This window comes from Dipteris shenzhenensis, chromosome 7 (assembly GCF_047967505.1).
Source record: "Dipteris shenzhenensis isolate YYH24624 ecotype China chromosome 7, Dip_SZ_1.0, whole genome shotgun sequence".
In the NCBI taxonomy this organism is placed as follows: Eukaryota; Viridiplantae; Streptophyta; class Polypodiopsida; order Gleicheniales; family Dipteridaceae; genus Dipteris; species Dipteris shenzhenensis.
This window is the reverse complement of record NC_141602.1, coordinates 56202782-56266668: the sequence shown is the minus strand read 5'-3', so window position 1 is coordinate 56266668 and position 63887 is coordinate 56202782. Positions and strand designations below refer to the sequence as shown.

Genomic DNA, 63887 nt, shown 5'->3' with positions numbered 1-63887 from the left:
ATGTTGTGTACTAGAATGGGATTTCCACTGACTACAACAAGATTAAGCTCATTTTGGAGCCACCACCCCCTACTAATGCCAAGGGTATGCAACACTTTATTGGGCATACAGGCTATTACGAAAGATTCATATATAGCTACGTCGATTTGCTCGCCCCTTGCATAAACTCCTTATAGGATTTATTTGGACAAAGGAATGCCAAGCCTCATTTGAAACTCTTAAACTCACACTGGCTTCAACTCTTATACTACAGGTGCAGATTGAATCTTAATATTTTGTGTGCATTATATATGCCTCGAAATTTGCAGTAGGATGTGTGTTGTTGCACCCAGGCAAGTATAACTTGGATTACCCCATGTATTTTGCAAGTTGCCAACTCAACGATGACAAGATGAATTATACAACCAAGGCGAGGGAAGGCCCTACAAGGGTTTTACACAGTTAAGAAGTTTTGCCAATACTTGTTGGCGAACAAAATTTGTGTTCTTTGTGGACCATCAAGCACTTCTCTATTTAGTGAACAAACCATGTATGATCGGATGCATACGTAGTAGATGCTAATACTATTAGAGTTAATTTCACAATCGCAATTCGAACGGGGAGAACCCACTTTATGGCAAATCATATGTCTAGGATCCCCAATAGAGAGCCAGTAAAAATGGCATCGATGACAATTACCCTCCTACTGCATTATTCCTTGCCGATTTAATACCAAAATGGGCATAAGATATTGGCCACTTTTTGGCCAATGGGTTTCTGCAAGACAAGGCCCTGAACAAGGATAGGGCCCAAATTTTTATTAAGACATAGCACCATATCAACTAATTGCTGGTCAATTCTATCGAATGGGAAAAGACAGCATTATGCATCGTTGTGTCCATGAGGATGAGTTCATTGAGGTGTTGAAAGTAGTGCACTCAGGCATAGCAGGAGGTCATTTTGGAAGAGAAATCACGGTCCACAAGGTATTGCAAGCTGGGTTATGGTGGCCCACACTTTTGCGGATGTGGCTGAGTTTGCTAAACGAGGCGACCCCTTCCAAAGAGCATCTATAGCCCAAAAGAAGGACTATATGCCCCTCATAAGAATACTTACAAATCAACGATTTAAAAAGTGGGGTATTGATTTCAGCAGACCTTAAGTCTGGCAAGCTAAAGGAACGAAAGCACAATATATTATCATTGCAACAAACTACTTTACCAATTTTGCAAAAACCAAGGCAACTAAGAAGGCTGATGCTAGGGCAATAGCTAAATTCATGTATGAGAATGTTATATCATGCTTCAGTCTACCCTTGGAAATAGTAAGTGATTGAGGAACTCACATTATCACCACTAAGACCATACAAATCCTTATGAGTGAGTAGTCAATCATTACCGATTGAGAAATGGCCTCTCGGCATCTAAAAGTCAGCAGACCACAACCCGAGGCAGCGTCTCTAAGGCACTCTTGCAACAGCAACCATTGGCAGCCAAACCTCGATTGCAGAAGCACAGGATGAATCCAAGAAAGAGCAAGAAAGAGTCGAAGCCATAACCAAGTGGGCCAACATCATGGCCGAGCGCATTAAGGATAAGGTGACACCCTCCACACAAGGTCCTCACATACTACTCTCGACCTCTCAAGTAGGCAGTAGTTGCCATCAAGTGGCCACACCCCCAATCGTGACCACCAAGATATTGGCACAACTGCAACTACATCCACAAGAAACCATTGACAATCAACTCTATCAAGACCTATTGCTTACCTTCGAATGAATCTTCTAGCCCAAGACCTCAAAGCACACCCCGTAACATCTCATAACAAATGGACTTGTTTGAAGGCCTAGATCTAGTCAAGGTACTCCAAGGCCCCAGTCAAGCATCCATAGCAAAGCACTACCGTACTAGGATCAGTCAACAGAGGTGTGTTTGCATACGAGGTCCACACAAACACTAGGAGAGCACCACAGGCCAAGTGTTTTGGAAGTGCCACGGAGTTAGGAGAGCAACCTTTTGTATGTACAAGGGTTCACATCTAGTTAGCACTCTTCTAAGAGAGGGTGGCACACTAAACATAGCTTTTCATATTGTATTAACATCGGACGAAATATATACTACTGGTTCTACTTCTCTCTATTATGCCTTGTCCATTTGCTTACTGTACATCTATTCATAGTACACATTAAGGAAAGAGGTTTTGTATTTGAATATACCACTGTGTGAGTTCTTGGGCTCCACAAGTCTACCTTTGAGATTATCTTCCATTGTACATACTCTCTACTGTATTCTCTAAGAAGAAGCTCATTGTCTTTATCAATGCTTGCTCCGCATGCTTTTTGATTGAGCTGAGTGTGGAGGGTTAACAAAGACTTCCTTCCCTTGTAAATATGGATGCACAATTGCAATTCATACCATGAGTAACAACTGACATCTTATGTGAAAGAGCAATCTTCAAACGAGTGAATGCACAGAGAAACTTCAATTTCAAGCCACAAAACGAAGTTTGGTCTTTCAACTAGGGTCTCCTACTCCTCTAGGCCAATCCTGCATAATAGAACCATCCTAGTACACAGGTCCAACATTGATAGTACAAAAGGTCCATGGCACCACCACCTTCAATCACAATCCCGCCAATGAGCCTGAGCAAACCTGATGCAAACATCCTCCTCCTATCCCCCTCAAACAGCGTGCTCCCAAGGGTTGTTTCAACTCCTCCTTCCTCTGACAAGGTCCACATCCAAAGAACCAATCTAAACATAGAAACCCTTGTGGTTAATCCACAAGCTCACCCAACCCAAGTGTAAGTCAAGGATACCTAGACCATGAACTCCCAATGAACTCTCAAGCAAGTGCTTCTCTCAGTTAATCACATTCTTCCCTCCACACATCCCCGTCTCCACTAATAAGGCTTCCACCATGTCCACCTTCCAACATCTTACTTCTAGGCTTTGAACAAGCATCAACACCCTTCTGCCTTCCAAGAAGGCATACATCTTTGAATCTCTCATTACCTAAGAAAGATAAAGACTAGAATATGCCCCTAGCATGTTATTAAAGCTCAAATGACTTTAAAAGTGATGTGTAAACACACAAACAATCTACAAATTTTTATGCTTACTCTGAAGGCAAACCATGCAACTCATCGCACAACTTCCATGTGTAATCTTGAAATTCCCCCGTCCATGTCATAAATCCCATCTGTTCCTGAATCAATAGGTCCTTTCAAAGAAATCCACCCCATTTTTATTTTATTTTTTTAAAATCCTCCCTCATGTTAGTAATACAAGCCAAGCACCTAGAACAATCCACGCACTCGTTGTTTGATTGGGTTAGGGCCTATTCCCACTATCAATTAGGGAGCGTTAGTGAAGGGTGTTCACATAAGTGTGCATTCCCATGGGCATTTAGAGAGTCTAGTTCACTCAAATCTCTTACAGACTTGTTAAAAATGCTTCTACATTCCCAAAAGAGAGATTTTCAAAACTACTCTAAAGAGAAAAGAATGGTTAAGGGCGAGCAATGGGAATGCCATTTTAAGAAAGATTTCTTTAACAAAATGTCAAAGTCAAGATCACCTCAGAACTACACAACATGGGTATTTTTTTGAGAACTACACAACATTAAAGAAGTGACTTTGAATTGATGAAGTAACCCATTTTGTATGGAAAAAACCCAAAAGTTTTAGTGAAGAACACTTGTGCGGGCTTAGTGCAAACAAGCTCATTGAGTACACATTCCAGATTGCATGCTCAATTGCTCAATAGTCTTTTTATTACAAGTCAACTTGTTTCACATCTACTCCAACAATCACCTCATCAAGCTCACATCTACTCCAATAATCGCTTCATCAGCTCAAGAGCTAGAGATGGTTGGTGTTGCAAAGAAAGAAGAGCAAGGGAAAGTCGTGCAAGTAGCCATTTCAACTGCGTCAATCACGAGCAGTACAAACTAATTCTAGATCAGAACACTTAAAACAGCAGCAAACTGCTGATGAGATGCAGTGCAGGAGCTTTTCTCTGGCAATCTGCACTCCACTATATCATTCCTTGCTGGTTTTATGAATGTGGGAGCAATCCTACGTCCTTGTTTTATCGTAAGAACTGAACGGATAAACAGCGGGAAACAAACCTCTGCTGCCTTCGGCATTTTGCCCAAGTTCGGGCTTCCTCAAAACCCCTTTGATCAGATGGCATTATTAAGACTCTCAAGCCCTGCATTTCTTACTGATCCTAGGAGGCAAAGGTGAAAAAAACAAAGCCGATGCCTCTCAAATGAAGCTATTTGACAGAGGGGAAAAAGACTTCGTCTTTCCGTGTGATGCAGGTTTGACACAGGCATCAGCAGCCATGTGCATTGTTGTCTCCTCAGTCTGGCACCTACTAGCTGTCAATCGATTACAGAGCATCTGAGAAGTCATGGGTGTCAGAGCTCCTATGTTCTTCGCCAGACCTTCTCTTGCTGAGAGTCGCACGCTGCATAAGCCGCACTAAAGATTGAACGGCTTCAGACATAGGTGGCCGGAACTCTGGCTCAGGCTGACAAGAAAACATCGCGCAGTTAGTTGAATCCATGATTACAACTTCTCGTCAAAGAAAGTTAGACAAAGGATTGGAGTGGTACCTGGACACAGAGAGCGATTATATCAGCGAAACGTGAGAGGGACTTAGCAGGGTATATTCCCTTCAAAGAGGGATCGACCATCTTTGCTAGAGCGTCGATATCGTGTAGCTGGGGGGTTGCCCATCTTACCAAGGATTGTTCTGCTCTTGACCTTGTGCTGCAAGCGAAGAGCTTTGTGTTAACAAGAGATAGTGCAGAAACGGCTCAGTACATCAGCACTCAAAATGTAGCTACAACTGTAAAAGCGAAGGGACGCTTTCTTACCTGTCCAGGGGCTTGCGTCCTGTTAGAAGCTCCAACATCACCACCCCAAAACTATAAACATCACTCTTCCAAGTGTAAATTCCGGACATCGCATACTCTGGAGCGCTGTACCCAAATGAGCCCATCATTTGGGTTGAAACCTGAAATCAAAGTATAACGAAACGCTGCTACTGAGAATGTCTCCAACGTTTCCTCCCAAAATTAAATTAAGTAATATGGAGTTTTGTGATTTGCACCTGCCGCTCTGGATTTGGTGAAAACGCAGCAATCCCACAATCAGAAAGGTGAGGATTCAGTTCATCATCTAGTAAGATATTGGCAGACTTGAAGTTTTTGTGGACAACGGAGGGTTGACACACTTCATGAAGATACCTGCAACACCACGTATTCCATCCCAAGACTTCATGTAAGAAAGTGGTCAGAAACACAGGCGGCGAAGTATCAACTAGGCTTTTAGTTAAATGATGCTTACTCAAGAGCCCGTGCTGTGCCCAAGGCAATTTTCACGCGAACATTCCAAGTAAGCTCCCTCTTAGTCGCCTCATCAGGAGCATGAAGCAAATCATTCAATGTACCTTTGCTAATATACTCATAGACCAGCAGACGTTGAGAATGCTCGGTACAATAACCAACCATTTCAGCTATGTTTGCATGGTGGAGCCGGGATATATTCGATACGATGTCCATGAAGTCCTCATCCTTCTGCACTGATGAGAATGAAGACGTGTCTATCTTTTTAACGGCCAATAGCTGCAAAACCAATCAGACCATAAGAACGCAACAATGCAGGTAGAACCCATCTGAGTTTGTCACACACATGAAAACACTCGGACTAGTAACATACCTTGCCATTTGGAAACTCAGCCCTGTACACACGACCAAGTGCACCTTCACCAATAAGATTCTCCTGACTGAAACTGTTGGTAGCAAGCTGTAGATCAGCAACAGAATAAGATGAGGCAGCAATAGGGCTCCTTGCTCTTTTGCTGGAGGGCTTCCTCCCTGAAGGTCTTTCCGCAGCTTCACCTTTGTATGTCTCCGAAGGTGGAGGCTTTAAGGTCACCTCTGATGGTGATGAGGTAGGCCTTTGCTCGGGCTTTTCTTTAACGACTACACAATCAACCCCAAACAAACAAAGTCTTCAATTACATGCCCAACAAAGACAAACAAAACACCACCTTAATATTCAGCTATGCATGGTCTTATTCCCAAGGGCCAACACGAGGCAGAGTAGTATCCTTGAAATTACTCGCTCTATTAAACCACTTATTTTCTGAAGAGTTATAGATCACATGGCAACATTAGGGTTATGAGACACTAAACAGGGAGGGGTTAACCAAGATATCATCTACAGCACAAAAAGACTACATAGGAGGGAGAGGTTCAGAGGAATTACATGCTACATCCAAAAGGGATGGAGGAATCTTGGAGGAGGATTCAAACAAACAATACAAGTGGCTGGAGATCTGTAAAAGAGAAGAGAAGGTGTAGCTCCATAATCCCCCATTACAAAACCACCACCACATGTCTACTAAATTCTTTTTTTGCATTTAAAGGGAGACATCTGAGTGAATTCCAAATGGGAAATTTTAGGAGACTAAAATGCTAGGAAAGGATCCGAGCAAACCCCCATATTCAATTAGGATAAACAAAGTGGAGAGCAAGGATGATGATGTGCAAGGATGGCCGAGAGTCTCAGAAGACACAAGAGATATCGCCTCGATGGACAAGTAATGATGCAAGACCAAAAGAATTTTAGTGTGTTTGATTCCTTGAGGCCTGTCTTTCAATTCAGAACAAAAAATGCAGGGTTTAAAACCCAATGATTATAGCAATTCTCGACTTCCTCAGATTGCCTGATTTTAAGCCACTTGATGATCATGCCATTGAACAGGCAATTGCAGAGGAGAGAACCATCATTGGACAGCAGTAAACAATCCCAAGGTGACTCTTGGATACCCTTAGGGACAGCAAGCAAGCTGAACCCTTGGCTACCCGCACAAGGGGTGCACAATGACAAATGCATGGCAATTTGCTTGATGTCGCTTTGATGCCACACCTTGCAATGAACAACCTCTATGCCATAAGGATGCATGGAATGGATGGATGCCATGAGAGTTGAACTCGATTCCATTTACCAAAATGGGCACATGGGAGTCGTGTGACTTACCTCTTGGGAAGCGTGTCATAGGCACTAAGTGGGTTTATAAGTTGAAGCGGCAAGCTGATGGCCACATAGACAAGTACAAAGCCCACCTTGTTGCGAAAGGCTATGCTCATATTGACTTTGAGGAGACCTTTGCTCCCACTTCATGCATCATGACCATTCAGTGTGTCATAGCCATTGCATCACACTGGCATTGGGAGGTTCACCAACTTGACGTTAAGACATTTTCTTCACTGTGATTTGATTGAGGAAGTCTGTGTCAGCCAACCTCCTGGTTTTAAGGTTGAGGGTTCTGAAAATAAGGTATGTGCCTCTGAAAGCAGGCACCCTAGTCATGGTATGCCAAAATACATTCACATTTGTTATGCTTTGGATTTCAAAACAGCCCCACAGAGGCCACTCTTATGTCCGAAAGAGTGGCTCAGATTTGCTCATTTTAATTCTTTATGTGGATGACATGCCTACTGCTAGGCCAGATACACAGTAAATTGCAGCTCTCAAAGCTGATTTGCAAAAATCATTTGCCATGTCAGATATGGGCCAATTACATTACTATCTTGGCATCCAATTTGCTAGTTTTGAGGGGGGCATAATGATGAGTCAGCCCAAGTATATTGGACAGCTCACACCGCTTCAAGTTCAAGGATTGTTAAGCCAGTTACTTCCATTTATCGTCCGAGGATGGGAGTGACCCATTTGATGCTACTCTTTACTAGCAGGCTGTTGGATGCCTTATCTGTTTGTCTCACAAAAGGCCTGATTTGCAGTATGCAATGTCTCAGTTAGCACAAGCCCAATACACAACATTGGTAGGCAATGAATTGTGTCTTCCGATACTTGAAAGGCACACTAGAATGACAACTGTTTCATGCTTGGCTCTTCATGCATTTCTTGGTTCAGTAAGAGAAAACCTACAGTTGCTACTTCTAGTTGTGATGTTGAGTACAGGACAGCCTTCACAACTTTACTACTGTAGACTATGTTTGACTATGCAAGTTACTTGCACATCTTGATGCCAGCTAGGCATCTTGTACCATGATCTACATTGATAAACAAAGTGATTTGGCCACTGCACGTAATCCCTTTTTTCATGCGCGTAACAAGCACATTGAGATCCACTATGTTTGAGAGAAACTATCAGCTGGAAACATACAGTTGTCGTATGTTCCTACGGAAAATAACGTAGTCGATCTTTTCATGTGACAAGGGTTATGTTGGGATATCTGCTCAAACAAAAGCAGCAGCCCAAATGATGGAAACAATAATGGACAGCAAGGGGCAGTTCAGCACACTAATGGAAGACATGCCTATATTCAGAGTAACGTACATAATCGTGACAATGAAGCAGGCCTGATGGGTGAAAAGATAGATGAGGCGCCAAGCAATGATGAGCAAATCTGTGATATTGATCAAGATGCAGATGTTCGCCAGCAAGATAAGGATGTGGATGCACTTACACTCGATCCTTCTAGGCATGCAAACTTTGAGGAGGAGGTGAGTATCCAGCATTGTATGGTCTCCATAAAGGACAAAAATATAGAAAACCACACAGATGATAGCAAGGGATGCCAAAGTGACACAACCCCAGCACTCCTGAAACCTCTGACTTGCAAGCAAACACAAGAACACACCAAACGTGAAGAAACTGAGAAGTTACTAGTGAACTTGGAATAGCTCCTCATTGGAAGCTAGCGCTCCTGCGAGCTTCCCCTCCCCCCCTCGCCGTTAGCCCCTACCTCCCCCCTCGCTCCCCCCCCCCCCCCCCCCTCGCTGCGACCACCTCCACCCCTCCCGCTACCCCTCGCCTCACCTCCGCTCCAGCCGCCACCTCGCTCCATCCCGCCCCCTCGCTCCATCCCGCCCCCTTGCCTCCGCTCCTTCCCGCCCCCTCGCTCCAACCCGCCCCTCGCCCCCTCGCTCCAATCCGCCCCCTCGCTCCAACCCGCCCCTCGCCCCTCCCCCCCTCGCTCCAACCCGCCCCCTCGCTCCATCCCGCCCCCTTACCTCCGCTCCATCCCACCCCCTCGCTCCACCCCGCCCCTCGCCCCCGCTCTAACCCCCCCCCTCGCTGCCGCTATAACCGCCTCCGCTCTAACCCCCCCTCGCCGCCGCTCTAACCGCGCGCTCCATCCCGCGTCGCCTCGCCTCGTTTTTTTTTTTTTTTTTTTTTTTTTTTTCTCTCTCTCTCTCTCTCTCTCTCTCTCTCTCTCTCCCCCCAGCCCGCCTCGCCCTCGCCCCGCCTCCGCCATTCCGCCCCTCGCTGCTCCCTCGCCATCCACCCCGCTCCAACCCGCCCCCTCGCTGCTCCTTCACCCCTCGCTTCACCCGCCTCCGCCTCATTCCGCTCCCCTCGCCCCCCCGCTTCACCTCTCCACCCCCGCCATTCCAACTTCACCCCCCCCCCCCCGCCCTCTCGCCCCTTCCGTACTCCCCGCACCCCGCAGCCTTCGCCCCGCCCTCAGCTTCGACCCCTCCGACCCTTCATTTCGCCTCGCCCGCCTCACCCCCAGGCTCCACCGCCGCTTCATCCCCTTCTTGGGTGGCAGCCTGTTTTTCTTCATCGGAAGCTTGCAGTTAGTCTTGGCGGTATGGCGGCCCCCAGCCCGGATCCGGAGGCCCAGTCGGACCCTCCCTCTCCAGATGCCTACCGCGTTATCCTGACAGAGCAACAATCATCCCGTGTTCAGGCGGTAGCCAGTGACTTTGCTCGTACCTCTGTTTACGGTAGAGTCATTGGACACTCCCCCTCCAGGTCTACCATCAGGGACTGGCTCCAGTCCACTCTCTTGCTAGAGGATGGCCACATTGAGGAGGTGGCCCTTATGGGAAGGGGCATCTTCTGGCTCAAACTCTCCAGTGAGAAAGCTGCGAGCAATCTGGTTGCCGGTTCCCCCACATCGGTGGATGGGAAGATCATCATGATAGTCCCGTGGTACCGTGGTTTCAGCGCAGCGGATTTCGATACTCGGTTCCGTATACCTCGCCACCCAGTGACACTCGTTTTTCCAGGGCTTGCTACTGAGCTGCGGCCGATTGTCAGGGATTTGGGCTCCCATTTTGGCTGGGTTATGCACGACACCTTTGCCGATGCGGTGACCACGGCAGGAGCTCCCCGAGTCCGTGTGGCTGTGGCGGATCCTGCGACTCTCCCTGCAGTGATCGAGATCGTTACAGGTGCCGACAGTATCACCCAGAGCATGATAGTCACCGGACAGCCAGGTCAGTGCCTGCGGTGCCATGGCTTTGGGCACTTGGCGGCTGCTTGTCCACGCTTTGCCAGCTCGTCTCGACCCTCCCCGCCCCCGCCCCCTCCGCCCCCACCTCCCCCCCCCGGACAGACACGTCAGGAGGAGCCGAGGCAGTCGGAGCCTGGGCCAGAGGTAGTGGGCGGCTGGACCGAGGTTCGAAGGAAAAGAGGAAAGAATAAGAAGATTTCGGATAAAGGCAAGGAGGCAGAGGTCACCATTCCTGCAGCAGCACTCCACAGGCCTGACAGGCAGATGCCCCAGGGACCTGGGAGAGCCTCTTCTTCGACGGCAGCCCGCCCTCCACAGCCTCAGATCCTCCTCTCCCCCACCCCCCCGCCTTCTCCCCGGTTTCCCCAGTTTCCCCCCCCTTCGCCCGCCCCGCAGTTTCAGCCCCCGCCTCCTTTTCCTCAGTCCCCTCCCCCTCCCCCTCCCTCTCAGCCCCAGTTCCAGATGCATCCCCATCCCCCTCCCCCCCCTGCTCCCCTCGCCCCTCCTACAGAGTTAGCTGCACCGTCGCCTTCCCAGCCGAGTGCAGCCTCCGCTCCACCTCCTCCACCTTCTCCGCCAGTCGCCTCCGTGGAGCCCGAGTCGCCTATCCCGCAGCCTCCTCCCCTTCCTCCCCCGCTTGCAGGACACCTGGTGTCTGTACCACCAGTGGAGCAGGTTTCCCTTCCCGCTAGCCCCTCAGTGGCAGACTCAGCTGGGTCTCAGCTCCAGGAGAGAGAGCTCCCTCGAGACTTTTACAGATCTGGCCCCTGGGACTACCTGGATGTGGCCGACCTTGGGACCTTCCCGGCTTGTCTCGACATTAGTATCTTCATGCTCCGCAAAGGGGCGGATGGGAGGATTGGTGCCTTGGCTCCCAGGGATGGCCCTAGCTTCGCCTTCACGTTCCTCAGCGATGGCACCGAGACCTGGACAGACGACTCGGTGTGGGAGGCTCTCAGAGAGCAGACACACGCCCAGATTTGCTCCTGGATAGGCCCGTCCGGTGGGCAGCTCCTCGAGACTCAGTGGTCCGAGGGCGATGTGCGCTTGCGGTGGCGTTGCGCTGCCAAACGTTTCCGATTGATCGTGATCCTCAGACCCCCCCTGGCATGGCCTCTTCCCCAGGATGTCAGAGCTTGGTCCCAACAGAAACTCAGAACCTTCTACGGGATGACTGCTTCAGAGATCTCGAGCTGGCTCGAGAAAGCATTTGTTCATGGCACTAGGGGCCTCTCGCCTTTGCTGAAGGTTTTGAAGAACGGGCAGGACGACCCCGTCTCCCCCTCCAAACCTTCTCACAAGCGGCAGCGCCTCCACTCCGATCTGTCTGATTCTTCTTCGACTTCTTCTGCGAGCAGACAGCTGTTCGCAGCCCCCCATCCCTCTCCATGAGCCTACACCTCGTTTCCTGGAATGTGAACGGGTTTCACTCTTCGAGTACCCGTGGTCCCAGGAAGCTCATTTTGCGTCAGGAACTTCAGCCTGCAGTGATTGGTCGATTGGATGTACTGCTGCTCCAGGAGCACAAGCTTTCTGCGGCTCATGCCCGTAGCTGCGGGAAGGTTCTCCCTGGACGCTCCTACACTTATTGGGAGCCTTCGATCGGCGCACAGGGGAGGAGCGGGGGGGTCTGTACCTCCGTGTGCGAGCAGTTAGCTCAGTCAGTTTTCGGTCACGGCACGTTGATCCCAGGCCGAGCCCTTTGGGTAGGCCTGAATTTGGAGGGATCCAAGATAGGAATCCTCAACATTTATGCTCCCACAGACCTCAGATGCAGAGCCACCTTTTGGAGGACACTTACAGGGATTCTTCCAGACATGGATTCCTGGATTGTTGGAGGAGACTTCAACAACCTGGAGACCTTGGAGGACCAGCAGGGTAGAGATCCGGAGTTCACAGGTATGGCTCAGGCAGAGCAGTCAGCTTGGGACTCTTTCATCTTCGCGACAGGAGGGAGGGACAGTTGGAGAGACCCGTCCTTCCGGCGTTGGCACGGGAGCCTGGACTTCTCTTGGGGCTTCCGCAGGGAAGGAGGCAGACTCCTGGAGCGGCTTGATAGGTTTTATGTCAGTGATTGGGCCATCAGCAGAGGTGGCCAGGCGGGCATTGTTCCAGGGACGACACTATCCGACCATGCGCCTGTGCTCCTCTCATTAGATTCGGCAGCCCAGACTCTCCCCCCCCGATCATGCAGGATTCCCGATTCCATCTTCTCGAGGGTGGACGTCCGTAGCAGCATTTGCAGTCTTTGGGACAGAGACTGGGGGGAGGGCATGGATCTGGTAGACTCGGTCGCGCAGGCTCTGCAGGAGTCCAGCCAGATCTGCCAGCTCGCAGCCCTACAGGTTCGACAGGATTGGTGGGGCAGAGAGAGAGCTCTTCGGAGGGACCTCGCCTCCATTCAGCGACTTCAGCAGTCTTCCCCGGGCTCGGAGGAGCTTCGGATCCAGGCCCTGCGAGCCAGAGCCCTCTTGGAGGAGACCCTCCAGCGTCGCTCCGAGTTCTCCTATCACGCCTCTCTCTCCTTCTGGGCCCGGAAGGGTTACCGGATGTGCAGGGAGTTCTTCAGGACACACGGCCAGAGAGCTGCAGGTGATCAGCTACGGAGTCTCAGGACAGCGGATGGTCACATTGTTACGGACCCGGGGGAGGTCATGGGGTTGGCCACTGACTTCTACAGGACCCTCTTCCAGCAGGAGCCACTTGCCCCTCGTGCTAGTCGTGACCGTGAGGAGGTGTGGAGGCACATTCCATCCCTGGTCCAGCCCAGCATGCAGGCGTCTTTGTTGGCGCCGCTCACCGCGGATGAGATGTTGGAGGCCTTGATGGCTATTGATGGGCAGAAATGCCCAGGTGAGGATGGGCTATCCCGAGCTTTCTTCACCTCCTTCTAGGACCAGATCCATCAGCCCCTCCTTGCAGCTCTGCAGGGGATTTTCAGCAGCGGTCAGATGCCAGAGAGCCTCTCCTCGGGACTGATTTGCCTCATCCCGAAGGGAGGAGATAGACAGGAGATCCGCCAGTGGCGTCCGATCACTCTCCTTACCACTGCCTACAAAATCCTCGCCAAGATGATCAGTGCCAGAGTTCGACCTCTACTCCCAGACCTCGTCCATGACACTCAGACAGGCTTTGTCCAGGACCGCAGTATCCTGGATAATGTCTTCACCTTTTCAGAGGCGGCGGAGTGGGCTCAGTACAGCGGTTCACACCTTGCCATTTTACTTCTCGACTTCGAGAAGGCCTACGATCGCGTGGATTGGTCCTTTTTGGAGGGGACTCTGGAGCGGCTAGGTTTCCCGGCAGGCTGGATTCAGGGTATCTCAGCTTTGTACAGGACAGCGTCTAGCAGAGTCATCATTGGAGGCAGGATGGGTGAGCGTTTCAGCTTGGAGAGATCAGTACGTCAGGGTTGTCCCCTGGCTCCTTATCTGTTTCTCTTCTTCGCCGAGGCCATGACTTACTACCTTCGGGCGAGGTCCACAGGGCTCAGGGGTGTTCGCCTTCCACTCCGGGAGGACACGGAGCTTCTGGACTCAGAGTACGCAGATGATACAGCCCTTTATGTCCAGGACGATGAGAGGATGCTAGAGAGGGTGCGGATGGCCCTGGAGGTTTTCTGCTCGGCCGCTGGTGCGAAAATCAACTGGAACAAATCAGTTGGTTTTCTCACAGACCCGGGGGCGTGTTCTCAGTGGGGGCGATTCCTGGGCTTCAGATGGATTCCACGTGGTCAGACAGCTAGATACCTTGGCTTCCAGGTTGGCCTAGACATTACGCCAGCTCAGCAGTTTCTCCCGGTGCTAGATTCCATCCGACGGAAGCTGGCTTTCTGGAGCACTGCTAAGCTGTCCCTTGCAGGTCGTGCTTTAGTAGTTAACCAGGTCCTTCTAGCCACGGCTTGGTATGTGGCTTCTTGTTGGTGCTTCTCGAGATCCAGCGTGGCACAGCTCAGGAGGTTGGTTCGGAACTTTCTTTGGTCTGGGGAGGATGGGCAGAGAGATACCAGAGCCAGGGTTGCTTGGCAGACAGTCATTCTTCCGCAGGCGGAGGGGGGTCTGGGGGTCATTGATCCAGAGCTTCAGAGTCAGGCCTTGTTAGGCAAGCTTATCATCCGCGGTTTGACCCCAGGGGGGCAGACGTGGAAGATGTTACTCCAGCAGGGAGTCGGCTCTTGTGTCCCGCGCCGAGGTGGAGAGTGGCTACCGTCCTTCAGGTGGATCTTCACTTCCGCCCCGCTCACTCAGCCCCGCTCCCCACTCGTTCGTAGCCTCCTCATGGTTTGGAGGCGGCTCCGTCTCAGTCTCATTCAGTCCCAGCCCAGCTGTCAGGAGGAGATCGATCGCCAGCCGCTCGTCTGGAATGGGCAGGTCAGAGACGCCGAGGGCCTTCAGTTGGGGGAGAGATCACATATCAGGTGGGACGGCTGGATGAGGGGGCCAGCCCGGTCCCTTCGAGTTTGGAGGGATACGTACAGACATCTGGAGATGGCCGATCTGGCAGACGCAGCGGGAGGTGCACGCGGAGTCCAGGCGAGACGCACGGAGATCGACGGAGCGATCCCAGCCGCTTGGTTGGCTCCACCTGAGCCTCAGGTCCTCATGCCTGGAGACACCCACTGGCTGGGACAGTTCACCCCCCGTGGCATCCCACTGGTGGTCGCAGGACGTTTGGATGACTCCTCTATCGCCTTCTTCGCGGTTTCAGGGGACGGACGACTCAGGAGAGAGGATGCGCTCATTGACCCCCTACTACCGTGGCAGAGGGTTAGGGTCGTAGGCCTTCTGGGGAAGGTCTGGCATACCGACCCTACTATCGAGCAGGACCAGTTGCAGCTTTGGCGTCTTTGGCTCTGGGAGGGGCGGGCCTTGTCAGAGCTTGAGTGGGACCCAGGAGAGTGGTGGTGGCCAGAGATTGTGACAGGACAGGGGCAGACTTCCTTCTTCGCTTACAGCACGACTCTGGGCAGGCGAATTCTCGGGAGGATGCAGAGCCGCCCCCCCACCCAGCGTCCTAGCTGGTACGCACAGGGTATCTCCAGGTTCTTTTTGCAGGCCTTCTGGAAGGCCTTGTGGGAGAGCTGGCGGCCGCGGAAGATCTCGTACTTCCTGTGGCTTCTTACCCACAAAGGTCTTCCAGTGGGGAGCTGGTTGAGGCAGATAGGCCAGGACGGTTGCTGTCAGATTTGCCATGCGGATGAGGAGTCACCAAAACACTGCCTGTGGAGCTGCATGCGCGCCCAGGAAGTGTGGAGGTGGACTTTCGGGCTTCTTACTCGTGCAGCACCAGAGCTAGGAGTGATCACTTGGGGCGCGTTCTGTTGGTGCAGCACCGCACCTGGTCTTCATCACTTGTTCGAGGCATGCCAGCAGGACCCCACTTTCCTTATCACACAGGGGACGTGGGGGCCGCTCGAGGGTATCCCACAGCACCTAGCAGAGGCTGATACAGGAGTTCGGGAGAGGCAGCCAGTCTGGGAGATTATCAGCAGCATTACAGGATGGCACATCTGGACCTCGCGCTGCGCGCAGATCCTCGGTGGCACCTCCTTATCGACTGCCCAGATCATGGCGGAGATTTGGAGTGAGATTATTCATACCCTCAGAGGCCAGTGGGACCAGATTCAGGGAGACTCCCGGGCTGGTCAGGAGAAGCGGAGACGCTTCCTCCAGGCTTGGGATTCACAGAGCCTCTTCTTCGAGCAGACTACGCAGGGCCTTCGGTGGCACTACTCACCACCCCGATGGCTGTTCATTCACACTCAGCATATTCCTCCGTGAGAGTATGATTTATTATGCTACCTTTTGGGCTGCGTCCGGTTTGTGTACGCAGCCCGTCAGCTATAAGCTGACCTCTTGTATCTTGTTCTCGAAGTAATATAATTAGAACTGTTTTTTCGGGAAAAAACGTGAAGAAACTGAGTAGGCTGCTCACCACCCAACCATGACATCTACGAGATGCGATCCCGAATCAAATGTCCCCTCCGAGCCACGAGCTATAGCTACTGGCACGAACTCCCAACCAGATCCTAACCAGCCTCGTGTCCCATACCACAAGGGGGTGCTCTGAAGCCTGGGATCTATTGTTGGGCCTTGGACTACGCTATGATGCAGGCGCGCATCTGTGACTCAATCTAGGATCAGACCTAGCACCTGGGAACGAGACTTGCTCCCATCGGCTCTCTGAGAACTGAACCTCTGAGCCCCTTATATAGACTCGGGCCCCAAGCGCCAAAAATAGCGAAGACCTCTACCCTTGCTACTCAACCCGAGAATCAAGCCTCCCTAGGCTACCTGAGCTAGTCTTGTGTACCCAGTACACGTTGGATACCAATCCGTACACATGACATACTTCCCCTCCTCTAAGAACTCACTCCTGAGTTCGCTAAAAAACCAGGGAATGTCCTATGAAGGTTCTGTAATGTCTCCCATGTTCCATCCTCCTCAACACGATCCTTCCACTTGATCTTGTATTCCGTGATAGTTCAATTACGAATTTGTCTTTCACGAAATTCAAGAATACTCTCAGGCTCATGTGGAATAAAAGTTAAATCTGTAACTCCTATTATTTCTTGAGGAGAAACAAGTTGATCATCCACACCCAATAACTCTTTCAGTCTACTGACATGAAATACTGGATGTACTTTAACATCAGGAGGCAATTCTAGTCTATATGCAACTGGTCCAATTCTTTTAATAACCTTGAACGGACCACAATATCTGGGGGATAACTTCGGAACCAAACTAGGACTTAGGCTCTTGGATTCCTTGGGAATACGCAAATATACCATCGTTCCTTCAGAGAACTCTCTAGGTGAACGATGTCTATTAGCATAAAATCTATCCCGATCTTGGGCAGTTCTAATAGACTCCTTGGCAAACTGCAACATTTCTTGCATGTCCTGCAAGAATGTCTTTGCAGCATCATTTTGGATTCCCTTTAACCCAACCATAACTGATGACTTAGGTTGAAACCCGTACATAAGAATAAAAGGACTGTAACCAGTACTCGAATGCTTTGCACTGTTATAAGCAAATTCTATCATAGGTAGATAATCTTCCCATGAAGATTGTCTCTTAGAAACATATGCCCGAAGCATATCTTCAACCAATTGGTTGACCTTCTCTGTACTGCCATCAGATTGTGCATGATCTGAGAAACTCATAGTAGTTTCTAACTTCTCAAAAACAAGTGTCCAAAAGTTACTTGTAAACCTCGAGTCCCTGTCGCTGACTATGTCAAAGGGCAAACCAAATAGCTTAAACAAGTGGTCCACAAACTTGTGAGCCAGCTGAACAGCTGAAATAGTTGTTCTAGTAGGTAAGAATCTAGCCATTTTTGTCAAACGGTCCACTATGACCCAAATGGAGTCATGACCCTTGCGCATTCTAGGCAAACCAGTAATAAAATCCATGGAAATACTTTCCCATTTATTACCTGGGATTTGCAATGGCTATAATAAACCCGTGCTTCTAAGGCATTCTGCCTTAGTAACCTGACAAACCCGGCAACTTACCACATAGTTTTCTATAAATGCACGCATCTTAGGTCAATAAAAGGTATGCTTCACAAGAGACAGAGTCCGATGTATACCTCGATGTCCAGCACTGATAGCATCATGACACTCCTAGAGAATCTTGGATCGAAGATCCAAAACATCTGACGCACATATCTTTCCATTCCGGAACAGCAAGCCATTCCTAATCATCCACTGACCTTCTGCCGCCTGTGCTGTAGATGGCACAATCCTTGAGTCCTGATCAACCATGAAACTCCCATCCTGGACTTTCTACCAATAAGAACTGAAATGACTATCAGTTGCGCAAAGCCCTCTCAAGGATTGAAAAAGGTCTGAGGATATTTCTGTAAATGACATAGCATTTACAAACTTGACTCGACTTAAGGCATCCGCCACACTATTCAGCGAACCCCTTCGATAACGTATTTCAAAATCAAAATCTTGCATTAACTTTGCCCATCTAGCCTTCCGTCCCCTCAATTCAGACCCATCACACACATACTTGATTGACTGGTGATCGGTCAATACAAGAAACTTCGAACCGTACAAGTAGTGTCTCCAAACTTTTAAAGCATACACAACTGCATAGAGTCCTTTTTCTAGTGTGATCCAACGATATTGGGTGTTGTCTAGCTTCTTACTCTCAAAAGCTACAGGTCTGTCCTCTTGGAATAAAGCTGCCCCAATCGCAAAATCACTCGCATCGGCCTCTAAAACATAAGACCGGGTAGGATCGGGTAATGCAAGAACGGTGCTTCCTTGATAGTTAACTTCAAGGTTTCAAAAGCCTTGTTCAATGCATCATTCCAAGAGATCAGCTGGGTGGACCAGAATAGTCCAATCATACAAATTTAGATTTTTTGTTGTTCTAAATTCAGATATGGTTGCAACATATCTTGAATATCAATGTATGCAAGCTCATGCCTCCCCTTCAACAAAGAAGGCATACTCTTCAGAGGGCTTGACTGGATCTTGGTTAGTTGTATTTAAGGACTATGGCAGAGACGACTTGCTCATCAATGATGCTCAAATGCAGTCCATATGGCATGCATACGCAAGACTATGGGTCAGCACATGCACTTTGGGTTGCACATGGCTGATAGCCTTTGTTCTCCGTGCATGTTTGTGTTGTCTTCTTACTACCACAACAACATGGACAGCTAACCCTTTTCAGCCCGAAGCAAATGGAGGTTAAAAGGGATCTAGCAATTTGTTGTTTCATCCAATGCCCCCTCCTTGGTCTACCAGAATAGATTCAAACAATGTGTTTAACTATTTTGTTCTCTAGGGGGTTGGACTTTGGTGTATCTAGTGACAAGGAAAGTTTATGGGACCACGCGTACATGACTCCTAGCAGACCTGAATTGTCTCTCTCAAGTTATTTGGCTGTTCGGAGGCTAGATGCACCATGTTTCAGCAATTGTGCCATCTTTGAAAGAAATACAAAAGACGTACATGCTAGCATCCAAGTATTGGAGCCCTATGTTGTCTCATATGTGAGAACTAAGACGATTTCCGTTCTTCACATTTGGTAAGGACAGAGTATCTAGAGATGCAATGCAAAGACAACTCATTCAAGCTAAGGTGTTGGGTATATGGAAAAGCAAGCAATGCTTCCCACGTGGACGAAAGTGGACAGCAAAACACAATGCATCGTGCAGAACAAAACCCATGGGGACAGCTCGAACTCATGTGATTATGAATGATGATCTTGCCAAGATGGATTACCAGCCACATGGCCCTGGAGGTGCCACAACACCCAAGGCAAAATAATATATCACATTTCGTTTTGACCCGGGGGCATGCATGATAAAGTATGTCCTTTTTACAGCAGGGGGCCTTGGTGCCTAACCATCACTTGCAATTTTGAGGACAAATTTGTTTTTGACGAGGGATGGATGTAATGAAGGCCAAGATTGGGCCAAGTTAGTGAGGGTTAGGCTAATTCCTCTAGAGGATGTTCAGGCCTAGAGAGGGCAAAAAGGAGACAGTGCGGAGGGAGAGTATGTAAGTCCACCTCCCCACCCTTTGTACTCACCTTTTGATGTGACATCTAATCTCATCTACTCCCTTCTCCTTCCTCCTACATGCTGCCTACACTCTCTCCCAATCAATCTCTCTCTCTTCCCCTCACCCTCCTCTCTCTCTCTTCCTCTCCCTCTTCCCCTTTCCTCACTTCTCACTCCTCTGTCTTTCTCTCTCTTCCCTCTGCCAATTCTATCCCCTTCCCCAATCTGCCCTGCCTCCATTGCAGTATCAGAGCGGGTCTTCTGACAGCCTCAAAGATTTTGAAGAATGCTTTCATGAGCTGCATGCGAGGTCTGTAGAGCATCTCATCCGAACAAAAGGTCCTACAATGGAGTCGAAGTCTGAGAGTGTGAAGCTTGTTACGTCCACCGGTGCCAACTTTCCTTTGTGCCAGCTGTCAGCGGGCTCTTAGGATCCTAGGAAGAGCACTCGGCGTTCAGTACAATCACCACCTCGATTTGGCAACAGGTGCTGCACAAAATTGGGTCGCACTTGAAACTTTGTTTGGTGCACACCTCAAGAATTCTAAGGTGTTGTTGAAGGAAGAATTCTTCGATCCGAAGATGAAAGACAACATGACTCTAGGAGAGCATATGAGCCAAATGAGGAAAATCCTGCGGCAGCTGTTTGATCTTCGTGTCAAGGTTGACGATGATGATGTCAAGGCGGTTCTTCTATCAAGCCTTCCTCCCTCGTATAATGGAATTGTCAAAATCCTTCGAGTAAGCAGTGAAATATCCTTGAAAGAAATGGTTGCTCAGAAAGAATAAGGAAGCTGCCCATGCTGTGACAGAGGAATTCGCAGGGATGTGCGTCGTTGATGACGCAGACTACGAGGAGTATGCGTTCTAAAAGCACATGCTAGCCAATAAACTTGTATTGCCAAACATACCCGTAGGGCTGAGACATAGTCCATTGTCATGTCAATTGAGTTCGCTTTTCTAGTTTGTCCGTTCATATTTGGTCAATTATGAACATTTTGAGTAGGATAATCTTCGATCTCTCCACTTTGTTGTGTGGAAAGTGTTTGATATCTGCACATTTTTATGTCTGTATCGACTTTGGAGCAAGGCTCTTTGTTTTGAGCTCGTCAGTTTGTTGACAGCAAACTCTCTCATAGCTGACCTAGAGATCACCCATTCTCAGTTTGAGGGGGGTGTTGAGGGGAGCAAACTTTGGTTGGGTCATATAGCATAGGTTGAGTTGGGTTAAGTCGAGTAGGTCGAGCTGGACACGTGGTCGTGCATGCGTGGAGTATTTGGTGAACGTCAACTGTGTAGATGGCGATGATTTCTGCTTTGATCACCCCTTGTCTTGTTGGTGGATTCCTTCCTCGGCTGCTCCTGGTTGTTCGTGGTGACACCTGCTCCTATATCTACTCATGGCGAGATGTAATGGGTTCGTGGTCTATCATTTGAGATGTAGTCGATCACAGCTTAGGAAGCAACTACTTTTAGTCATTTCATGTAGTTTCTGATTCCTTTTCTTTGTAAGCATTTCCTATATTGCATGCAGTACTTTAAGTGTGATTTTCTTCAGTGAGACACTCAGAGGATGCACCACATGTGACAAGGTATGGGAGACATCTGTTAAAGATGGGAGCAATACACGACCTGATCATATACATTGGTCTTCCATGGTGGCCATTGTCTGGAGGGGTTAGATGTTTCCCACATGGAGGAGGCAGTAGCATTGTAGACTACTTGATGGGCTCCCCAACGTTAGTGACACGGGTACATGACTTCATAGTCCCTCCCCCTCTCGGTGCTGAGCACTCATACCTATCATTTAGTGTCTTGAATAAACTGCCAGGCATAGTACATGATCCGCTTACCCCCGGCCCCACCCAAGTCCAGATACATTTTCTCATAGCTTCCGAAAGACAGATATTTGAAGGCCACTGATCAGGGAGTCTTCGGATAACACGAGTAAGACAAGCCGTTTCCCTAACACTCAGGGACCAATCATAGCTAATATCGCCAATAGGTCTCCATGAGTCCATCTGTCTATTCCAAATCTGCTCCCATCTACTCAAGCCCTTCCTGAATATGCTGTGAGAACAATGAATATTATCCAATGCCATCAAACAACATTGCTTTACTCCACCCCAATGACTCTGCTAGACTGGCATCGCCCCTAAGTCCACCTAAGCCATTCCAGTTACAGATCGACACTACGACCTTCCAAGCACTCACCCTTGATTCAGTATACGTGAGCCAACTATCCCATGGCCTAGCGACCCCTTTGAGAGATGATGCTGAACCTCGCTCTTGCCTCAGATACACTAGTATCAATGATCCATGATGCCACCACCAGATCATTCCCTGCGACCAGATCTACAGTTGGACCTCAGCTGGGAAGATGCCATAGAACCCATGGTTTGATGATGAGTGTCAGGAGATGAGAGCCTATTTCATACGGAGGGGCTTTGGGAGATCTGAGGCATTTCGGGTCTCACGACGTTTGACGCGGCATAAGAGGCGGGCGTTCCTCTGACACAGCATGGATGAGGTGATCCAATCTTTTCATTGAGGTGATTCCACCTTTGTATGGGGGCTTTAATGTGAGGAGAAGCCACCTATACAACTCATAGATCCATATGTATGGCACACCTATTCGACATCCCTCTATGATGTCCCGGCTCAGACACCACACGATATGTCCACTCTCCCTAGGCCCACCACCTACATTTTATTCACTCCACACAATGTGAGCTGTATTACGCCAGCTCCACAATCGGAGAGCCTAGGACCATGAGAGCTATGGACTAAGCACTTCGCACACGGACAAGAGATCTTGGACCCGCGATCCTAGCACAGATGTTCAACCATGATGTATGTCATGGCTTCCCTCCTGCTTGGAGTAAAACCACCATAGTGCCGATACACAGAGTAGGAGATCCCATGGATACTAGGAACTACCGCACTCTCATGATTGGTCACACACTGGCCAAGATTTACGGATCGGTACTAGAGAGAGAGATCAGCTCCTACACAGAGACACAAGAGCAGCGAGCCCTGGGACAAGCTGCCTATACGAGACAGCATTCCACTCTTGATCATATCTTCACTCTGTGGGCGATCATTGAGGAGGCGAGATCGAGATCCCAAAAAGTCTACGCCTGCTTTATAGACACTTTCGGAAGGCCTTTGACACAATCCCACGATCTCGCATGATCAAACGACTACAAGAGATGCACATTCCAGATGTCACGATTTGGGGGGTGATGAGTTTGTATGAGTCAATCAGAGGGAGAATTCATGCCCCTTGAGGCATGTCGGACTGGGTCGACCCACGATCTCGCATGATCAAACGACTACAAGAGATGCACATTCCAGATGTCACGATTTGGGGGGTGATGAGTTTGTATGAGTCAATCAGAGGGAGAATTCATGCCCCTTGAGGCATGTCGGACTGGGTCGAGAGCACGGTATGGGTGAAGCAGGGATGTCCTCTCACTGACACTATTCGGGCTATATGTTATGAGATCACAACATTCATTGACCGCCTGGGAGGCGAGAGATCGCAGCTGGCCGATCTGATGGTACAGATATTATTCTACGCTTCTGACTCCAATTTTGAGATAGAGTCTAGCTACTAGCCCCTAGCTTTGATTTGCATTTGCATTTTTTAGCTTAGTGAGGCAAAGGGTCTTAGTGATCCCTTTGCCTCAGCCTATAGCAGCTTGTAAGAGCATGTGTCACTCTGATATTGTACTTTGTCTAATAGGCCAGCAAGGCCTCCAGAAGACAGTAATACATCTCTCTCTCTCTCTCTCTCTCTCTCATACAAACTGTTGTGCACTGTTTATGTTTTTTGGACCTGTCCTTAATCCACAGAACCTTGTTTAAAGACACACCTTTTGTAACAGGAAGGGAGACTGGCCCCAATGCAGCAGCTGCAGATTGTTGCTTTTCTTCATCAGTAGCACCTTCACGAGGCTTCCAAAGGAAATATATAGCGATAAGAGCAGCAACAATGACTCCTAGTATACATGCAATCACTATTCCAGCAATGGCTCCACCATTCAGAACAGAGCTACTGCTCTGTGAGCTTTTAGAAGAACTCCCAGCGTTGGATTTACTTCCTGATCCCCCAGAAGATACTGGCACAGGAGGAGGAGGAGTATAAGGAGGAGGTGGGGGAGCTGGAGAAGAGCTGAAAGAATTTCCACCATCCCTATTCCACAAGAGCAAAATTAATCATGTCAGAAAAAGACTACATTATTTAATTTCACCAATACCAGACATCTCAAGGAACGACTATTCTAAACAAATTGGACTCACTTCAAATTTGGTATAGAACTGAAGGAAGCAGGAACCCAGCCAGAAAATTGATTGTTCTCCACGTTTCTGAAATGGAGCATTATTATCAAATATGAATCCCATTAAGCAAATTAAGCATTGGCAGTCCTTTCAAAGGAGGGACCACTTACAAGTTCTGAAATGGAAGATTGGCCAAGACATTAAGGCTTCCTGAGAGCTGGTTGTTCTGCAAATATCTGCAATGCACCAGAATTAAACTTGTATGCTTCAAAGAGATCTCTGATGCAACTCAAAAATGAGGCCAGAAACACAAATAAGGTGGGATATGACCGTACAGGGATGTCAGACTGTACAAGCTCGAGAATGATTGAGGCAGTGAGCCTGTGATAGTGTTGAAGGAGAGATCACTGTCACATTTTGGAGACAACACATACACGGACACCAAAATCAAGGACATCAGACACTTTTCTCAATGTAATCAAATGCAAGAAGATCACCCTCCCTCCCTTCCCATCCCTGAAGGGGGAACCAACATTGTCAAAATTAAGTCCACCTTCAGTCAACTGAAGTTGCGATCATTTCCATGAGAAAGTAGTAAAATGGTTGGAAGACAATGACCTAGAAGTATGAATACGGACCTCAAAACATTAGACTATAGTTTCTGACAGGTAAGCTGTGGATTAGATCATCATGGTCTTTCAGGTATAGAACAATCTAAATCCCTCCTCTTCATTAGTTAAAGAAGAAAGCACACATTCGTTTAGTTTCAAATATCTTAAAAACCTAAGTTTGGGGAGTCAGTATTTTGTCCAGCTTCTAGCATTAATACACCAGTTGTGGATTCAGGTACAGAGCCACATAAATCCTTATCCCTTTCTTAGTTCAGGAAGATAGCACACCTTTCCTAATCTTACAAAAGGCAAGGTTGGGGAGTTAAAAATATTGTCTAGCTTGGACTGTACTTCCTAAGCTGGAATTTTGAATCATGTTGTACTTTGGAAATATCCCACTTAAATAGTACAGAATAGCCACTGAAATTGAAGGGAGAGTATGGCAATAACCGAAGAGGGGGGGGGCGGGGGGAGGGGGAGAGAGACAGAGACAGAGACAGAGACACAGAAAGAGAGAGAGAGAAAGAGAGAGAGAGAGAGAGAGAGAGAGAGAGAGACATTTGTGACAGAAACCGAGAAATTGAGAAAGAGAGAGAGAGAGAGAGAGAGAGAGAGATTAATACTATCTGCCAAATGCCAAAAAGGCCAAGATGCATGATGACAACAAAAACCTGTGTAGTACATACTAAAAATCCTAAAGATCTAATAAAAGCTGGACTGAAATTGAGAATAGAAATAGACTATAAATGTATGTGTGGCCCTAGAGGGAGAATACTGCAGCCATGAGCGATCGGAGCTCTGTGGGCCCAACTAAGGTCCCACCACGGCTGTCAGCCTCTACTCCATGACGTAGGACAAATGCATGAGCATTGTCAGATAGCCTAGCACTATAATGCTGCAATGAGGGTTGTCTTAAATGAGAAGAGAGCTTGCTGGTCTTAAGCCAGCCCCCTATAGATCTAATGTCTCCAAGCCATGTGTCCCACATTCTTCAAATGAGGGTGTCTTAAATAGGAAGAGAGCTTCCTGGTCTTGTAGCCAGCCCCTAAAGATCTAATGTCTCCAAGGCTCAAGCCATGGGTTCCACATTCTACTACACCCACTCAGAGTAGTTTGTCTCCCATTAAGAGGAAATCTATGATCACGTGCTACTGGGTTCCCTGTTCTTTGTCTATTTCTCTTGATCTATGAATCGAAGAGAGCAGCCCAGCAAGTCTGAGTAATCAATGATAAACTCCTCAAGGAATCCATTGTTTAAGGGGTAGTGATATCAACCTTGAATCTCATAGTACCTCCAGAATCTCAGCTATACCTCGGGTGTCTTGGGGCCTAGTCTGAGTATTCAATAAATTATCTCATATCTAGAAATCCTTGGTTGAAGGGGCAGTGATATTAACCTCGAATCTCATAGTACTCTCACTCCACCTCATGCATGTTGCATGAAGTGCATGAACAGGAGGCATAACTAGAGAGGGACGCATATGCACCCTTTGTGATCCAAGGGAGCACTTTGCTTTCACGTGCCCTGTGTGCTATGAGAGTTGAGGCCATCACCACTATCATTTCAAAGACGGATTTGGATATGATCTTGATTAATGAGGCTGTACAACACAGAGACCAATTGCTCATGACACATAGATGAGATATGGGGGCTCAGCCAGACTTCACCAGAGCGTTTTTCAAGTCGGATGGCCAGACCAACAGTCCCCAAGAATTCAACGACCAGAGCAAGAGATATGACAGACTTGTCAACATGTTGATGCACAGATGAGGCTTGGGGATCCAAGGACAAGCCGACAAGGGTGACAGTGCACTAGGCCGACGGAGAGCCACTGCTAGGATACCACAACACACCATGTAGGCTGACCAACACCAGACTCTATCACGGGTTTCATGCCACCGCAGCACTAATTACCGCATTGGGGCCTCTCTCTGCCGAGACGCTCTCATCCATTCTCAGCCACCTAGTGGACTTGGTCCTCAGACAGCATACAGAGGACTGCCATAGTGATACCACAAGATTGTAAGGTGTGATCTCATGGATGATTCATTTTCCGCTGCATATTTGAACATGGTAGCAAAAGCTAGGATTTGAGCTAGATGCAGTTTTGGGTGTGGATGCCCACCTTAGTAGTTCCACCCCTTCATTTTCTTATTGCATCTGGTTTTCTCCAGTATCATAAACGCTTCTTTCTTTCTCCCTCTCTCCTTGTACTTAACAGAGTAGGAGGGCACTGTGGAGGCAGCCACATGCGCAGCACACAAGCTGCAGACAGTAGTCCTTATATTATATTGTACTCTCCACAGCAGGCAGCATAGTCTACGTGGAACACCATGGTGGCTGTCCATCATTAGAGCGCCTCATGGGCCTGGTGGAAGGAGTCAAATGCTGGAACAAAGCCCAGCCATAAGCCATGTGGATGGCCCAGCCCAGCAAACAGGTGCAGGCTTGGTGGGCTTTTATAGGCCCCAAGGGTCTGCCTGGTTGGCAGTAAATGAGGGGTAGCCACTCTACAGACTGGGTCGGTCTGTGGTCAGCAGTAAACAAGGGATGGTAGCCACTCTACAGACTAGGTCGGATGTCTCCTAAAATTTCCCTGTTTGGTATTGTCTTAGATCTCAATGACAAGCACGCAGCAGAAGGAAAGAGCAAAAGTCTGTGCAACATATCTGGACTCCGTATTGGCTCTGGTGGGCAGGATCTTTGCTGTCCACATAGTATAGTGTGTGAGTGCACCTTTTGTACCTGTGTTGGGTCCTACCTATTGAATATGTTTTGATATACAAGTATTGGTTGCCACAATTCTCTGTCTACTCCAGGTCTGAGCGTGGTTTATATTTCATGCATGTGTGCACATTTCAAGTAGGATCTAGATTTTAAGGTGTTTCCGCTGCTATTCTAACATTGCCAGAAAGCTAGGATTTAAGCTAGATATATATGATTATATATTTTCCAACGCTCTGTAGGAAAGGGCAGCAAGTCGGTCACAAAGTCTTCCTTTCCATTTATCCAGAGCTTTCTCATAAACAAATAAATATTAAGAATGTGTCTTGGCTATGGAAAGATCTCCAGAAAAGGAATTATGTGTATCAACTGTATTCCCAATCTTAAAATCACAAGCACACTAGCAACATGTCCCTCCTTTTTTTCCTTCATGTGAAGCATCTTAAAGCTTTACAGTATAAGTTTTTCCGTACACCCACTTTGCCGGTTACGGGAACAATTCACAAAGCATAAAAGTTAGGGTTGATGCCTGGATTTTACAAAGAGTAGGTTCAAATTGACTTGCGAAGAGTTGACTCAAAAAATGCTCTGCCTTCTATGCACTTAGCTCAGCCCGCAGCTTACATATACGACAAATGCATGAATATTCTAGTGATCACATATACACACAAAGCATCAAAAATTCATGCAGACAGAGTGGCTCTCTTTCAATATACTCCCGTCGGCTCAGAAAACACAATTTTGAAGACTTAAAAAGTGTGGAATTTAACTTCCATGACGGAAAGGCTGCCCAGCTTGGAAAATAAATCAACAGGACTATTTTGAAGACTTAAAAAGTTTAGAACTTACATGACAGATAGACTGCCAAGCTTGGAAAACAAATCAACAAGACTTCCAGTGAGATGGTTATGGCTGACATTTCTGCACAAATGCATGTTTCCTCGGTGAGTCATTTTTGTTTTGTAAAACAAAGAAGAGTGAGACATAGCATTAAAAATGTCAATAGCAAACTCACAGATACGTCAGGTTGGTCATTGTGGAGATTGAATATGCCAGGTTGTTTTCGAAGTTGTTATTCCCCAGATTTCTGTCGCAACGTACAACGTACAACAGTCGGATTAATTATATAATTGACAACGTCGAGCCTATAATACGGGAGTGTCCTTTCACCAATCGAAAGACAGGGCAGGTTACTTCAGTCAAGCTGTTTCCAGGAGCCAATTCTACAGATTCTCTCCCAAGAAACAATAGTGATCTCTACAAAGAGCTTGTACCCACCAAGATACCGATTTAATAGGACTTACAGAGTCTGGAGATTAGGCGGAAGTGAATAAGGTATACTGCCAGAAATGTAATTGTCGCTCAAGTCCCTGCATTCACCGGGAAGGGTCCGGGAAAAAGTCCTTGAGATTATGGAAAACTAACACGAGGCACCTACGCGAGTGTGTAGACTATTTTTGCTGAAGTACTTTTAAGAAACCTGAGAGAATGCACTGGGTTCATTCACTGCAAGTTTGCGTGTTAAGAACCGTTTGAAAAATGTTTCTTAGAAGGAGCGTAGAGATTTTATGAGAAGGTCATGAGACGTACATGACAGTTAGGGAAGTGAGTTGCGACATCAGATACCCAAGCGGACCAGAAAGACCCAGACCAGCGACATTGCTGCACACAAACAACGGTGATCTGAGCAACTCGGAAACAGTCACAATAATCCAAATGCCGATCGGAGCCCTCAAAACCATACACTCCGGACGAAAGGCAATAATTTGAGACTTACAGTTGAGTTACTGCAGGACCGTTACATTGGACGCCCTTCCACGCTTGGCCGCAGGGATCTCCGTTGGAAGAAGTCCAGGACGTCAATTGTGAGGGCGAATTGAGACTGGTGAACATATTTTCGAGGGCGGATACTGTGATATTGTGCAAAGTCAGAGCAAAATTTTCAGTGAGCAGAAATACCCCAAACACCTTGCATTACTCAGAGAGCCAAGCAGGGAGCACACACGAAATTCAGAGAAGAGGTCGCCATCCATTTCTGTGAGCTTAAGATTCCCAATCTGTGATCCTTGGGAAAACATTGAGCGCAGAGAACGCGAAAGCAAGAGCAACGGCTGAGCTTTTAGAGGAGGTCACGGCCAGGGCGTGAATGAAGTTCTAGAATTGCAGACCATCGCGAGGAAAAAGCAGGTGGTATTACCATCGCCGGGGTTGGTGACTCCCAGAGCAATCGGCGAAGTGAAGAGAAAAGCTAGGCAGAGGATGAGGAACAAAGGCGGAGTAGATGATTCCATTGAAGGGGGAAGGATAGTGGAGGTCTTTCGTGGAGATGGAGTGTGTCGCTGGTGAGAAAAGCTTGGGGGCGATGGCGATGGTGAGCTTCGTCGCGGGGGGTGCGGACCTCGAGCTCACCACCAAGCTCAGAGAAGCACCATCGTGCGTAGCTTGTTTTTCTGGGCATTCGGGATGGACGCCATAGCCATCTTCTTCATCTCCATCTCCTCCTCCGCCCGATTTCTCAATCAATCTTCCCGGCACATCGCAATCCTCTCCTGAATCTCCTCCTCCTCGCCCAAAGCATCAATCTATCCGTTGTTTTTCGCCTCGTTGCTCTCGCATACAGCTTGCCTCTGCTGCTGAGAGTCTGCTTCTCTGCTTCTCTCTTCCTTCCTGCCTGAAATTGCACCAGCCGCCCCTGGTTGTACCGCAACCATCATTCAATAAACTGGCAACATATCCTTCAAGTAATTAATAATCGTGAATTGGAAAACATTTCTCATCGATTTCGTTGCTCGTACCTCAACTGGCGCGAAACTCTCCCTCCTCAGAAGTCCCTCTGTTCTCTCTCTCTCTCTCTCTCAAACCAGGAAAACAATCAATCAGGAGTTCTTTCTGCATCGGCGCGTTTGCATCGACAGTTGACCATCAATGATCCCCCGATGAGCTTTCTGGTTGCAATCATTATGAGCAAAGCATGGCCAGATGAAGATCATCCTGCTTAAAGTTAACGTGTACTTATTTATCCATCTCCACCGAATCCTCTTCGTGATGTTTTCATTTCATGTCAATCTCACTCTCACTACCTATTTTACTGTCATATTGAGTCTGCAAACTGCATCTGTTTCACTACTGCCCAGAATTTGCTATCAGTGCGCTTGATCTCGACGCTCTCGATTGATAGTTAACAGTTGATCTGGAGACTAAGACTGGAATGTGTAGAGCGAAAAATCGATTGTTAGCAGGTGATGTACAGTGTGTACAGTGTACAGTGTACACCCAAAATTTGCAAGCTACTGAGTACTGATTCAACGCCTGATTGCAGCGATGTAGTGCTTGATTTTACTAGATACGAAGTCAAACCCAGATGCAAACAATTCTAACGTGGCGCGTTTGAATGGTTGACCCAAATTCTGGGCACGTAGTGAGCAAGCAAAGCGCGTAACGCGGATCAACAACACGTTGTTTGCGCTACGTGGTTGCCAAGGGCCACATATGCAATTTCCTTCCCACTCACTCACACATGCTAAGAGCGCGGCCTCCTACGCTCCTCTGAAATCGTCCGTTTTTAGCACGAGCTGCTACCTGACCTTCGTTTTGTTCACACACGATGCCACCTCAGTCTGACAGTTTCAAGATTTCACCGACTGTTGCAGGGAACAGTCTCTTGCATCACATTTCCAGCCTGCCTTTTTGTCCTGCCCTTTGGGAAGGGTATAGGCAAGGTTTCAATGGTAAACACACTAAAATAAATACAAAACTATATATATATATATGTATATATATCAGTATAAATATATATATATAATAACTATACAAATATAAATCTCTCTCTCTATATATAGCAATAAACATATGTATATAGGAGATAGAGTGAAAGAGATAGAGAAGAGAGAGGGGAGAGAAGAGAGAGAGAGGGAGAGAGAGAGAGGGAGAGAGGGAGAAATATAAAATAAATATATCAATATATTATTTATATATATTTAAATCTACAAATATATAAATATATATACAAATAAATAAATGAACATGAGAGAGAGGAGAGATAGCAAAAAGAGAGGAGAGAGTGACAAATAGAGAGAGAGAGAGGGAGGGGGGGGAGATATATATATATATACACCAAATTTATATATATATATAATATTAACATTTAAATATATATATATATATATCAATATAAATAAATATAATAACTATACAAATATAAATCTCTCTCTATATATATACAAATATATAGAAATAAACACATATCTACAGGAAGAGAGAAGAAGAAGAAGGGGGGGAAGAGAGAGAGAGAGAGAGAAAGAGAGAGAGAGAGAGGCAGAGAAAAGAGAGACAGCGAGTGACACACAAGAGACAAAGAAATATAATATATAAAAATATAAATATAAATACTTTATATATATAATCTAAACATTTAAATATATATATTAATATGAGAGAGAGGAGAGAGAGAGGAGAGAGAAAGAGAGAGAAGGATAAATATATATAAATAAATATACATACATACATACATTTATATATATGCTTCTTGAGAAAGTTATTGAGGCAGAGAAGAGAGACATAGAGAGAGAATATATTAAAATACAAATATTAATAAATTTTATCTATATATATATAATTTATTTTTATATATATACTCTCTAAACATTTAAACATATATATCAATATGAGAGAGAGGAGAGAGAGTGAAAGAGAGAGAGAGAGAGAAGAAGAAATATACAAATAAATATATAAATATCTATTCTATACATACACACACATATAGGAATAAATATATATAAATAATGGAAATATATAGAAGTAAACATATACAATTATAAATATGAATAATTATATGTGTGTGTATGTTTGTGTGTGTGAGTGTATGTATGGAGCACCAAGGGGGGGGGGGAGAGAGAGAGAGAGAGAGAGAGAACTATAAATATATATATACCACACACGCACACAAAATATATTTAAAATAATGTATTTAAATAAGAAAATAGATAGATAGAGAGAGAGAGAGAGGTAGAACTATAAAAACAAATATATAAATATATGTAAATATTATATATATATTTATTCATTTATATGTACACACACACACACACATATATATATATATATAGAGAGAGAGAGAGAGAGAGAGAGAGAGAGAATATATTTATTTATTTATTTATTTATTTACGGCAGGCAGCCTAGGGAGATGTTTGGGTTTTCTAACACCCCCTTGAGCCACGTGTAAGCCCTTGATCTAGTTTCATCTTATGCCCTTGCTTTCATTTGATGTAAAAGCTAAGCTTTTGACTAAAGCACTAAAAAAAGCACATAGGTGCTTTTCACAATAACGTTTAATATTTGTATAAACGTTTACTTAAATTTATTTCTTCATATTATTCAAATTTGTCATACACAAGGAGAACCTGCTAATAAAAATTATGCCAATCAAGAGCTCACACACAATGTTTGACCGAAAAATAATTGAAGCTTCCCAAGGTCTTTTGGTCATTAACAGCAATCAATGATCTATGATTAGTGACATAGACATGCAAATTGAACGGCCAAAACATAAAAATGGATCCTGGCTGCAGAACCAAAACATAAGACTTAGTTACTCACTCTTGCTCGCCTCAGCTTGAAAGTTATTAGGACAATAGCTTAAACTCAATCATTCTCGCCTATCACAATCATTGTAGCCTATCATAACTAGGCTAGAACAATTCTAGCCTATCACAAGGCTATTAGCACAGTAGCTCAAACTCAATCGTTCTAACTTATTACAACTAGACTAGATTTAATATGGGAAAGGTCCCATTACAACTCGTATACAATACTTGTATGCTAGACTCTCTACTTGTATGGCGGTGGTGAATCTAAATTGCTTTCGTAACTCACTTCCATTGAACTGTTGGGCTGCTCTTGATTATTGGACCATGATGACTCCTGACCCTTCGCCTTGCCGAAAAACTTGGAATCACACCACTTGTCCATTGGTGGTTACAAAATCTTATCACCTGTCGATTGGTTTTTTCCAAATCCTATTGTTGCTCACTTGCATGGTCTCCACTTGAGCTAGCTCACCTCCTATCCATTGGTGTTTGCCAAATCCTATCGCCACTCACCGGCATAGTCTCCAGCCAAGCTGGCTCAACCCAAGTCATAGCGACCTAGCTTCAATCACTTGTTAACCAAGGGTTAACACTCACCTCACCTTAGCTCGTGCTATGTCCTCATATCTCTTCTAGCAATTGTTCGAGCTGGTGTTTGAATGAGAGAGGTCCATTGGTAGAATGTTGTCTGCTAGAACTATATCTGCATTATTTGTGAAGTAGACCCTGCTTAGGCTGAATTGGGGGATGTTTGGTCAAGGTCAATGTCAATGACCTTTGCAAGGTTTCTAATGTGCTAATAAGCATGGCATGCACTTGTGGCTCAGGCTTGTAGAGTAGAAGAGGTGTTAGAGGCCCGACATGGATGCCAATGTCAGTGGTGGTGGTTGCTCTAGTGCTCCAGTGAGAGTCCTAGGATCTGCAATTCTTCTTCCCATTGTCTATTTGGGAACTCGGGTGGCCAAGAGTAGAGGACTTGTATATTGACTGGCTCATCTTGCGGGTATCTTTGCCAGACAACAATCCAATCTCTTACAACCTCGATCAAGTTTGGACAGGCCCAATATCTATTTTCAAAGTAGGTGTTGTACCTATAAACCACATGATGAGGGGCCACCATCCATTTTAGGTAAGAAGACTTGCATACCGACTCATCATGTCTGTAGATTGTGTAGACCTTGGTAAGGGTAGTTCCAAGAAATTGCTCTACTAACCCCAACAGCTGTGCAAAATAAGAAGGCAATTGCTCCATTGTCAAGGGTGGCATATTTACAAGATACGGTGCCACCTCGTTATGCTTGGCCTCAAAAGCCTCCCTTTGTTTGGTAGCCATTTCCAAAACTACTAGATCAAAGGCAATTGTGTATGCTAACACTTCCTTGGTTGCATTATCATACTCATTAAGGAATGCTTCCTCAAACCAAGCTGCTCTTGTAGGGCGCCTAAACTATTCCTGGTTAGGGTGGTGCCTTGTCGACAGTCTTGGGAAGAGTGACTTCCAAAAGTTCCCATAATTGTTCCAAAGAAGGCCATGCTTGTACTGAGTCATCCCACTCATCTGCACTATACTGTGAATGTTTTCTAAGTTAGAATCCCCAAATTTTGTGTCTTCTAGGTACAGCTACTCTTTAGTAACAAAATAATGTGGGAGCGAGGTCTATGTACCCTTGTCAACATGACTTGCCCCAATAAGATGCTAACCATTTTTGTATTGGAGCTCGAGATCTAGTAGAAGCAAAGCGTGTGTTGTAGCTTGATCCTCAAGATCAACTCCTGCTCAATTGAATGGTCTACTCTGCCCATTGAGTTGTCCGCTCTTGTCATAGGAGCAGTCATAGCCGTGCGCTCGACTAATCCATCTACGCCATCAACCGATCTAGGCCACTCTATCTAGCTATGACTGATCCATCTACGCCATCAACTGATCTAGGCCACTCTACCTAGCTATGTCCTCATAGTCCTCAAGTTCTTTGCATTTTGGAGGAACACTTGGGTGTCCAAAGGCCGATCAAGCTCTTGGATTGATGCCTGGATCTGCTTTAGATTCGCCACCTACTGTCGAAGTGCAACATTTTCTTGCCTTCTCTGCAACAACTTTGCATTGACATTGCTGAGAGACTTAAGTATCTCTTCTTGATGCACCATCAACAGTTGTTGAGAAACAATGGTCTTTTGAGTAGTGTGAAGTGACCCCATAGCTTCATTGTATTATTGGAAGGCCACGTGGTAGGCCAAGAGCTCCTCATGTATTATCATTATAGATGAGCGAGCTTCTCATCTATTCTTCTTTCTTCTTCCTCCAGGAGCTCAACGAGCTTATTGTAACATTCTTAAGCTTTCGAGAGTCACGGTTGTGCTCCTATTGCTCATACAGTAGAACCCGAGGAGGCACCCAATGTGTAGCAATATGTTGCACCATTCGTGCTACCTCGAGAGCTATTCCTCTTAACTGTTGCCAATTCGCAGAGACTATATTTGGAGATGCAATGTCCTCAAATTGAAATATAGGGTGAATGCCCTCACCTGGAAGCACATCACATGGAGGAGGCAACTATGGGATCTCTTCTGCATCCTTTAAAGATTGGCATCAAAATTTCCTTGGCTCGTGGGGGTTTCATTTATCATATATAGCTTATGAATTGTTGCTTCTGTATCGGGTCAAGCAGCTATGTGCCCTGTACAATGGAATCCTATGGAATAACATTCTAATTGGGAAGCTTTTGGTCACCGTGACTTATTGGCCATTTCCTAGATGGCGTCAATATTACTCTATCCCTCATTGCTCTAGGGTGGCTTTTTTTCCATCGTTGTCTTAGGATTCGCTTGACCACTTGCATCACCCATCGTTGTCTTAGGATTCGCCCGACCACTTGCATCACCCTCCTTAACCTCTTTATTATGAGTGTTCATAATGATTGTCTCCTCACTCGGTTTCTCAGTGTTGGTTAGAGGAGTTTGATCTGCAGCCCGTGCATTGTTGGGCTCTCCATCTATGGTAGTGTTAGCTCCACTTGCCTAATCCTACCTATTACCCATGGTTTTATTGATAAGACATAGCAAAGCTTGATTATCAACATAGAAGATAAGGTATAGCAAAGCCTGATGATCAACATATAAGATAAAATTATTTTTAAGTATTAGTGCGTGAGCTTATGCACACTATAAACCATGCCAAGTACTTCACGTTCAATTTTGCTATAATTGCACTCGGGTTGAGTCATCAATTAGCTTGCATAATGAACCAATTAATCCAACTTTCTATCTTGTTGGGCTAGTGTAATACCAATAACATATCCAGAAAGCTCTTCATGAGCATGGAAGATAACATCCCACCTTGGTTGTCTAAAATGGGGTGTTTTAGATGCATGCTTCTTTGGTGTATGAGATGCAACAGACAACTTAGCAGACCATTGAAACTTAATGTGCTTCTTGGCTAGCTCCTATCGTGAAGCTGTAATTTTGGCAAAATCCCTTATAAACCTTCTATAGATACTGATAAAACCCGCAAAAGTCCTCAATTGAGTTAAGGTCTCAGGATTGGGCATCTTTTCTATAGCCTTAAATTTATCTGGCTCAATTCTGATGCCTTCTTGAGAAATGAGATGACTAAGTAGAACACCAACTTAGACACAAAAGACATGTTTGGTAGGATTCTAGGAAATACCCACTTGTCTACAGTCATCAAAGACCTTTCTAAGGTAACCCAAATGTATAGAGGCAGTCAAGTAAAACAAAATTCATCTAAATAAATAGCAATATACTTAGTCAATTAGTCTCTAAAGGTTTCTATAATAAACCTTATTGACATTGCCTTTGGGACTGCAGTTAGGCGAGGACTATTTGGAAAGGGGTTGCGAGGATACTCAGCATTTTTCATACTTCCCCTTTCTTCATGACTTGGGGCTCGGTCGCATGGTTATCCCTTACTGGGCCCCAGGTGTTTTATGAGGGTGAGCCTTCTTCTCGGGCACTCTCGGTCCGTCAGCAGGTGATAGAGCCCTGCTCTCTTCAGGATGTACCACTTACTCCCTTCAGGGCTTCTCATGCTTCAGTGGACACCTCTTGGGAGATCTTGGCTAGCATTTCCTCTTAGCACATTAGGAGAGCCAGACGTACAGAGGCCTTGGATGGCACCCAGATACACCCTTCACAGGTGTTCACGGGTATTTGGATTGACACGGTTCACACTTTGATAGCCATTTGGGCTAGCATGCAGGGCCCTTCATGGGCAGCCTCTTCTAGAAGGACTGTTTTTCTTCAAGTTTGGAAGGGTTCTCCCTTTTTCTTGGAGGTTTCTACTGGATTGAGATGGCACTATCAGCCCCAATTCTTTCTTTTTGGCTCTTGAGCTTTTCATGCATTGCATGGTATATCCCGTATGGAGCTTGCTGTAACGGTTTTCTTTAATACTCAATAGAAGTCTCTTTTTGGAAAAAAAATAAAAATAAACCTTAGGAAAGTAGAAGGTACATTTCTAAGTCCAAATAGCATAACCTTTGTGGCATAATCTTATCCTAGATTTACCTGCTTTGTCTCTCGAATAAATTGCTTGGAACTGACCCGAGTAACTATTAGTCTTAGCTAGGTATCCTAAGTAGAATCAAATAAGCATTCTCTTCCAGGGGTATTACAAGACAATTAACAGTATAGTGCACTCCACCAATGGTAATTACAATTTCTGAAAGCATACCTATTGGTTCCATTAGTCATTGATCCACCATGCAAACTTGGAATGGAGAAGGCTTTAGATTCTTGAGATTTAGTCACTATCACAATAGCTTCTGAGATAATACTCACTCTGAAATGGCCATCCACTATCACACCCCCCACATTTTGTTTCTTGATCTGCATAGTGATCATGTGAGCTACTTTGTCTAATATCAATCAGGGTGTCAATGGCCATAATGCTTATAAGGGAATCCACTTCCTTAGCCGGTTTCTCCTTGGCTTGAAGCTGATGAAGGAAGAACTCTCTGCAATATGGAGCTATCTTTAATAAAATTTAGACAATATGATGTTGACCTTGATATTTTGAAATATCTCTCATGTTTTTTCCATTTATGGACTCGGGTGTCCATCATAACTTGGTTCATCCTGTGACTTTCTTATGGAAGCCTTAGCCAAGTTGTCAACTGGTGGTATCACATTGAAATTACGAGGCAAGTCTACAGACGGTGCTTTGCTCTTCAATTCTTGGGATATTGGAGATGCAAATTTTTGCTGTGCTTTCTAGTTGATGTCCCTGATGTCGACGTAGGTTCTTTTCCACTATTCACTAGACCTTGTGATTAAGTAACTACATTAGCATCCATGGACTTTTAAAGTTCTTCTAATATCACCTAGCATTTGGGATCCACTTCCCATCTTTCCACATTACTTTTCAACAATTTCAGATAGTCTTATCACAATGGACAGTCAACCTTGGTGTGGTTGCCATTGCAGAAGTAACACCCAATTTGTGAAGGACTTGGATTCCTATCCTTACCATTCTTACCTTTACCCTTGGCTTGCTTGGGTTTAGGTGGGCATCCATCCTTTCGCTTAGGCACGGTTTCCACTTGGTTCATGTTTGAAGTCGTTTTCTTTGCATACTAACAATCAAACTCATCATGACCATAATCAGTGCAAGGTTCACAATACTTTTCTCTACATTAATTCTTTGTATGTCCCTCACTAGAAAATTTGTTGCACCATTTTTCATTTGACCTTAGTTTCTCTTGAAAACCCATTTCCTTTAAGGCCTTCTTACTATCAACTTCAGCTTGTCTGGTTTTGTGGAAGCATCATCTTCATCAATTCCTTCAACCTTTTTTTTGGACTTTTTCTTTAAAGGTCCACTCTTCTCCAATGCAACAACTAGGTTCACCAACTCTAGATATGTGCTTTTTGGATTGATGATTTTGGGGGATCTCAAATCAATCTGAGTACAATCTATAATCAACCATGCATGAAATGACTTGTCGTCTAGTGGCGTGCTGAGTTGATGAATAAGAGCTCACATTCTTAGGAAAAAATATTCAATGGATTAATTCTCCTTTTGTTTTAGCTCGTTGCTCTATGAATGTATCCTCTTCATTAATTTCCTAATTGAACTGTTAAAGAAAAGCCTTGGTTGAAGTAACCAATCAAGAATTGGTTGAATCAACACTGTGCTATCGTAGTCAACATGCAAGGGAAATAATTTATATATTCTTCTTTGGTTACAACACCATTTATATGAGAAACTCATAGAAAACTCTACAAATGACTATACAGGTCTTCTTTCTCAACTCCCTTGAAATCTTGAAACATGACCTTGATAGGCATAGCTAGCTTCACCATAAAAGTCACTAGCCTAAGTCCATTTGGTCACTCCTCATCGGCATCATGATCTTCTTTATGGCATATGCCTTCATGACAATAGTCATCAGTATGGATATGCTAGTGATGATGTCTTCCAACATGTGGTCGTCGAGGCACTCCAATGGGAGTTACCCAGTCTATTACTAGACTCATTCATTGATGTCAAGTATGGCCACACCCTTGTGTTGGTGTAGGATTTGGTGTTCTATTTCTTGATGGTGTCACAATAGGACTAGGTCCTCGACCCTACTCTATTTTGCAAGCCTCTGCTAGCTTAACTGAGTCCACCATGGCTTGATTCTTAGTTTGAACCAAGGCTAGCATCATGGCTCCTTTCTTGCTCCACCTCTAACTCATGGGCAGATTTTCTTTATCATTCTCAATCTGAGACATGTCCTACTTTTGTACCAGATTCTTGTCTTCTACTTAGGGATTCACACTTGTGGCTCAGTCCATGGGTGTACTCATTAGCTTCCTCAAAATCTAAAATTTCTATAGATGATTGCTCAAAATCATCCTACCAGAATTTGAAGGTTTCTTCTCTATCGAAGAGGCCTCATGTCACCTCAAACACAAATTTGGATGTTTGTGTGATAATCAAAAGCCATCTCTCTCTCTCTCTCTCTCTCTCTCTCTCTCTCTCTCTCTCTCTCTCTCTCTCTCTCTCTCTCTCTCTCTCTCTCTCTCTCTCTCTCTCTCTCTCTCTCTCTCTCTCTCTCTCTCTTTGTGCATATGGCCAAGCCTTCTTCCTTGAGCCCTCCTCTATAGGTGACTCTCTTACACCTCATCTCAGTCTAATATCCATCCCTTACTAGCTCAGAATTCATTATAGTGTCTAGGTCATTCAAATTCTGCCAACCACTTCTACTTATGTATCTTCATGTTCACTGAGCATGTTTTAAACGTTGTTTAGTGACTGATTGATGCAACGGGCGGCCTAAGAACAATCCTCAATTTAGACACTAATCATCATTAAATAGGTATGCAAGACTCTAAAATCTTCAGACTACGTGGAGAGATCTTTTGAAGTAAAAACATATTACAAGCATACTTGTAAGGATTTACCCTTTGCCTTTGGAAGATTAGCAAAGACATAATGGTACTTACAGAATGAGTAAGAAATCTTGTTTGTCAAACTCAATTACATGTCTATATTCTCTATGATGGGCTAATTTACAAATTTTATATTTTATAATGTTTTGAATTAAAGGATTTTCATCATACAAATGAAATTTAAAGAATTAATTAAATACATCAATGACCCTACACCACATTGTTAGCTTACTTTTTAAATTGGTATCAACCTATGTTTAGCATCAAGCTTTTTTAAGTTATTAGCATGGCAATGAAAATAACACAATGTTTATAAGCTTCCCAAAATTGATAAAACATTCATATTTTTGGTGTCATTAAAAGTATATACTCAAAGAAATGAGTGAAATTCTTGCATGAAAGAGTCAACAACACGAAAGACTAGGACAATGCCAAGGATATCTTTAATGCATTTGGATCCAAGAAAGTCACAAACTTGGCCATCAAATCTTTCAATACAATTGGAGTGCAATTCAAACTCAATGGACATGTATACTTAGTACAAGAGTCCACAATCAAGTCTAAGAAAATGATCATTTATCCATTCAAAAGTGCAATAGGGTGGATTTTTTTCCATGCTATGGACCATGATTTGATTTCTATGCTTGGAAATATTTGGTGCAATGCAATCCACAAATGAAAAAGTACACACTTTGTGAGGATCACCACATACAACAACTAGAGACTGAGAGTGTAATAATTGTAGGAGATGTTGAAAATTCTAATGTGGCTGGTTACATTATGAGGTCCAAAATTTGTACAGGAATTACAAATATATGTTGGCAAATTTCAATACATTCCAGGTTTTTTACCATCAAAGCAGATGATATAGGTGCAACATTGGATGTCTACAACACAAAATTAGTTTTAGGGGAGGAATTTTTTATTGAATATTATTTCTACAAAGGTTCACGCTCCTTCCATACTATTATATCAATGCTTTGGGAGGAGATAAGCTATTCATTGAATATTATTTCTAAGAGTTTTCATGCTATGTCTATACTAGTATATAATGGAGCTTATTTATTTTTGCTTTTATATCACATCAATTTCTTGATAACTTGTTATTCTAGAGTTTTCTAGATGAACTTACTAAATAAATAACTGAGAAAAGGACTCTATCTTTGTGTAGATTGAGATCATTGTCAATACAAACATGATCTATGAACTTTCATAATTTTGTATATGAGCACATAGAAAGAGAGAACATTCAATGAAATGTTTACAAATAAGCAAATACAAGTGAATTCTCGTATAATCAAATTGGACATGTGGGGAATGGTAAAGGATTTGAAATCAAATTTTTTGGAGTTATGGAAACAACAAAACGGATTTGTAAAATGAGGTCTTGGAAATAGAAGTCCTTATAAGACAACATTGAAAGCATCAATGCAATACAAACAAGTAAATACAAGTGAATTCTAGTATAACCAAATTGAAAATTTTAAGCAATGAATCTAAAATCAAAATGTGTGTTCCTTATCTAGGTGAAAGTGGATCTTATTATCAATTGGAGGGGAAAAGGTTGGTCTTCTCAACCTATATGCCCCCAAAAATAGAGGATATTGTGTCCTTTTTTGGAAGCTACTTCTCTCCTAGGCCCCTAAAGCAAACTCATGGACCATTGGGGGTGACTTCACCATGGTGGAGTTGCCCTCAAACAAGTAGGGGGTAGAGAAGGAGGCATTCATTTACTCAAGAGAGGCCTTTTTCTTTTGGTTTAGTGGCACAAATGCTTGGTTTGATTATGCCTTTCACACTCAACCACAGTCATTCCTATTCCTCATGGTTGAATAGGAGACCTTAGATGCCCATCCATGCACATACTAATAGATTCTATGTTGATGATTGGGCTTTAGATAGAGGTGGATTGTTATGCATTTCACCAGGGCTTTCCACCTCATATGACATTCTGGTTTGATGGTCCTTGAGCCTCATTCTGGAGGATGCTCTACTTAGAAGAGGACATCACAAAGGTAGTTTCACAGATCTAGGTTTCTCATATGCAAAGTGGAGTGCCATCTCCTTCACATAGACCTTTCTAAACTTAGGGATTTTTATCATTTGATTGCTAGCACTGTTGAGATATTGAGCTCCACTCGTGATATGCCAGGGTGACCGTTGTGCATTTATGTCACCGACTTGTTAGTTGCAGATGCGGTTGGTACACCGCCCATGAATAATAGCTCGATGACAGCTACCTTTTTGTACTCTAGTTAGTGGCTCAACTAGTATGCCACCTTAGTTAGCTGAGTTTGGTTTGAGACCCACATATAGAATTCTTTTGGCTTTCTTAACTAAGAAGAGGAAAACTGTTTTCAGCCTCCACCTTTGTGTATATTCCCCCATTGTGTATGTGAGAAAGCTACAAGTGAGACTCCTTCCTTCTCTCCCACTCTCTTCACATGGTATCAGAGCTTGGTTCGTGGTAAGGAGATCAAGAAAGCAAACCAAGTTCACAGTGTCCTAGTAAGAGGATCAGTGTTGCTTTCCTTTTTTTTGAGTTTGGGAGCAAATCTCTGTAGGTAGCACAGTCGGAAAGTGCAAGAGTGCACTGTCTCAGATTGGGATGCCCTTTGCGGTGTGGCGAGAGGGTAGTATATGCGGGTTTTTTTAATTCGAGGCCATTTCGAGGCCCATTTTAGTGGCGGAAGTTTTTCGCAGGCACTCAAGAAAGTGCCATGTTTTTGCTGTGCGACCAGTGTTCTATGGGTCAGTGAAAAGTTATCACAAAAATTACATCGTATACTTGTGCACAGAGATATTAGGAGTGACAGAATCATTCTTATTGCCTGTTGATGCATAATCGTCACTAGGAAGTGACTGTGTGGTCAAATACCACTCTCGTCAGTTTTGCAGATTTGCCCTTGTGAGGCAGAAGTTGTGTTTTTTTGTAGTGACAGAATATTTTGCAGTGTTCTATAATGGCGTCTGATGCTCTTTCATAGATTGTCATTGAAAAGCTTGACAAGAACAACTTCCAAGCATGGAAGTTTAGAATGACGAATTTCCTTAAGGGAAAAGGCTATTGGGAGTTCATTACTGGAGCTGAACAAGAACCAGTTATTCCTAATGTTCCCAATCAACAAGAGTTGCAGGCATTTAAAGGTTGGCATGAGAGAGCTAGAAAAGTTATGTATTGGCTGCCTATCAGTATTTCAGATTCTATGATTGTGCATATTCAGGATGCAAGCATGCCGAAGGAGGCATGGGAAACTTTGACAAAAATGTATAGCACAAATACGCAAGCCAGGAAAATGCTGTTAGATATCAATGCTCCACTCTCATGTAACTACGTGGGAACTAGCTAACTCTACTTATAAGCCCCCCATATGAGGAGAAGGCATTTGAGTAGCTTGGTTATCCAGTAGGTCCTGGTTTGGACACCAAATGGGGGCCATGTGTCTAGACGTCTTCATATAGAGTTGGCACACCGCCAACTGGGCTACATGCAAGTGCGGGAAGGCATCTTTGGAGCCTCAAATGATCCCGAATGGCTCTGTTTTGTGCACTGGTTCTATCGTATAGTCGGTGGCCTATTTCAACAGTCGACTGTTTTGGGCGGACTAGGTCGATCACCCAATTGAGCCTAACCAACTACGACTGGTAGCTATATAAGAGCAAGCTCGTGAAGCCCATTTCATCACTGGCTACAACAACCCTAATTCCTTAGCATCCAGCCTCCGTCTTCTACTGTTTCCAGCATGCCATCGAAGCTTCTTTCACAGGAGCGCACGGTTGGAAGGCAGCACCATCTATTGTATCAGTTCTACAGTAATCAAATTTTTGATTCTCCATACTATCTTGTTTTCTCTCTTGCGTACAAGATCCTGTTATCTATTGAGCACAGACGTTGTATTATTTTCTTACATGGTATCAGAGCCTGGACTCTAGCGAGAAGATTTGGTAGTGTGTTTTCTGTTTGCGAGCAGATTGTGAGAGATGGCCCATCCCGCAAGACTGCGAATCCCACCGTTCAGCAAAAGCGAAAAGTTGGACGGCTCTAACTATCCACTCTGAAAGTTCAAGATGAAGACCATCCTAAGTGCATATGAGCTTTGGGACACTACTACTGGGGTGGACGTGAGGCCGGCTGCGAGATCAGATCTAGCCAATGCAGGACAACAGATGGTACTAACTACAGATGAGATTCTCACGTGGACAAGAAGAAATGTAGATGCGTTGTGCTCTATTGTCTGCAGTGTTAGTGATTCTGCCATGGCATTAATTCAACATGTCACCACAACGGAGGAGGCATGGATGGTCTTGAAAAATCAATACGAGGCCACGAATCAGACGCGGATTCAAAATCTTGAGACTCAACTCGTGAACGAGAAGTTGTCTGAGTCTGAAGCAGCAGAGAAGTTCATCACTAGGGTGAAGAATCTACGCGATCAGATGACTGCGATTGGCATCACCATCACCAGCAAGAATCTAGCTCGAGGGTGCATATGGATTCTCCCACCAAAATACGACGGTCCTGTTACGACGCTGAATACACAGAACAGAAATCCGCCCCTCAACTTTGAGGATTTTAGCGTGATGCTTCTGGAGGAGGAGATGCATCAAAAGACAAGGACTGGAGAAGATTCGGCTTTCTGGACCGAATCAAAGAAAGGTAAGGGTAAGGACTCTAGTAACCCATCTTCTTCTGATGATAAAAAGAGAAAGAAGAAGATCAAGTGCTTCTATTGCAATAAGGCAGGGCACAAGCAGAATGAGTGCCAAAAGAAGATTGTAGATGAGAAGAACGGAGTAAAGAAAGAGTCCAGCAACAGTGCGCAGGCAGTTTCAGTAGAGCTGTTCATTGCAATTGAGGAGATTTGCATGGAGGCTGTTCATGTACTTGCGGATGAACCATGGATCATTGACATTGGTGCATCGCGCCACATGACTAGTCGGAAGGATTGGTATACGTCTCTACAGCCAGTAGGGAATGACATTCTCGTAGCAGTCGACAATGATGCAAAATGTCCAACAAAAGGAAAAGGTACAATTGCTCTCAAGTCAGATGGAGTTGTAAAACAGTTGTTTGATGTTCTTTATGTGCCAGATATCAAGAGGAACATGTTGTCCATTTCCGCGATCACGGATCGGAACCTCAAAGTTCAATTCGATAAGAATGGTGCATAGATTCTGGATCTTCAAGGAAAGGTTGTTGGTAAAGGTACACGGCATAACAACATTTACAAACTCTCAGCTTTCAGTGCTCGAGCGGATGTGAAGAACACTAAGCTGTGGCATGAGAGGTTTGGTCATCTAAACCTTAGTTCTTTGAAGGAGAGGCATAAAAGTGGAATGATTGCAGACCTACTAGAAATTTTAGATCTACCCGATGTATGTGAAGCTTGCATGATGGGCAAGCAGCATCGGCATCCCTTTCCTAAAGAGGCCAGCAGGGCAAAGGCTCCTCTAGAGCTCGTTCACACGGACCTGTGCAAAAAGATGGAGACAGAAGCTTTGGGTGGTTCCTACTACTTCATGATGCTGATCGATGACTACAATAGAAGGATATGGATATACTTCCTAAAGACTAGAGATGAGGCTTTTAGTAGGTTCAAGGAATGGCATGTAATGGTCGAGAAAGAAATGAGTAGGAAGGTGAAAAAGTTGAGATCAGACAGAGGTGGAGAGTTCACATCAACTGAATTTGAAAGTTACTGCAAAAGTCACGGAATCAAGAGGCAGAGACCCCTGCCACATACATCACAGCAAAATGGAGTAGTAGAACGCAAGATGCGCGTCATCTATGAAATGGGCAGAAGTATGATGAAAGGGAAAGATTTGCCAAAGACTTTCCCGACTGAAGCATGTGTCAATCTTTGTGGAGAATGCCACCAGTGGAGAATGGCAGTGGTGCCAATCTCATACCAAGACCTTAAAAATGGCACAAGGAATCCTAAACTCACATGTGCATTGGCACTTTTGCCATTATACTACTGCACCCAATAAAATTTGTGGAATGTCAATCTACAAGTTTAGTTTATCTAGACTGCCACCAGTGAACTGATGCCAATCAAATGCAGGCAACTACATAATGACACTGAGATCCTCAGACTCACATGTGGATTGGAATCAGGCACCATTCTCCTATGATCCTTGGAATACCCCTCCTAGAATATTAGGGTAAACATTTGTACAGCGGAGAATGGCAGTGGTGCCAATCTCTTATTAGGCCCTAGAAAATGGCACTGTGAAGCCTAAACTCACATGTGCAACCAATAAAATTAGTGGAATGTCAATCTATAGGCTTCGTTTGTCTAGATTACCACTAGTGGAGAAGCCTAAACTCACATGTGCATTCTTCTATGTAGTGATCACTGTCTCTGCTATGTACAAATGTTCACCACTCTCCTATGATCACTGGAATACCCCTCCTAGAATAGTAGGGTTAAAATTTGTACAAGTGGAGAATGGCAGTGGTGCCAATCTCATACCATGACCTGAAAACATGCACAAGGAATCCTAAACTCACATGTGCATTGGCACTTTTGCCATTATCCTACTACAACCAATAAAATTAGTGGAATGTCAATCTATAGGTTCTGTTTGTCTAGATTACCACTAGCGGAGAATGGCAGTGATGCCAATCTCATGATGGCATCTACATAAAGACACTGAGATCATCAAACTCACATGTGGAATGGAATAGGACACCACTCTCCTTTGATCACTGGAATACCCTCCTAGAATAGTAGTGTAAACATTTGTACAAGTGGAGAATGGCAGTCATGCCAATCTCTTATTAGGCCCTAAGAGATGGCATTGAGAAGCCTAAACTCACATGTGCAGAGATCATATGGAATTGTGTCAATCTCTATGGAGAATGCCACCAGTGGAGAATGGCAGTGGTGCCAATCTCATACGATGACCTGAAAACATGCACAAGGAATCCTAAACTCACATGTGCATTCTTCTATGTAGTGATCACTGTCTCCGCTGTGTAGAGATCATATGGAATCCTAAACTCACATTTGGATTGGAATCGGACACCACTCTCCTATGGTCAGTGGAATACCCCTCCTAGAATAGTAGGGTAAACATTTGTACAATTGGAGAATGGCAGCGGTGCCAATCTCTTATTAGGCCCTAATAAATGGCATTGAGAAGCCTAAACTCACATGTGCATTCTTCTATGTAGTGATCACTATCTCCGCTGTGTAGAGATCATATGGATTTGTGTCAATCTCTGTGGAGAATGCCACTAGTGGAGAATGGCAGTGGTGCCAATCTCATACGATGACCTGAAAACATGCACAAGGAATCCTAAACTCACATGTGGATTGGCACTTTTGCCATTATAGAATGCCACCAGTGGAGAATGGTAGTGGTACACAAGGAATCCTAAACTCACATGTGCATTCTTCTATGTAGTGATCTGTGACTCCCCTCTTGCCTCCCCTCCCCGCCCCTCCCGCCTCCCTGCCTCTCCCCCCCCTCCTGTCTCCCCTCCCCACCCCGCCCCTCTAGGCGCCACTGTCTTCGCTGTGTAGAGATCATATGGAATTGTGTCAATCTCTGTGGAGAAGCCTAAACTCACATGTGCAGAGATCATATAGAATTGTGACAATCTCTGTGGAGAATGCCACCAGTGGAGAATGGCACTGGTGCCAATCTCATACCATGACCTGAAAACATGCACAAGGAATCCTAAACTCACATGTGCATTGGCACTTTTGCCATTATCCTAATGCAGCCAATAAAATTAGTGGAATGTAAATCTATAGGTTTAGTTTGTCTAGATTACCACTAGTGGAAAATGGCAATGATGCCAAACTCATGCTGGCCCTAAGAAATGGCATTGAGAAGCCTAAACTCACATGTGCATTCTTCTATGTAGTGATCACTGTCTCTGCTGTGTAGAGATTATATCGAATTGTGTCAATCTCTTATTCGGCCCTGGAATGTCAATCTATAGGTTTAGTTTGTCTAGACTACCACTAGTGAAGAATGGCAGTGATGCCAATAAAATTAGTGGAATGTCAATATCTTATTAGTGGAGAATGGCAGTGGTGCCAATCTCTTATTAGGCCCTAAGAAATGGCATTGAGAAGCCCAAACTCACATGTGCATTCTTCTATGTAGTGATCACTGTCTCCGCTGTGCAGAGATCATATGGAATTGTGTTAATCTCTGTGGAGAATGCCACCAGTGGAGAATGGCAGTGGTGCCAATCTCATACCATGACCTGATAACATGCACAAGGAATCCTAAACTCACATGTGCATTGGCTTTTTTGCCATTATCCTACTGCAGCCAATAAAATTAGTGAAATGTCAATCTATAGGTTTAGTTTGTCTAGATTACCACTAGCGAAGAATGGCAGTGGTGCCAATCTCTTATTAGGCCCTAAAAAATGGCATTGAGAAGCCTAAACTCACATGTGCATTCTTCTATGTAGTGATCACTGTCTCTGCTGTGTAGAGATCATATGGAATTGTGTCAATTTCTTATTAGGCCCTGGAATGTCAATCTATAGGTTTAGTTTGTCTAGACTACCACTAGTGGAGAATGGCAGTGATGCCAAACTCATGGTGGCACCTACATAATGACACTGAGATCATCAGACTCACATGTGGATTGGAATCGGACACCACTCTCCTATGATGACTGGAATACCCCTCCTAGAATAGTAGGATAAACATTTGTCGTTGAGAAGCCCAAACTCACATGTGCATTCTTCTATGTAGTAATCACTGTCTCCGTTGTGCAGAGATCATATGGAATTGTGTCAATCTCTGTGGAGAATGCCACTTGTGGAGAACAGCAGGAGAAAGTACTTTCGAAGATAAAGGGCCAAAGCTGAAAACAACCTTGGAAGGCCTTAAAAGTGCCGATCTCAGACCATGACCTGAAAACATGCACAAGGAATCCTAAATTCACATGTGCATTCTTCTATGTAGAGATCACTATCTTCGCTGTGTAGAGATCATATGGAATTGTGTCACAATCTCTGAGTTCATCAAACTCACATGTGGATTGGAATCGGACACCACTCTCCTATGATCACTAAAATACCCCTCCTAGAATAGTAGGGTGAACATTTGTACAAGTGGAGAATGGCAGTGGTGCCAATCTCTTATTAGGCCCTAAGAAATGGCATTGAGAAGCCTAAACTCACATGTGCATTCTTCTATGTAGTGATCACTATCTCCGCTGTGCAGAGATCATATGGAAATGTGTCAATCTCTGTGGAGAATGCCACCAGTGGAGTAAACATTTGTACAAGTGGTTCCAATCTCTTATTAGGCCCTAAGAAATGGCATTGAGAAGCCTAAACTTTAATGTGCAGAGATCATATGGAATTGTGTCAATCTCTGTGGAGAATGCCACCAGTGGAGAATAGCAGTGATGCCAATCTCATACCATGACCTGAAAACATGCACAAGGAATCCTAAACTCACATGTGCATTCTTCTATGTAGTGATCACTGTCTCCGCTGTGTAGAGATCATATGGAATCCTAAACTCACATGCAGAAGAAGGGGAATTGTGTCAATCTCTGAGATCATCAAACTCACATGTGGATTGGAATCAGACACCACTCTACTATGATCTTAGGAATACCCCTCCTAGAATAGTAGGGTGAACATTTGTACAAGTGGAGAATGGCAATGGTGCCAATCTCTTATTAGGCTTTAAGAAATGGCATTGAGAAGCCTAAACTCACGTGTGCATTCTTCTATGTAGTGATCACTATCTCTGCTGTGCAGAGATCATATGGAATTGTGTCAATCTCTGTGGAGAATGCCACCAGTGGAGAATGCCAGTGGTGCGAATACAACAACTTCAAGCGGAGGAGGTGGATTCGCCATTCGAATATGAAGCTAAGTACCTAGTGTACTATGTGGAAGGAAGAGAAGGTTTAATACCAGTCTATGCAAATCAAGACATATCGAGCACCAATCAAGTGCTACGATTGTGGAGAGAATTACCAGATCGCATAGTGCCCTCATCGTGGTAGCCCCACTACTTTCCAACCACTCTGTAGAGATTGTGGCATAGTCCATGCTTGTAAGGATTGTCCCATGAAAAATAAGGTCCCACAACAAAATGAGGCTAAGTCTAACATCCCAATCATACCATGACCTGATAACATGCACAAGAAATCCAAAACTCACATGTGCATTAGCACTTTTGCCATTATAGAATGCCACCAGTGGAGAGTGGAAGTGGTGCACAAGGAATCCTAAACTGACATGTGCATTCTTCTATGTCGTGATCACTGTCTCCGCTGTGTAGAGATCATATGGAATTGTGTCAATCTTTGAGATCATCAAACTCACATCTGGATTGAAATCGGACACCACTCTCCTATGATCATTGGAATACCCCTCCTAGAATAATAGGATAAACATTTGTACAAGTGGAGAATGGCAGTGGTTCCAATCTCTTATTAGCCCCTAAGAAATGTCATTGGGAAGCCTAAACTCACATGTGCATTCTTCTATGTAGTGATCACTATCTCTACTGTGTAGAGATCATATGGAATTGTGTCAATCTCTATGGAGAATGCCACCAGTGGAGAATGGTAGTGGTTCCAATCTCATACCATGACCTGCAAACATGCACAAGGAATCCTAAACTGACATGTGCATTCTTCTATGTAGAGATCAGTGTCTCCACTGTGTAGAGATCAAATGGAATTGTGTCAATCTCTGAGTTCATCAAACTCACATGTGGATTGGAATCGGACACCACTCTCGTATGATCACTGGAATACCCCTCCTAGAATAGTAGGGTGAACATTTGTACAAGTGGAGAATGGTAGTGGTGCCAATCTCTTATTAGGCCCTAAGAAATGTCATTGAGAAGCCTAAACTCACATGTGCATTCTTCTATGTAGTGATCACTGTCTCCACTGTGTAGAGATCATATGGAATTGTGTCAATCTCTTATTAGGCCCTGGAATGTGAATCTATAGGTTTAGTTTGTCTAGACTACCACTAATGGAGAATGGCAGTGATGCCAAACTCATGCTGGCACCTACATAATGACACTGAGTTCATCAAACTCACATGTGGAATGGAATCGGACACCGCTCTCCTATGATCACTGGAATACCTAACCTAGAATAGTAGGGTAAACATTTGTACAAGTGGAGAATGGCAGTGGTGCCAATCTCTTATTAGGCCCTAAGAAATGGCATTGAGAAGCCTAAACTCGCATGTGCATTCTTCTATGTAATGATCACTGTCTCCACTGTGCAGAGATCATATGGAATTGTGTCAATCTCTGTGGAGAATGCCACCAGTGGAGAATGGCAGTGGTGCCAATCTCATACCATGACCTGAAAACATGCACAAGGAATCTTAAACTCACATGTGCATTGGCTCTTTTGCCATTATTCTATTGTAGCCAATAAAATTAGTGGAATGTCAATCTATAGGTTCAGTTTGTCTACATTACCACTAGCGGAGAATGGCAGTGATGCCAATCTCATGATGCCAACTACATAATGACACTGAGATCATCAAACTCACATGTGGAATGGAATAGGACACCACTCTCCTATGATCGCTTGAATAACCCTCCTAGAATAGTAGGGTAAACATTTGTACAAGTGGTGCCAATCTCTTATTAGGCCCTAAGAAATGGCATTGAGAAGCCTAAACTCACATGTGTAGAGATCATATGGAAGTGTGTCAATCTCTGTGGAGAATGCAACCAGTGGAGAATGGCAGTGGTTCCAATCTCATACCATGACTTGAAAACATGCACAAGGATTCCTAAACTCACATGTGCATTCTTCTATGTAGTGATCAATGTCTCCTCTGTGTAGAGATCATATGGAATTGTGTCAATCTTAGTGGAGAATGCCACCAGTGGAGAATGGTAGTGGTGCCAATCTCATACCATGACCTGCAAACATGCACAAGGAATCCTAAACTCACATGTGCAATCTTCTATGGAATACCCCTCCTAGAATAGTAGGGTGAACATTTGTACAAGTGGAGAATGGCAGTGGTGCCAATCTCTTATTAGGCCCTAAGAAATGGCATTGAGAAGCCTAAACTCACATGTGCATTCTTCTATGTAGTGATCACTGTCTCCGCTGTGCAAAGATCATATGGAATTGTGTCAATCTTTGTGGAGAATGCCACCAGTGGAGAATGGCAGTAATTCGGGGAAAACACAATTCCCAGAATGGTAGTTTTGGAAGAAATTGTAGCTCCCCTCAATGAAAAAACAGGAGAAATATGTGAAAATAGACTAGATAGCCATTCATGAAGTGTGAAATATCAACTACATTCTCAAATATTAAATAGAATATTAGTGTCTAAACTACGTTATCATCAACAAAATAATAAACTTTGAAACCCATTTGAGTTAGATTCATCTCGTGAGCCATAGTGATGTTCAAAAACACCTTCATAATAGCAAGTCTCTGGAATTTCCATTGATATTGAGACTCGCATTTGTTGTGAGCATTCTCATTTGAAAATCTCCAAAACACCGTTTAGAAAATGTAGAGTGTAATTAATAACCATGAGTATTGCAATGAAAACGCACAGGCTCTTTAACTTAGTAAGATATGTAGTTGATGGAAAATCAAGATATGTAGTTGAGGAGAATAATGCAAGATATGTAGTTGATGGAAAATCAATGGGCAATGACAAGCCTTTGATGTAATTCAGGTGGCAATGACAATCATTTATCGTGCACTTTCAATGTTTAGACTGACTAGCATTATTGTAAAACGATAACTTTACATGTCATGTTGATTACTCATTGCAAAGTAAAAAAGTACACTTTAGGATGAAAACATAACAACTTGTTGATGCACCATTGAAATCCCTGAAATAAATCATGATTCCAAAGAAACTCTCAATTTCTAGCCCCAAAGAGAATGGCACGAGAGACACTCCTTCAAAATACATTATGAATGTAGTTATGAACATGTTTGCATATTATTCACACACAACAATTACGCACCAATTTACATAGTTGGCAAGAAAGTAGTAATTCCCATAAGTAATGATTGTATAAAGAAATACAATGTTGTTATTCAAAACTCATAGTCTACAAATAGCTCCTCTCCTGCATGTTTATCATCTATGGATTCAATACAAATGTGGCCATATTCTGCAATATCTATGTTCATCATGGGGTCATACCAAGGTGGAACATCAGGGGAAAATACATAACAAACATTTGGCTTTACATTGGTGTTTCTATTGCTGTTAATAAATCTTGCCACATTGCCATGTTGAACATCACCAGCAATATGCACCATATCCTGCAGAGGGACAATAGGGTCCTCTTGGATAGAGTACTTCTTTAGCCTTGGATGAACTCTACATAATTCCTTCCAGTCTCTGTAGGAGTACTTGTCACCTCCATAATGGAGAATAGTTGCCCCTCTCTTGATGGAGCCATGCACAAACAAGCCCAAGCCAGCACCTGTAATGGTTGACTCATGCACCTCGAAAGCCACATTTTTTATCCAGAACACTTTGTTGATAGGGACAGGTAACTTTGGTGGTCCAAATGGATCTCGTTCTGGTATGTACCTACTCAAGCTTGATTTGAACGTATATCTATCTACATCACAAAAGACAAATTCAATTAGCTGCAACAACAATTATATAGACCTGAGATAAAATCAAAAAACACTTTGACATATGTACCTTCATGAAAAATACGCATTCTGTAGTCGGTTTATGTAGCCCTTAGCAATGTATTTCTTGATATAGCGACCTTTGTACCCTAGGTCTATAGCCAATTGAGAAACTTGCATTTCATGCTAGAGAGTTGCGGAGCATTCCTTAAAAGTCTTATTTGGGATGCATTGAGTTTAGGCACCTGGCCATCACCACCATGGGTTGCCCTACCACCTATATCCCTCTCTCTTAGTTGATCTGCAAGAAGAAGATTTCTTGTTTTATATTCCATTCTTGACCATGGATGATTTTCCTCCCTCCATTCATCAATTACTTTCTGGACAAGATTGAAATTCTTATGCCCCTCCATCACAGGTAATTTTCCATACTGATTTGTCTCAATCATGCTGTGCACATCTTTAGTCTCATCGAGTTGTAGTAAGTACGGCATCAACTCTCTCAGTAGAATATTATCATCCTTGTCTTGTACATCAAACGTTGAAGGAAATATGCAATTTGATGGAGGGCTAATGCAAGCCTTGTATGGGGAGTCATCAACAAGGATTGTCCTTCTAGCATCACATCCAAATGCCTTTGAGATTTTTGCTAAGGGTTTGAACATTGCCTCAACACCAACCTTGTCAGGCCTATTTATCCTCGTCTTACTGTAAGTGTAGCATCCTTGCTGAGACCATATTACAAAGAAAGGGAGGCTCTCATTTGCATAATTTTGCAGCTTTCCTACCATATCAAGTATGTTATACTCCATTGCAGTTGACCAGATACCCACATTAAATCTTTGTAGCAAGATTTTAAGAAATTCTATGCACCCAGGACGAACAACCATATAACTATTTTTGCCATGCATAATAGACGGATGTATTGGAGACTTGAATAGGGAGCGACTTAATAACAGGCCATTCAAGTCTAATATGATTGTTAATCATGGCATATCCAAAGAAATTGTATGTGGATATAGATCCAAATTCTCCTTGAAGTTGCTGGCTTCTGACTCATCCAAATTGTCAGGTGCTATGATTTCATACATGTTTGCAACAACAATAAGATTATCTAGTTTTGTCCCCAATGTTGAGACAGTACATTCATCCATGTTCTCTTCTAAAAGTATAGGATTCGTGATATTCCTTGCAATTTTCTCCATTTTTGGGGTTATGTTTTCTTCTATACCTCCTGTATCCATCGCGTAATTGATAGTCCCCATTTTGGGTGGTATGTTGTCCTCTATATTTGATGTCTCCATATCCTTCCATGCATCATTGGTCCTTGTGGAAGTTGAGTAAGATATAAATTTTTTGATTCTTAAGAGTGTATTCAACAATGTCGAAGCACAAAAGCATATGAAACTAATAAATAACAATAAAGTATGAACATTATCCATCGTCGTTCACTTATTCCATTGTCTTTTTGGGGAATGGCAAAAGTGCCAATCTCTCTGAAGGTCAATTGAGAATGCAAATAGTGCAACCTTTCTCTCTAAACTCATAGAGAGAATGGCAATAGTGCCATTCTTCTCTTGGGGTGGTGCTAGTGACATTTTACATATAAGGTTATGGAGAATCCCACTAGTGCCTTTCTCTATACCCTCATTGGGAGGAGAGAATACTACTAGTGCCTCCCCCCATGTCCCAAAAGAAATGTACAATGCATGATCTGAAAGCATAGATAATGTATTACTTTGGTCCAATAGATTTGTAGAAAGCACCCAAATCAAAACTTTGGTAGCATAGTTAATACTATACAATTTTTAATCTCTGTAATGCTTTCAACTAACATAGATTCAAGAAAGGAACATAATAGTATTACCATTTCTACATAACCACAAAGAAAGGACTTGCCAACTTGCAGCTTCTCTTTGACCCATGACTCACATGAACCCTTGAAGCTCTGATAAACAATTGAATCAATTTTGAAGTAAGTTGCAAGGGCATCCCATGTTTGATGTTGGGGCGAAGGGTGACGTGAGTTGAACTCCTTGATGAGCGCTTCTTTCAGGGCTCTATCATGCTTAATCTCCATTGCCCATTGAGACATTTCAATGGAGTCCTTGTCTTTGCTTGACTTGACCGAGACTATTTCTTTAGACTCAATCTTTGCTTGAAGTGCACGTACATCTTCGTCTTCCAATCCTAGCAGACACCTCATATATGTTATTGTGGGATTTCGACCCTCAAGATCACCCTGCTTCACCAATGTCAAAATCCTAATCCATTGTTCGTAGATGTCATCATCGTATGTGACCATGTGTGTGTCCTTGGTAGCAAAGTTTGCGCCCATCGATACGCTTGCAACTCCTACAAAATTCTATATAAAAAAATCAAAATCATCTTAGACATTCTTCTAATCCAAATCATGTAATAGAGATAATAATGACACTAGTGCGATTCTCCCATTACCATGTTAAAAGCATGACTTGGTAACTAGAAGAATGGCACTAGTGCCATTCTCACATCAGGGAATTGACACTACTGTCATTTCTTTTACAAAGCCATAAACATTCTTGAAATAAAAAATGCATACAAAACAAAGTTTATTACTCACATCCCAACTTTGTCGATCTTTATGCCCTTTGACAAGGCCTTGGGCTAGTTTCTTTGGTCATCCGAATGCAATCCACTGTGCCCTTAGGTGTTGTAAGATATTGATATATGGTTGATTTTTCAAAACAGTCTGCGCCTCCATGTTGGCCATTGATGATATCTTACAACTTGCTTCAACTGGTGCATTGACAACAATTCTCGCCTTCCTCCGTGAATAGAAACCTTTTCGTTGATTGAAGGTTTCTCCATGTGATTTAGTTATAAACATCCTTGCAGCATAAATCGAATGCTGCCCTGCGAGAATCCAATAATTATACTCCTTTAACTTTTCCACCTTTATCTCTTCCTTGCACATCGGAGTATTTGTGCCTGTGTGGTAAGGCATAAGATATGCACATGTTGCAGGAGGTCGTGCATTCATTGCAAAACTCTTGACCAAGTCACTGACATAGCTGAAGGTCAATGTCCTGTACACATATTGGCTTGGTGCTCTAAAGCAATTCATCACTAGGATCAACACCTCAAACTCCAAACCAAATGGGAAGTACTCTACGTACTCCATCAAGCCTATCATACTTGTGTCCTTCCTTTCCAATTTCTTTTGTAGTGCCTTAAAGTCAACATCTGGCTGGATTTTCTTATACAGGATGATAGTTGCTTCAGATGATTTCTCACCATGTCCTGTTATATGTGTCTCACCACTCCCCGTTGCATCACCTCCACTTCCAGTTCCATCAGTGACTATTCTCGTACCTCCCTCTTTTCCTTCTAAAGTTGTCTCTTTGTCTTTAGCCTCCAGTTTATCCCCAATGCTTGTTTTTCCATTTGACCTTATTTCCTTCTCACCTGTTGTTTCCTCCTCACCGGTCTCTCTAGCCTTCTCTTTCAATGTGTTCAGAGACACTTGAGAGCTTGATCCCTCAACATCACTTTTCTTGGTTCTTTTCGAAACTTTTCTACTCTTTTTTATATCTTGCTTCATCCCTTTTGTTACCAAATCAAAGCTTTCTAATATTTGTTGATTGGTATAATTTTCTGGCTCATTAATCCAACCCCTAGATATCATCATGTCCTCCCCAGTAGCATTCATCCTCACATGATCAAAACAAGCAGGATCCAATTGATACACATTGCCTCCCAATGTATGAATTTTGAGACAAGGAACGTTGTCTTTCTCGGTATCCTCCATCTCTTTAACTTGTCCAACATCTTCAAAAGTTGTTCCTTGGCCATTTCTTAGGGCCTAATAAGAGATTGCACCACTGCCATTCTCCACTTGTACAAATGTTCACGCTACTATTCTAGGAGGGGTATTCCAGTGATCATAGGAGAGTGGTGTCCAATCCACATGTGAGTTTGATGAACTCAGTGTCATTATGTAGGTCCCAGCATGAGTTTCGCATCACTGCCATTCTCCACTAGTGGTAGTCTAGACAAACTAAACCTATAGATTGACACTCCAAGGCCTAATAAGAGATTGACACAATTCCATATGATCTCTACACAATAGAGACAGTGATCACTACATAGAAGAATGCACATGTGAGTTTAGGGTTCTCAATGCCATTTCTTAGGGCTTAATAAGAGATTGGCACCACTGCCATTCTCCACTTGTACAAATGTTCACCCTACTATTCTAGGAGGGTATTCCAATGATCATAGGAGAGTGGTGTCCGATTCCAATCCACATGTGAGTTTGATGAACTCAAAGATTGACACAATTCCATATGATCTCTACACAGCAGAGACAGTGATCTCTACATAGAAGAATGCACATGTGAGTTTAGGATTCCTTGTGCATGTTTGCAGGTCATGGTATGAGATTGGCACCACTACCATTCTCCACTGGTGGCATTCTCCACAGAGATTGACACAATTCCATATCATCTCTACACAGCGGAGACAGTGATCACTACATAGAAGAATGCACATTACCACTACTGGACAATGGTAGTAGGATAATGGCAAAAGTGCAGTATTCTTGTGCATGTTTTCAGGTCATGGTATGAGATTGGCACCACTGCCATTCTCCACTGGTGGCATTCTCCACAGAGATTGACACAATTTCATATGATCTCTACATAGCGGAGACAGTGATCACTACATAGAAGAATGCACATGTGAGTTTAGGCTTCTCAATGCCATTTCTTAGGGCCTAATAAGAGATTGGCACCACTTCCATTCTCCACTTGTACAAATCTTCACCCTACTATTCTAGAAGGGGTATTTCAGTGATCATAGGAGAGTGGTGTCCGATTCCAATTCACATGTGCGTTTGATGATCTCAGAGATTGACACAATTCCCCTTCTTCTACATGTGAGTTTAGGATTCCATATGATCTCTACACAGCGGAGACAGTGATCACTACATAGAAGAATGCACATGTGAGTTTAGGATTCCTTGTGCATGTTTTCAGGTCATGGCATGAGATTGGTACCACTGCCATTCTCCATTGGTGGCATTCTCCACAGAGATTGACACAATTCCATATGATCTCTGCACATGTGAGTTTAGGCTTCTCAATGCCATTTCTTAGGGCCTAATAAGAGATTGGCACCACTTGTACAAATGTTTACCCTACTATTCTAGGAGGGTTATTCAAGTGATCATAGGAGAATGGTGTCCTATTCCATTCCACATGTGAGTTTGATGATCTCAGTGTCTTTATGTAGTTGCCATCATGAGATTGGCATCACTGCCATTCTCTACTAGTGGTAATCTAGACAAACTGAAACTATAGATTGACATTCCACTAATTTTATTGGCTGCAGTAGGATAATTGCAAAAGTGCCAATGCACATGTGAGTTTAGGATTCCTTGTGCATGTTTTCAGGTCAGGGTATGAGATTGGCACCATTGCCATTCTCCATTGGTGGCATTCTCCACAGAGATTGACACAATTCCATATGATCTCTGCACAGTAGAGACAGTGATCACTACATGGGAGAATGCACATGTGAGTTTAGGCTTCTCAATGACAAATGTTTACCCTACTATTCTAGGAGGGGTATTCTTGTGATCATAGGAGAGTGGTGTCAGATTCCAATCCACATGTGAGTTTGATGAACTCAGTGTCATTATGTAGGTGCCAGCATCTTTTTGGCATCACTGCCATTCTCCATTAGTGGTAGTCTAGACAAACTAAACCTATAGATTGAAATTCTAGGGCCTAATAAGACATTGACACAATTCCATATGATCTCTACACAGCGGAGACAATGATCACTACATAGAAGAATGCACATGTGAGTTTAGGCTTCTCAATGAAATTTCTTAGGGCCTAATAAGAGATTGGCACCACTGCTATTCTCCACTTGTACAAATGTTCACCCTACTATTGTAGGAGGGGTATTCCAGTGATCATAGGAGAGTGGTGTCCAATTCCAATCCACATGTGAGTTTGATGAACTCAGAGATTGACACAATTCCATATAATCTCTACACAGCGGAGAGAGTGATCTCTACATAGAAGAATGCACATGTGAGTTTAGGATTCCTTGTGCATGTTTGCAGGTCATGGTATGAGATTGGCACCACTACCATTCTCCACTAGTGGCATTCTCCATAGAGATTGACACAATTCCATATGATCTCTACACAGCCGAGACAGTGATCACTACATTGAAGAATGCACATGTGAATATAGGCTTCTCAATGACATTTCTTAGGGCCTAATAAGAGATTTGCAGCACTGCCATTCTCCACTTGTACAAATGTTTATCCTACTATTCTAGGAGGGGTATTCCAGTGATCATAGTAGAGTGGTGTCCGATTCCAATCCACATGTGAGTTTGATGATCTCAGAGATTGACACAATTCCATATGATCTCTACACAGCGGATACAGTGATCACTACATAGAAGAATGCACATGTGAGTTTAGGATTCCTTGTGCACCACTGACATTCTCCACTGGCGGCATTCTATAATGGCAAAAAAGCCAATACACATGTGAGTTTAGGATTCCTTGTGTATGTTATCAGGTCATGGTATGAGATTGGCACCACTGCCATTCTCTGCTGCTAGCATTCTCCACAGAGATTGACACAATTCCATATGATCTCTACACAGCGGAGACAGTGATCACTACATAGAAGAATGCACATGTGAGTTTAGGCTTCTCAATGCCATTTCTTAGGGCCTAATAATAGATTGGCACCACTGCCATTCTCCATTTGTACAAATCTTCACCCTACTATTCTAGGAGGGGTATTCCAATGATCATAGGAGAGTGGTGTCGGATTCCAATCCACATGTGAGTTTGATGATCTCAAAGATTGACACAATTCCCCTTCTTCAACATGTGAGTTTAGGATTCCATATGATCTCTACACAGCGGAGATAGTGATCACTACATAGAAGAATGCACATGTGAGTTTAGGATTCCTTGTGCATGTTTTCAAGTCATTGTATGAGATTGGCACCACTGCCATTATCCACTGGTGGCATTATCCACAGAGATTGACACAATTCCATATGATCTCTGCACATGTGAGTTTAGGCTTCTGAATGCCATTTCTTAGGGCCTAATAAGAGATTGGCACCACTTGTACAAATGTTTACCCTACTATTCTAGGAGGGTTATTCAAGTGATCATAGGAGAGTGGTGTCCTATTCCATTCCACATGTGAGTTTGATGATCTCAGTGTCATTATGAGATTGGCATCACTGCCATTCTCTGCTAGTGGTAATCTAGACAAACTAAACCTATAGATTGACATTCCACTAATTTTATTGGCTGCAGTAGGATAATGGCAAAAGTGCCAATGCACATGTGAGTTTAGGATTCCTTGTGCATGTTTTCAAGGCATGGTATGAGATTGGCACCACTGCCATTCTCCACTGGTGGCATTCTCCACAAAGATTGACACAATTCCATATGATCTTTGCACAGCGGAGACAGTGATCACTACATAGAAGAATGCACATGTGAGTTGAGGCTTCTCAATGCCATTTCTTAGGGCCTAATAAGAGATTGGCACCACTGCCATTCTCCACTTGTACAAATGTTCACCCTACTATTCTAGGAGGGGTATTCCATAGAAGAATGCACATGTGAGTTTAGGATTCCTTGTGCATGTTTGCAGGTCATGGTATGAGATTGGCAACACTACCATTCTCCACTGGTGGCATTCTCCACAAAGATTGACACAATTCCATATGATCTCTACACAGCAGAGACAATCATCACTACATAGAAGAATGCACATGTGAGTTTAGGCTTCTCAGTGACACATGTTTACCCTACTATTCTAGGAGGGGTATTCCTGTGATCATAGGAGAGTGGTGTCAGATTCCAATCCACATGTGAGTTTGATGAACTCAGTGTCATTATGTAGGCGCAGCATGAGTTTGGCATCACTGCCATTCTCCATTAGTGGTAGTCTAGACAAACTAAACCTATAGATTGACATTCTAGGGCATAATAAGAGATTGACACAATTCCATATGATCTCTACACAGCGGAGACAGTGATCACTACATAGAAGAATGCACATGTGAGTTTAGGCTTCTCAATGACATTTCTTAGGGCCTAATAAGAGATTGGCACCACTGCCATTCTCCACTTGTACAAATGTTCACCCTACTATTCTAGGAGGGGTATTCCAGTGATCATAGGAGAGTGGTGTCCGATTCCAATCCACATGTGAGTTTGATGAACTCAGAGATTGACACAATTCCATATGATCTCTACACAGCGGAGACAGTGATCTCTACATAGAAGAATGCACATGTGAGTTTAGGATTCCTTGTGCTTGTTTGCAGGTCATGGTATGAGATTGGCACCAATACCATTCTCCACTAGTGGCATTCTCCATAGAGATTGACACAATTCCATATGATCTCTACACAGCAGAGACAGTGATCACTACATTGAAGAATGCACATGTGAATATAGGCTTCTCAATGACATTTCTTAGGGCCTAATAAGAGATTGGCACCACTGCCATTCTCCACTTGTACAAATGTTTATCCTACTATTCTAGGAGGGGTATTCCAGTGATCATAGGAGAGTGCTCTCCGATTCCAATCCACATGTGAGTTTGATGATCTCAGAGATTGACACAATTCCATATGATCTCTACATAGCGGATATAGTGATCACTATATAGAAGAATGCACATGTGAGTTTAGGATTCCTTGTACACCACTGACATTCTCCACTAGTGGCATTCTATAATGGCAAAAGTGCCAATGCACATGTGAGTTTAGGATTCCTTGTGCATGTTATCAGGTCATGGTATGAGATTGGCACCACTGCCATTCTTCGCTGCTGGCATTCTCCATAGAGATTGACACAATTCCATATGATCTCTACACAGCGGAGACAGTGATCAATACATAGAAGAATGCACATGTGAGTTTAGGCTTCTCAATGCCATTTCTTAGGGCCTAATAAGAGATTGGCACCACTGCCATTCTCCATTTGTACAAATCTTCACCCTACTATTCTAGGAGGGGTATTCCAATGATCATAGGAGAGTGGTGTCCGATTCCAATCCAGATGTGAGTTTGATGATCTCAAAGATTGACACAATTCCCCTTCTTCTACATGTGAGTTTAGGATTCCATATGATCTCTACACAGCGGAGACAGTGATCACTACATAGAAGAATGCACATGTGAGTTTAGGATTCCTTGTGCATGTTTTCAGGTCATGGTATGAGATTGGCACCACTACCATTCTCCACTGGTGGCATTATCCACAGAGATTGACACAATTCCATATAATAGTTGAAATTGTGACTGTCCTAAACTAGTGCAGTGGTTGAAAATTGTTTTGCTTCATTATATACTTTAATTAGACTACGTTTTCTCTTATTTCTATAGTGCAAAAAGGGGGCTCACTATACTCTTGTTCCATTTAAAAGAGGGCTCATTGTTCTATTTTTATTGCATGGTGGGTCAGCAGATAGAGTTATATCTCAAGTTTATGGATCACAATCCGCACATTTCAATTGGGCAGAGGAGTTTTGAGCATTGTAAGCCCTGGTACATCAGGAATCTCAAAGACAGGAATGTTTCTTGTTGCAAAACACACATAGACTTTGACCTGGCCCGGCAAGCTAAGAATGACTTGAGATTTGGTCGTTTTGGAGCATTGCTCCATGGGGACTGATGCCCATGCCTCCCCGATGAATGTACAATCTATAGGCCACCTGGATCCTCATCGTGTGTTGCAAGGGAGAGCAGGTTTTGTAGCCTAAGGTCTCTATGGGAGCCAGTGGTTTGTCCAAAGGGAGACCCTGAGTGGCACCGCATTGAATGCATTCATGGCACATGCAAGCAT

The 63887-nt window shown here is 44.1% G+C and overlaps 1 protein-coding gene across 1 annotated transcript; it reads right to left on the bottom strand.

Moving 5' to 3' along the window:
* Positions 1-3684: 3684 nt before the first annotated feature.
* LOC147900541 (protein STRUBBELIG-RECEPTOR FAMILY 8-like) lies at positions 3685-29933 on the bottom strand. The gene is made up of 16 exons (XM_087377093.1): positions 29614-29933; positions 29194-29326; positions 29007-29078; positions 28721-28786; positions 28432-28503; positions 28266-28337; positions 24416-24487; positions 24251-24316; positions 24102-24167; positions 23675-23994; positions 5710-5975; positions 5338-5615; positions 5102-5237; positions 4866-5005; positions 4602-4758; positions 3685-4516 (listed from the first exon to the last, which is right to left on the bottom strand). Exons 1-16 carry the CDS (start codon positions 29705-29707, stop codon positions 4376-4378), a joined length of 2151 nt encoding a protein of 716 aa, XP_087233219.1. The 5' UTR covers positions 29708-29933; the 3' UTR covers positions 3685-4375.
* Between the last annotated feature and the right edge of the window lie 33954 nt (positions 29934-63887).

Coding starts and splice junctions, on each gene's coding strand:
- LOC147900541 (XM_087377093.1), bottom strand. CDS start 29,707: ATGGAATCATCTACTCCGCCTTTGTTCCTCATCCTCTGCCTAGCTTTT. Junction 24,317..24,415: donor TTGTACAGTCTGACATCCCT/GTACGGTCATAT, acceptor GGTGCATTGCAG/ATATTTGCAGAACAACCAGC. Junction 5,238..5,337: donor GGCACAGCACGGGCTCTTGA/GTAAGCATCATT, acceptor GTGGTGTTGCAG/GTATCTTCATGAAGTGTGTC.